This window comes from Erythrolamprus reginae, chromosome 2 (genome assembly GCF_031021105.1).
Source record: "Erythrolamprus reginae isolate rEryReg1 chromosome 2, rEryReg1.hap1, whole genome shotgun sequence".
NCBI lineage: Eukaryota > Metazoa > Chordata > Lepidosauria > Squamata > Dipsadidae > Erythrolamprus > Erythrolamprus reginae.
The window spans coordinates 350,061,934-350,134,022 of record NC_091951.1 but is presented as its reverse complement, the minus strand read 5'-3'; positions in this window follow the sequence as shown (position 1 = coordinate 350,134,022).

The following is a 72,089-nucleotide window of genomic DNA, read 5'->3' as shown; positions in this document are numbered from 1 at the left end:
ATAACCCTCCTTTTGGTGTAGTTCTTGCAACTATATAATTGAATAAATGTTACCGGAAACCCGGAAGTAACCGTCGAGAGTTTCATTCAGGTTAGAACAATAAATCTTTCTCTAACAAGTCAGGAGAGAAGCAACCTGGAATTAAGGAGAAATTTCCTGACAGAACAATTAATCAGTGGAACAACTTGCCTCCAGAAGTTGTAAATGCTCCAACGCTGGAAGGCTTTTTTTTTTTTAAAAAAAATATTTTTTTATTTATTTTTCCTCCACCAAATTTCCATACATATGTCAATGCATATACCTTAAAATATATCAATAACAAACATTGTGACACATTTTTTACCCAATCAGTCATAATTCAATCTCCTATTTTGTACCTATTTTACACTATTGTTTATCAGTCTGTTTTTTCTTCATTTCTTTACACTCCACTCCCTCCGTCTCCATCTCCTCCCTGTACTTTCTTACTCCTTCTATCCCCCCTCCCTCCATTCCTTCTTATCTCCCTTCACCTTTCTACTTCCTCTTTCTTCCTCTTAAACTCTTAACACCAGAAGTTTTAATAAAGAAGATGTTGGATAACCATTTGTCTGAATTGGTGTAGGGTTTCCTGCCTAAGCAGGGTCTTTGACTAGATGGCATCCAAGGTCCCTTCCAACTCTATTATTCTATTCTATTCTACTCTATTCTGCATTCCAATATTCTATTCTATTCTATTCTATTCTAAATTCTATTCTAATTCAATTCTTTTTTCCATTCTGTATACTATTCTATTCTACTCTACTCTACATTCCAATATTCTATTCTATTCTATTCCATTCCATTCTATTCCATTCCGTTCTACATTCCAATATTCTACTCTACTCTACTCTACTCTACTCTACTCTACTCTACTCTACTATATTTTATTCTAAAATCCACCTGATTTTAAAAGTTCATGATCAAAGAGTCAAGGACAAGAGTCAAATGGAAATATATAATTTTATTATAAAATCCCAATAATGAAGGAGATGAGATTGTGAAAAAACTGGAAGAATTGGACAACCATTTGTCTCAAAGTGTATATGGCCTCCTGCTAGAAGTGGGGGTTGGACTAGAAGACCTCCAAGGTCCCTTCCAAATCCCATAGGTGGAAATACTACTTGAAATATATTTTAAGTTTTGTTTGAAACATAGTCTTTAAAATATTGATGTTGGGACTGGCAATAGTTCAGAGAACAGCAGCAAGAATAATTAAGGGTCTGGAGGGTAAAATATACAAAGAACGGTTAGAGGAACCGCCTAGTCTAATGAAAAGAAGGACTAGGAGAGACATGATAGCAGTCTTCCAATATTTGAAGAGCTCTTACAAAGACGAGGGGGTCAAACTATTTTCCAAAGAAGCAAAAGGCAAGACAAGAAACAACAGATGGAAACCAGCCAAAGAGAGTAGCGACTTGGAACATATTTGTAATGGTTAGAGCAATCAAGCAATGGAATAATTTGCCTTCAGAAGTTGTGGGGGCTCCATTACCAGAGGCTTTCAAAATGAGGCTGGACAGTCATTTATGGTATATGGTCTTTGCTTAAGCAGAGGGTAGGGACTACAAAAGCTTCAAGACCCCTCCCTTCTAATATTCTTTGTTTTAAATAGAAAGACTTTGCAAATTTATTTTATCTCAAAAGTTATATTTTACATGAATTTTGATATGCTTTCAGAGCTGAGCACTGTGATATAAGTTTCTCTTTCTCTTTCTCTTTCTTTCTCTATATTTTATCTCTATTTCTCTCTGTGTGTATCTATCTATCTACCCTATATCTATCTATCTATCTATCTATCTATCTATCTATCTATCTATCTATCTATCTATCTATCTATCTATCTATCTATCTCTCTATCTCTCTATCTCTCTCTCTCTCTCTCTCTCTCTCTCTCTATCTATCTATCTATTCATCCATCCATCCATATCTCCCCCTCCCTCCCTCTCTCTCTCACATGGAGGGGATGAGAGGTAAAAAGAAAGCAGTATGCACCCTCCCATATTTGGGTATACCAGGGTGATTCAACAGGGGGAAAAACATATAACTCTTCCCTGGTCCAAGCTGAGAAGAGAACCTGTGGTCTAGAGGTTTAAAGCTGCTACCTTATAGGCAGACTCCCCAGGTTCAAATTGTGGCAAGGATATGGCTAGCTGATGAGAGCAAAATAACCTTGAAATAGAACTATACTACACACACACACATGTAAATGAAAGAAAAAAAGAAGGAAGGAAGGAAGGAAGAGAGAGTGAGTCAGAAAGTTATGAAAAGTAGAAAGCAGAAAAGGGAGGGAGAAGGAAGGAAGGAAGGAAGGAAGGAAGGAAGGAAGGAAGGAAGGAAGGAAGGAAGGAAGGAAGGAGAAATGACAAGCTCAGAAAAGAAAGAGAAATAAAAGAAGAAAGGAAGAGAGGGACAATTGTTCCCCATTTCTATGAATTCTTTCACTGCTGCAAGAACAGCCTGCCATTTTAGGCGGGGGTGGGTTTGATATTTCTCCTTTCTCTTCATCATTACCTTTGTCACAAAGGCTAAAAAATGTCTTTTCAGTCCCCCTTTGAAGTGTCCAAAATGCTTTGCTCCGCTGCCCCTTTGGCTGGTTTTTTGCTGCAAAAAATCCTGGCTTGTTTAGCCTCCCTGTTACCTGTTTCTCTGCTTTCGTTATCAACTACGGAATGAAACTATGGATTCCAAGCAGAATATCTTTCTTTCTTTTCAAAAAAGTTTTGCACAAAGGGGGGGGGGAGCTGAGAGGGGGATACCTGGATTGCTGTGGTCCCTCATTGAGAATACAGACCCGATTTCCCCCGATTCTAGATCCGATCACCAATGAGAAATGTCATCTCAATGCAATCTGTATATTATATTCTTCATTTTTCTCTCCCCCCCGCCCCACCAGGCCAAGCAATAAAGGAAGCATTAAAGGCAGGCTGAGCTACAGAAAGACATTAATAGGAGAAAAAATGATCTGAAAAGAACACCTGCCAAGAAGACAATGAATTTAAGTGTAACGGTGAAATAAGATGGATGTCAGTGCCAGGGAAATTCAAGGAACGGTTGAAGCACGTCTGTTGGGTGCAAGGCATTCAAAGCGTGAGTGGCTTTATTCCCTGGGTTAATTTTTGTCGCTTTTAGAAGAGCAACTTAGATACATGTCTTTTCCTGGCCTTTCAATCCTTAATTCATTCCAGGCTCAGTTTTAATTTCTGCTTTGAACTCTGGGAAAGGTATTGTTCCATGGCCTGAAGAAGAGGACAAGGATACATGTTCTGAAAGAAAGAAAGGAAGGAAGGAAGGAAGGAAGGAAGGAAGGAAGGAAGAGGGAGATTGTGATCCCCTTATATAGAGTGCTGGTGAGACCACATTTGGAATACTGTGTTCAGTTCTGGAGACCTCACCTACAAAAAGATATTGACAAAATTGAACGGGTCCAAAGACGGGCTACAAGAATGGTGGAAGGTCTTAAGCATAAAATGTATCAGGAAAGACTTAATGAACTCAATCTGTATAGTCTGGAGGACAGAAGGAAAAGTGGGGACATGATTGAAACATTTAAATATATTAAAGGGTTAAATAAGGTCCAGGAGGGAAGTGTTTTTAATAGGAAAGTGAACCCAAGAACAAGGGGACACAATCTGAAGTTAGTTGGGGGAAAGATCAAAAGCAACATGAGAAAATATTATTTTACTGAAAGAGTAGTAGATCCTTGGAACAAACTTCCAGCAGACGGGGTAGATAAATCCACAGTCACTGAATTTAAACATGCCTGGGATAAACATATATCCATCCTAAGATAAAATACAGAAAATAGTATAAGGGCAGACTAGATGGACCATGAGGTCTTTTTCTGCTGTCAGACTTCTATGTTTCTATGAAAGAAAGAAAGAAAGAAAGAAAGAAAGAAAGAAAGAAAGAAAGAATGAAAGAAAGAAAGAAAGAAAGAATGAAAGAAAGAAAGAAAGAAAGAAAGAAAGAAAGAAAGAAAGAATAGCAATAGCAATTGTTCTGCCGGGCTCTCTGGTATGAGTCTCCTGAAAATTCAAGGGTACAAATTTCAGACACACACACACGTTTGAAAATTCAAAACACTGTTCTTTATCACAAAATTCAAAATAAACAAAGCACTCTTTTTGTATTGCAAAGAGCACTCTTCCTAAAACAACCGGGTAGTCTGTGCAATTTCCCTTAACCCTGCTGTTCTGTTCGGGTCTGTGAGACCCGAAATCAAGGTTTGAGACCCTGTAAAAAATTTTCCCTGCATATCTGAAACTTGAAATTTCATGACTTTTCATCATTTCAGGGGTTCTCTCTATGAGAATTTTTTTGGGGGGGTGGGAGGTTTCTTTCTTGCTGAAAAAAAAAACCTCCCTAATGTTATGTTCCCGGGTCACCCTGACCCGGACCGAAAACTCTTCATTTGCAGTGCTTATGTTTGGTCTTTTTGAAAGCTTTTTTCACTTGGAAAGTAGTCTGAACATTTCTTCACACAATGGAATGAAAATTGAACTGAAAAAATTAATCCTTATTGGTTTATTTTGCCCATAAATGTGCCTCCCCCCCCGTTTTTGTGAAAGTTTTTTCAATTTATGGATAGTTTTGCTTGCAAAATGCAGTCTATTTTACTGGAGTTGGTGTGGGAATGGTACCTTGAACATTTCTGAATATAAGAAAAATATAAAGGAACTGAAAAAAATGATTCTTACTGTTTTTTTAACATCAGAAATAAGCCCCCCCCCCCCCGGCTGCTTGCAACAATTTTCACTTTTTATTTTTTTATGCTCCAAATCCGAAATATTCTTTAAAATCTTACGCATTCATTTACTCAATTTAACAATGCTGATCATCAAAAAAATATTTGTGGGGGTGGGGGAAAATTTTTTTTCTTGGCAAAAAAAAAGTCACATTTACTCTGTTCGGGTCATATAGACCCGGATCAAAATGATTTTTTTTAGGTACTTGAATTTGGTCTTTTTGAAAACTTTTTCCACTGGAAAACTAGTTTGAACATTTATGAACATAATGATATGAAAATTGAACTGGAAAAATTGAGACTTATATTTTTATTTTGATCAAAAAGCCCCTCCCCCCATCCTTTTTGAATTTCGTGTCAATTTATATTTTTTAAGGCTACAAATCCCTAAGGAATTTTCCCCCAAAAGGTTTGATATACTAAATTGAACAATCCTGAACATAAGAAAAATATAAATGAACTGAAAAAAAATGACTCTTATTGGTTTATTGTTTTATACTCGAGTATAAGCCTACTCGAGTATAAGCCTATTTGAGTATAAGCATGGGGGCCCATTTATGAGCAAAATAAACCAATAAGGATCATTTTTTCAGTTTAATTTTCATATCATTATGTTCAGAAAGGTTCAAGCTACCAATCCCACACCAAAATAGAATAGTAAAATAGAATGCATTTTGCAGGCAAAATTATCAATAAACTCAAAAGTTTTGATATACTAAATTGAACAATCCTAAACATAAGAAAAATAGAAATGAACTGAAAAAAAATGATTCTTATTGGTTTATTTTTGAATATAAGACCATATCATTTTATACTCGAGTATAAGCCTACTCGAGTATAAGCCTATTTGAGTATAAGCATGGGGGCCCATTTATGAGCAAAATAAACCAATAAGGATTAATTTTCTCAGTTCAATTTTCATATCATTGTGTGCAGAAATGTTCAAGCTACCAATCCCACACCAACTTTAGTAAAATAGAATGGATTTTGCAAGCAAAACTATCCATAAATTGAAAAAACTTTCACAAAAACGGGGGGGGAGGCACATTTATGTGCAAAATAAACCAATAAGGATTAATTTTTTCAGTTCAATTTTCATTCCATTGTGTGCAGAAATGTTCAAACATGTTTCCAGGTGAAAAAAGCTTTCAAAAAGACCAAACATAAGCACTGCAAATGAAGAGTTTTCGGTCCGGGTCAGGGTGACCCGGGAACATAACATTAGGAACTTTTTTCGAACAGAACAGCAGGGTTAAGCAGTCATTAAGTACTTAGCTAGCAGCTGTGAAGAAACTTCACACCCCTTCTTCTTCCAACAAAGTGAGACACACACACACATACGTTGCTCTGCTTTGGTTTCAAAGGTGTGAAAAAGCAACAAAGTCCAGCAACACAAGATTCCTGATGAACTCCGATCAGATATTCTTCCACAAGGGCCAAACCCACATGTTGCTATTTATAGCAGCAGCCCTAATTACTGGAGCCCCACCCAAACGCAGGGGACCTCCCTTATTTCCTGTAATATGTTCTTATTTGGTCTCTTCTATGCATAATTATGCACTTGCGTGGGTCCAAAATGTCATCATCTGAAGCAATAGAAGATAATGAAGATTGACTGCCTTGGCTGTGTGCCAAACCCTCCTCTGCCAAGTCATTCCCACTTTCTTCTTCGTTCGAGGAAACTAAACTCTGAACTGATTCTGTCGGCAATAACACAGGCCTGTGAGATGTTGAATTTTCCCCTGCATCCACCTCCCCATTCCCTGGGGCAGGAGCTGAGCCAGAGCCAACCACAACAGATATGTATCCAAACTTTGCATTTAAAAAAAAATCTGATGATAGAAGAGAATATTTATTTATTTATTTTTAATTGATTTTAAAATATACAATATAAAACACACACGCAACATATAACAAACGCTCAGTGATTGGTGCCCACCACCAGACAAACGTTCACACCCCACCACCAAAATGGGGGTGTTACTTATATATACCATTTTAACTCAAGAGCAAAATATCATTTTTTTAAAAAAAATATTTATTAACTGTTAACATTAAAAAGACAAAGCAAATACAGAACAACAGAAAGAATTTACAATAAAGACATAAACAAAAACTAAAAACGAAAACAAAATAGAATAAAATAGACCTATTCCACCACTCGTAGGACCCAATAACAAAGAATACCATGATGACCCATCCAAAGACAACCTCTTCAACTCTTTTTTTGGCTCTGTTTTTGTTAACAGCAATGGCTCTTCCTCCATCTTTGCAAATCGCACCTCAAACCCACTAAAAAGCCTAACCCAAATCATCTTCACTGTAGACCGACCGCGTAGAAAAAGCAATCCGTGACCTCAAACCCTCCCTATCTGCCGGACCAGACAGTCTCTGTGCATACTTCCTAAGGAAACTCTCTTCTGCTCTTGCTGAACCCCTAAGTATTATCTTCCAAAAATCCTTCAGGACCAGCACGCTCCCCAAGCTGTGGTCAAAAGCAGTACTTATTAACTCCTTTTCAAAAAAGGAGACCCTTCACTTGTGGACAACTACAGACCAATATCTCTCTGTTGCATCCCTTGTAAAATCATGGAATCAATTATAAATCAATCAATCACCCTCTACTTAGAATCTAATAACCTACTCTCAAACAAACAATTTGGATTCAGAAAGAAATTATCCTGCAACCTACAACTACTTCATTGCAAAAACATTTGGACTACCCACCTCGACCAAGGAAAATCCATTGATGCAATTTATATAAACTTTTGCAAAGCCTTTGACTCAGTGGTCCACGACAAACTACTCCTAAAACTCAAATCCTATGGCATCTCAGGACTCCTCCACAACTGGATTACTGCATTCCTGTCAAACAGGCAACAAATTGTCAAAATTGGTAGCGCCATCTCCACCCCCATCCCTGTCATAAGTGGTGTTCCCCAGGGAAGCGTACTAGGTCCTACTCTCTTCATTCTCTACATCAATGACCTCTGTGACCATATCGAAAGCAAGTGTGCTCTTTTTGCTGACGATGTGAAACTTTTCAACACCACTGACAACACACTCACTCTCCAAAAAGCCTTCTCCCTTAGACTCTCCACGATTGACCTCTCCAGGTTCCTAAGAGGCCAGTAAGGGGTGTACACTATCAATCCTAGGTCTAGAAAGCTTAGAACTACGTCGCCTAAAACACGATCTAAGTATTGCCCACAAGATCATATGCTGCAACGTTCTACCTGTCAATAACTATTTCAGCTTCAATCGCAACAACACAAGAGCACGCAACAGATTCAAACTTAATATTAACCGCTCCAAACTTGACTGTAAAAAATATTACTTCAGCAACCGAGTTGTCACAGCGTGGAACTCATTACCTGACTCAGTAGTGTCAGCCCCTAATCCCCAACATTTTTCCCTTAGACCATCCACGATTGACCTCTCCAGGTTCCTTAGAGGTCAGTAAGGGGCGTGCATAAGTGCACCAGTGTGCCTTCCGTCCCCTGTCCATTTGTCTCTCCTTATCTCATTCATCTTTTCTTCCTTTCAAATATGTTCACCTATACTTTTATATATTTTCTTCTATTCTTTTCTTTATTTATATTATTATATTTCTATTCTCTTCAATGTGTATTATGTATTGGACAAAATAAATAAATAAATACGGTGTTGTGGTTAGCTCTGGCCCAGCTCCTGCCCCAAGGACTGTGGATGTGGGGGAGACATCCACATGCTGCAGGCCTTTTTTGCCCCCGGAGGAATCTGATGATGAAGGCTCCTCTGACCAAGAAGACATGAGTGACAGGGAGGAGAAGAGTGTGGCAGACAGCTCAGAAGGAGATCAATTATCTAGCTCCTCCTTGGATTCAGATCAAGAGTTAATGATACAGCCACGCATGCGGAGAGCGATGCATAGGCAACAACAACTGAGAGATTATTATCAAAGAAAATGAGGCCACCTGTAGTTGGGTGGGGCTGTGGTAATTAGTGAGGCTGCTATAAACAGCAGCCTGTGGGTTTGGCCATTGTGGAGGATTATCTGATCCTTGTGTTTCGTGACTGCTTTACTGACTTTGACCTTTGTGTGCTGATTTTTCCCTGCTTTGAAACTAAACCAGGGCAAAGTGTGTTTCACTTTGTGAAAGAAGAAGGACTGTGAATTGCCTCACGACTGCAAGCTAAGTATCACAGAACTGATAAGGGACTTGTACAAATTACCAGTTTGTTTGGAGACAAGTTGTCTTTGCTATACCAAAAGAGGGCTTAGTTTAAGTGACTTTTCATTATAAAGAATATTGTTTTGAATTTTCAAACGTATGTGTGTCTGAAATTTGTACCTGTGAATTTTTGGGAGAAGTCTACCAGAGAACCTGACAGAACATACAATAAAAAAAGATTCCGGTAAAAAATACCAGTTTTTTACTTCCAAGGCAGCAAAAAAATCTTGAACACCAGGTTCTTATCTAAAAATATTTGTAAGTAGAGGCATTCTTATGTAGAGGTACCACTGTATGTGTATATTAGTGGTGGGTTCGTACTAGAGCGGTCGGTAGGAACCTATTGATGATGCAATTTTCAATGATTTTTTTTTCTGGGTGGGAGGGCTTCTTCCAACATGGAGACACCAGGGAAAAAACCACCCAAAATTGTATCATCAATAGGTTTCTATCATACTGCACCGGAAAGAACCCACTACTGGTGTATATTGCTATCTCCCAACACTGTTTTGTTTCTGCTGGATGGGTATCACTATAAAAGAGAAATATAAACACTATTGCAAAGTAAAATGTCAATAACATGCAAATGTATTTAAATTAAATGGATTAATCCACTAATTGCTTAAAGCAGATGATTAATCAACTACAATGTCTTAAGTCACAGACAGCTCTCCTCTGAATATAGAGAATTGTAGTCATTTATTTTGTTTGTAAGTTAATTTATATATCCCATGGTGGTCTACAAAAGGACTCTCAGAACAGTTGACAAACATTTCTATAAACAATAATTCACATTAAAACAATAAATAATAGAACAGCGAAAGCAACTCCACAGGAAAAGAAAAGAAAAAAACAAACCAGACAGGATTTCTTTTTCGTATAACGTGAAAAATCAGAACACCAAATAATACTCGAGAAAGTACAGTGGTGCCTCTACTTATGAACTTAATTCATTCCGTGACCAGATTCTTAATTAGAAAACTTTGTAAGAAAAAGCAATTTTTCCCATAGAAATCAATGTCAAGACAAATAATGCACGCAATTGGGGAAACCACAAGGAGGGTGGAGGCCCTGTTTCCTCCCAGGAGATTCCTAGAGAGGCCCACAGAAGCTTTTCCCCACCTTTTCCGGCCCTGCTTCCTCTCAGGAGATTCCTATACCCTACCCTACCTCACTCTATTCTATTCTATTCTATTCTATTCCATCCCATCCCATCCCATTGCATCCCAATTACTATTCTATTGTATTCTATTCTATTCCATTCTATGCCATCCCATCCCATCCCAATTCCTATTCTATTCTATTCTATTCTATTCAATTCTATTCTATTCTATGCCATGCCATGCCATGCCATGCCATGCCATCCCATCCCATCCCATCCCATCCCATTGCATCCCAATTACTATTCTATTGTATTCTATTTGATTGTATTCTATTCTATTCTATTTTATTCTATTCTATGCCATCCCATCCCATCCCACCCCACCCCACCTCACCCCACTCCACTCCACTCTCTTCTTAAAAGCCTCTGGTAATGAAGCCCTCACAACTTGTTTTCACTGCTAGGAAATTTCTCCTTGATACTAGGTTGTTCCTCTCCTGGATTAGTTTCCATCCATTCTTTATTTTCTTACCTTCAGGTGCTTTGGGAAAATAAGTTGACTCCCGTTCTTCTTTGCATCAGCCCCTCAAATATTGAAAGATTGATATCCTGTCACCCTTAGTCTTCCTTTTCACCAGCCCTCTAATCATCTCGGTGGCTGTTTTCTGTCCTCTTCCCAGAGTCTCTCAGTGTATTTCTCATAATGGGGTGACTTAAATGCAGCGAGTGTTATCATTGCCTTCATGAGGCAGGGTTGAAATCAGTGGCACTCTATATCAAATACAAATTTTCAGAGATGAGTAGATTGACTTTCAAACTGAAAGATAAACAAGACTCAGATTATTATAAAATTTGGGAGAAGTTTTATGATTGGATAGAAAACTAAGAGATACATTATGTATTAGTAATTGGTTAATTTTGGGAAAAAAATGAAACATGAAAATTTGATTTAATTTTTGGAAGCCAGATGGCAAAGATGAGAAATGGTGGAAGCATTTTAAATTTTAAACATAAAATTTAGTTATTGTTCAGATTTTTTTTATTTGTTTGTTTGTTTGCTTGTTTGTTTGTTTGTTCGTCCGTCCGTCCGTCCATCCGTCCATCCATCCATCCATCCATCCATTCATTTATTTATTGGATTTGTATATATTATGAATAGTGATGGGCGAACCGAACCCGCACAATTCGGGTCCATACCGAATTTTGCAGTGTTTGGTATGCCAAACATGAACCCGAAATTTTTTCAAACTTCGGGCAAAGTTTGGGGTTGTGTTCGGCGTTCGGAGCTTTGACGTCACTGGCAGGTTGCTAAGGACGCCAAGGTGATCACTTCCTGGATTTCATGGAATCCAGGAAGTGATCACCTTGGCGTCCTTAGCAACCTGTCGGTGACATCAAAGCTTCACCCTCGGAATCTCTTTGTGGGAGGGATTCCCCATTCTGGTTCGAGTTCGGGTTTAGTTTGGGTTCGGCCAAATTTTGCGTAAAGTTCTATCTATCTATCTATCTATCTATCTATCTATCTATCTATCTATCTATCTATCTATCTATCTATCTATCTACCTACCTACCTACCTACCTACCTATAATTAGCTATATGATACAATATTAAAATTTAGATAAAAGAGATTTGATTATTCTTTGCATTGATGTAATGTAACTTTTTATAGTAAGACGGAGAGGAATAATTTTTATTTAGATTTTTTAAGAATTGATAATGTTGTATAAAATTAATAGAAGATTTTAGACAAAGAGAGATAAGAGCCTCCATTGAGGGAGTAATAAGAAAAGTTTATATATGATTGATTTTAAGCATTGTTGTTGTGTTTATAACTATATATTGTTTTACTTTATGGTGGAGAATTTTTTTTTAAAAAAAACCGACAAATACAAGTTGTCAGATCCCCCTGCAGCCCTGTGTAGGGAGCTCTGGTAGCAATCAGCAGATGCTTCTGTACTTGTTCCCTTTGGTTGTCCTTCATAGTCCTCCTTGATAGATGTTCATTACCTTCAAATTCATGGGCAGCATTCCTTAATTACCAGCTGCTGAGAAGTAAGATATTAAATGGACTTATCGGCTGCCTGTCCTTTCTCGGGAGCTTCCTAAAAGCATTTTGTTGGACGCACGTGATTCAGAATTGAAATTATGCACTTCAGCAATTACGAGGGTCGCCCAGAAAGTAATGTACCATTTTTTTCTTCAACAATTATTTATTGAGCACAATGAAACTTACACAGAAGAAAGAATGATGTTTCTTCAACACTATTTTTCCACGTAATCTCCATCTCATTCTATGGCCTCAATAATAATAATAATAATAATAATAATAATAATAACAACAACAACAACAACAACAACAACAACAACATGAAACAATCGATCACATACTCAGCTGCTGCAAAAAGATCGCACAGACTGACTACAAGTATAGACATGATGCTGTGGCACAGATGATCCACTGGAACTTGTGCCGGAACTACCATTTACCAGTGGCAAAGAACTGGTGGGATCGTAAGCCCGAAAAAGTGGTCGAAAATGAGCAAGCAAAACTACTGTGGGAATTCCGACTTCAGACTGACCGAATTCTAAAGCATAACACACCAGACATTGTGATCGTGGAGAAAAAGAAAGTATGGATCATCGAGATCGCAATCCCAGGGGACTGCTTCTGCGTCTCCTCAATTCTGCTGTCTTCTGGGATTGCGATTATTATTATTATTATTATTATTATTATTATTATTATTATTATTATTGGTAGTGGTGGTGGTGGTGGTGGTGGTAGTAGTAGTAGTAGTAGTAGTAGTAGTAGTAGTAGTAGTAAGTATTTGGATTTATATCCCGCAGCTTACAACATAGGAAAAACAATACAATTCTGAAATCCAATAATATTAAAACAAGCAGTCTAAAACCCCAATTTAATTTAAAAACAATAATTTCTAGTCCACCAGAGATGGGCAGCCTATAAATCTAAATGAATGAATGAATGAATGAATGAATGAATGAATGAATGAATGAATGAATGAATGAATTGATAGATGGATGGATAGATAGGTGGGTGGGTGGATAGATAGATGGATAGATGGATAGATGGGTGGGTGGGTAGGTAGATAGATAGATAGATAGATAGATAGATAGATAGATAGATAGATAGATAGATAGATAGATTCTTTTCTCTAGTCTAGCCAAACCCAAATCCTGCAACCTGCATAAATCCTTCCAAAAAATAATAGGGAAGACAAGCTTGTATAAAAAGGGAGAATGAACTGTGAATGAATAACTTCAGTTGGGAAGATTTCCACAGAGAATCTGAATCCTAGTCAAACAGGGGGGTTGGACTAAATGACCTCCAAGGTGCCTTCCAACTCTTGTTATTCCATGTTGTATGTTCTACAGATTCTGGGAACTGTAGGCAGAGAGCAATGGGTTTTAAAAAAAAAAACAAGGTTGCTGCAAGAGAGAGAGTGATGGGCCCCAGAGTATTTGAGCGTTGGCTTCTTTCAAGTCGATACGAAGACACAACTAAGGAAGGAAGGATGTGATGACTGACTCCAGGAAAGAAAAGGAACAGTGGCAAGGAAAGGAAAGGGGGGGACCCTTTTAAAATGCATACAAAGCAATCCTTTGAAAAAGGCTCCAAGCTCAAATGTTCCCCAGAGAACCGAGGAAAGAAAAGCAGTTTTCAATAACTGTTTTATCTCCAACTTTTTAAAAAAACTTTATCTCACTTTCTCCAGGGGTAGGAGTTGACCTCAAGAGGGGCACAGAATGTGATTTATTACGCTATATTTAAAGAAAGTCCAGTTCTTCTTCTTTTTATTTTTATTTTAAAAAGGCTGCGTTGTCAGGCTCCAGAAATGTGACTTTTTCTTTCTTTCTTTCTTTCTTTCCTTCCTTCTTTCTTTCTTTCTTTCTTTCTCTTTCGCTTTTACACTCTCTCTTTTTCCTTCCCCCTTCTCTCCTTTCCCTCTTTCTTTCTCTCTTTCTCTCTCTCTTCCTTTCTTCTTTCTTTTTCTTTTACTCTCTCTCCTTTCTCCCATCCTCTTTCCCTCTTTCTTTCTTTCTTTCTTTCTCTTTTACACTCTCTCTTTTTCCTCCCCCCTCTCTCCTTTCCCTCCTTTTTCTTTCTCTCTTTCTCTCTCTTCCTTTCTTCTTTCTTTTTCTTTTACTCCTTCTCTCCTTTGTCCCATCCTCTTTCCCTCTTTCTTTCTTTCCCTCTTTCTTTCTTTCTTTTGTTCTTTTTTTCTTTCTTTCTTTCTCTTTCTCTTTTACATTCTCTCTTTTTCCTTCCCTCTCTCTCCTTTCCCTCTTTCTTTCTCTTTCTCTCTTCCTTTCTTCTTTCTTTTTCTTTTAATCTCTCTCTCCTTTCTCCCATTCTCTTTCCCTCTTTCTTTCTTTCCCTCTTTCTTTCTTTCCCTCTTTCTTTCTTTCTATCTTTCTCTTTTACACTCTCTCTTTTTCCTTCCCCCTCTCTCCTTTCCCTTTTTCTTTCTTTCTCTTTCTCTCTTCCTTTCTTCTTTCTTTTTCTTTTACTCTCTCTCTCCTTTCTCCCATCCTCTTTCCCTCTTTCTTTCTTTCTTTCTTTTTCTTTCTCTCTGTTTTCTATTTCTTTTTCTTTTACCCTCTCTCTTTCCTTCCTTCCCTTCCTTCTTTCCTTCCTTCCTTCCTTCCTTCCTTCTTTCTTTCTTTCTTTCTTTCTCTCCCTCTCTCTCTTCTTCCTCCTTCACTGAATATTATTTTGGTGTGAGAGAAAAATGAAAAGGGAAGAAAGATTGTTAATCAGTATCCTAATTCAGAAAAGCAAAAAAGACTGTTGGCATTCAGTTTGATGGGCAAACCTGTAATGTATGATACATGGAACAGCACACAAAGCTATTTTTAATAAGAAAATGCCAGAAATGTCCAACAAGGGAACAAAATAATTGACCAGATCAGAACCTGCTCAGTATTTTAATTTTGGCCGGGCTTAGCACATTTGGAAGTCAACTGAGCCATCACGATGGGTTCACTCAACCCGCTAACACAGGGACGTCCATAAAAACGAACACCAACATAAATTAACTATGTTAATGCTAATCAAGCATAGCATGTTAGTCCTTCTGAGTTGCAATTTCTGAGCTGGGCAGCCATGTCAAACAAATCAATCAATCAATCAATCATTGCGGCATTAGAGCAGTTGATGTTTTTTCTCTAAGGGGGGAGGGGGGAAAGGCTGAGATTTGGACATTTGATAACTTTGCAGGAAGTTTTTTCCAGATGTTTAATAAGTTTAGCTCTGGAGGCCCCTCCCTTATCCTAACATCAAGCCTATTTTCAAAATGTGGGGACATAGAAGAAGTTCAAAAGTGTTTATTCCAAGATAGTTCCCCTGTGTTCCAGGATTTTGGGGAGATGTGGTTCAGTGGTTCTGAAATGATATTTGCTAGTTCTTTTAGGACACTGGGGTGTAGTCCTAGATCAGTGTTGGTGAACCTTTTTTTCTTCAGGTGCCGAAAGAGCATGGGTGTGCACTATCATGCATGTGTGAGTGCCCACACCCATAATTCAATGCCTGGGGAGAGCAAAATAGCTTCCCCTGCCCCCCTGGAGGACCTATAGTGTTCTGTCTGGGTTTTCCCAGACCTCCACACCCACTGAAAAAACAGCCAGACACTCTGGTAAAATCCAAAAGTATTTTATAGCAGGAAAAAATAAGCAGAAAGGAAAACCTGTCTTCACAGCAGACAGGTTACAATACGTTACAACAGGGTCCTGATGTCCAGTCAATTTCACAAGCTTCTTGCTGGCACCCCCCCCCCCCCCCAAGGTTTCAATAGTCCAAGGCACAAACCAGGATTGTAGCCACCAAAGTTCACAGACAGGTCTCACGAATCTCCAAGATAAAACTCCACAAGCCAGGAAGGGTGGGGCCGCCTTTTATCCTTTCCCAAGCACCACACCCAAACCCAGCTGTGACCTCTAATGCTGGAAATACCTAGCCAATTGAGTTCGTCTCTGATTAGCTCTCCTGTGTCGCATATCTATGATGTCATGAGCATCTTCCCCCAGGGAATCCAGGCTGCTTGCTGGGGAGAGCTCCCCCTGGTGGAACTCTGGCTGTCCTTCTTCTTCAGCCTGGGATTCCGCTTCCTCGTCAGTCTGCACCTCCTGGTCCTCAGCCTCTCCCTCTGAGCTGGAAGCCGACAGCAAATCAGCCATTCCCGGAGGGGTCCCAGGCTGAACCACAACATATAGAGTCTGAAAATGGCCTGTTTTCCAACTTCTGGTGGGCCGAGTAGGCTCGTGTTTCATCCTTTCCAGACTCCAAAGGCTTCCTTGGAGCCGGAGGAGGGTACAAATCTCTTGAAGCCATGAATACCGTCCTAGGGCCTCTATGAGAGCCAAAAATCAGCTGGTCAGCACACACATGCACGTTGGAGCTGATGGCAATGGATTGCGTGCCAGAAGATATGGCTCCAAGTGCCACCTGTGACACCCATGCCATAGGTCCACCATCACTGTCCTAGATGGAGAGAGAGAGGTGGCTGGATAAATAACATCGACAAGAGCAAAGTCCTTCACCTAGGCAGAAAAAACCCTGGACACACATACAACCTGGGAGAAACCCTTCTTAGCAGTAGCAACTGCAAAAGAGACCTCGGAGTCTTGGTGGACAATCAACTAAACATGAGCCATCAATGTGCAGCAGCAGCTAAAAAAACCAACACAATCCTAAGCTGCATCAACAGGGGAATACACTCCAAGACCAGGGAAGTCTTAATACCACTCTACTACGCCCTGGTCCGACCACACCTGGAGTACTGTACAGTATTCAGTTCTGGTCACCACACTTCAAAAGAGACATTGAAACTCTGGAGAAGGTGCAAAAAGGAGCAACCAAGATTGGAAACCAAGACTTACGAAGAGAGACTGCAGGAACTGGGCATGGATAGCCTAGAGAAAAGGAGGGCCAGAGCGGACATGATAGCAGTCTACAAGTATACGAGGGGATGTCACAGAGAGGAGGGGATCACTTTATTTTTCAGGGCACCAGAGGGCCGGACGAGGAACAATGGCTGGAAGCTGACCAAGGAGAGATTCAACATGGAGATAAGGAGGAACTTCCTGACGGTCAGAGCGATCAACCAATGGAACAACCTACCAGCGGACGTTGTGAACTCCAACACTCTGGACATTTTTAAGAGACGATTGAACTGCCACTTGACTGGTGTACTATAGGGTTCCTGCTTGGGCAGGGGGTTGAACTCGATGGTCTTCATGGTCCCTTTCAACTCTAACAATAGATAGATAGTTAGATAGATAGATAGATAGATAGATAGATAAAGATAGATAGATAGATAGATAGATGATAGATAGATAGATAGATAGATAGATAGATAAAGATAGATAGATAGATAGATAGATAGATAGATAGATAGATAGATAGATAGATAAAGATAGATAGATAGATAGATAGATAGATAGATAGATAGATGATAGATAGATAGATAGATAGATAGATAGATGATAGATAGATAGACAGACAGACAGACAGACAGACAGACAGACAGACAGATAGATAGATAGATAGATAGATAAAGATGATAGATAGATAGATAGATAGATAGATAAAGATAGATAGATAGATAGATAGATAAAGATAGATAGATAGATGATAGATAGATAGATAGATAGATGATAGATAGATAGATAGATAGATAGATGATAGATAGATAGATAGATAGATAGATAGATAGATAGATAGATAGATAGATAGATAAAGATAGATAGATAGATAGATAGATAGATAGATAGATAGATAAAGATAGATAGATAGATAGATAGATGATAGATAGATAGATAGATAGATAGATAGATAGATAGATGATAGATAGATAGATAGATGATAGATAGATAGATAGATAGATGATAGATAGATAGATAGATAGATAGATAGATAGATAGATAGATAGATAGATAGATAGATAGATAGGCAGGCAGGCAGGCAGATAGAGGCCTAAATATATATCATACTAATTGGCATTGTATTCATAAATACCCCCCCCCCTTCCCAGCCCCTGCTAGCTTTTATAACCAATATCTAAAACTAGACTTTTCAAGTAAGCCCCATCTCTCCTCTTGTGTAATGTTCCTTTTTGTATTCAGCCCACAACAACGAGGGAAATGGCAACGGGAGTTTCAACTAAAACCAAAATGATAAATTTGTTAATTTTCCAGACATCATTTCTGACTAGATCAATTCATCGGGCCTCAGCTTATGATTGCCTTCATAGAAGTTGAACTCGGCCGTTGACAACTTCCATAAACTCTCTGTCAATGAGAAATACCCGTTATGTGTAAAATTTAATGCTTAATACGATTTTTATTTTACTGCCAAAGGGAATCGGTGCAGCCGAGATGATTTAAGCACTCGGGGAGATTCGAGGGAAGCTTCGTAGCGAAATGAAAAAGCAATTCCTGGATCTTCTCTTTTGCAAATTCTGAGTTTACTAAGCAGAAATATTTCTCCCTTCTGACAGTTTCCCTCTAAGGATGGGAAACATTCAAAAGCAAAAAAATAATAATAATATCCCATCAAGTTGAAAACCGCTAAAGGAAGAGAAGGAGGGAGAAAAAAATAGATCCATTCTGTGATCTGATGGGCAAAGAGATCACCGCAAAGGATGGACCTGAGTGAAAATGACTTCACCAAATAAATTTCTCCTTTGTTCACATGAACAACTTTCTCAGGAACAATAGAAAGATGTTGCAAAATACAAATAGGATATAGATCCTATTAGATCCTGCTGAGCCACGTTAACATTGTTAAGTGGTCCTGGAATGAGGACAGTAATTGCGATGAGAATTGCTAACTAAAGTGGAAGTTGTAGTTGACTCCTTTGGTTGTATTGATCTTTAATGTCCCAGAGTTTTCCCTTCTTCTGTGGCTGTGTTGCTATTCTCACTGATCCATATTACTGTTTTTCCTTCTCTTCTCCTTCCTTTTTATTTCTGGTGTCCAGGTTTCTTGTGCCTTCTTAAGTATCAAGTCACCTTTTCACAATATGTTTTATTTCATTTTATTTTACATAGCCCCAGGTGTCTGGCAAGTGGAAGGTACACTTTATAATTTTAATTAAAGGCATGAATATAGCTCCAGGTACATAGGTGGGAATGAACAAATTGGGAACTTGCCAATATGCTTGTTAACAAAAAAAAAGTTAGTTTTAGCCATCAAAGTCTTTGAATGGTTACCTTTGATGAGAGTTTGCAAATTTTAACAGGGAGCTATTATTATGGGTCAAAAAGTGCCTCCCAATTTGAATGGAAAGACATGATGGATATTACGGTTCTTCACATTTTCTGGTTTTTTCATTACCATGTTCCCAAAACATTGGATCGTTCTCCCAATTCCTTGATGGAAAACATTGGATCGTTCTCCCAATTCCTTGATGGAAAACAGATAGATAGAATAGATAGAATTCTTTATTGGCCAAGTGTGATTGGACACACAAGGAGTTTATCTTGATGCATATGCTCTTAGCGTACAAAAAAGAAAACATACATTTGTCAAGAATCACGAGGTACAACACTTAATGGCTCTAGGAATTAAACATACTAGGGTTAACATGATAGCAACATTCTTATATTTGAGGGGCTGCCACAAAGAAGAAAGGGGGGGAGATACCTTCTTTAGGTGTTACAAGTCAAGTTGAAATCACAGAAAATTTCATTTCGCACCACCATCTTGAAATCAAACTTGAGCAGTGTCCCACTGAGAAGAAATATGAAATATTTCTACCTCAGGATGGAGAGGGTGAGGAGGAAGGTGAGGAGGAGGGGGGAGGAAGAGGAGGAAGAAAAAGAGGAGGAGGAGGAAGAGGAGGAGGAAGAAAAAGAGGAGGAGGAGGAGGAGGAAGGAGAAGGAGGAGAAGAAGAAGAAGAAGAAGAAGAAGAAGATGAAGAAGAAGAAGAAGAAGAAGAAGAAGAAGAAGAAGAAGAAGAAGAAGAAGAAGAAGAAGAAGAATAATTTTGTTTGTCTGTGTCTAAAAGGAGGGACTGGCTCTTATGCAGATATTAACTCACAGACTGATTTGGAACAAGATAGATGGTCCTTTGAAAAACCACTAATCCATTTAGGATTTAGAAGATTAAAACGAATCTCTTGAATTAATCCTGTCTAGAGCAAGTCTAGAATATCAGTTGGGATTTTAAAAAGTGTTTACAACCTGCCAGTCTGAAAAGATATGAATGAACTGATTTTTGGCACTCTGTAGAACTGGGGTCCTCAAATTATGGCCCACAGGTTGGACATGGCCAGCTGAAGGCATTAATCGAGTCCGCGTGGGACAAACAAGGCTGTCCCGTCCACATTACCCCCAACTATCCACTGGCCCCCGCTTGCCTTCTGGAGGCCAAAAATAGGATGCACGGAGGCTGCAGGATGATGATGATGATGATGATGATGATAATAATAATAATAATAATAATAATAATAATAATAATAATAATAATTTAATATATAAATAATCCTCTCCGCAGACTCAGGGCCTCTCAATCTCCAGCGTGACAGAGAGAGAGAGAGAGGGAAGGAGGGAGGGGGACACACACACATACAAAGAGGTCTCCCACCTCCCCCCCCCCCAAAGCAGCCACATCCCTTCACTAACCTGCTTTCCACTCCCAGGAGCATATCAAATTAAAGTTTATTTTGTCTGTACTGTTTAACAGACTTCTCAACCGGTAGGGAAAAAAAATGATTCCCCCGCCCCCTCTCTTCTGGACTCTGGGTATGATTGTCCTATCACATTAAATGAGCTTGAATGTGTATAATTTTAGAAGAATTATGCGTGTGTGTACATACACATACAGTTTATATAGTAGCTGATGTGTGTAATATGTATATACACATATGGACTCTGGGTATGATTGTCCTATCACATTAAATGAGCTTGAATGTGTATAATTTTAGAAGAATTATGCGTGTGTGTACATACACATACAGTTTATATAGTAGCTGATGTGTGTAATATGTATATACACATATGGCATATATACATATAATTAAATTGTATATTTTATATGCCCCCAGAGGAGCAGCATACAAATCTAATTAATAATAATAATAATAATAATAATAATAATAATAATAATAATGATAATGATAATAATGATACTACTACTACTAATAATAATAATACTGTTGCTACTACTACTACTAACAATAAGAATAACAATAAGAATAACAATAGCAATAGCAATAGCAATAGCAATAGCAATAGCAATAGCAATAGTAATAGTAATAGTAATAGTAATAGTAATAGTAATAATATAGTAGTAGTAGTAGTAAATGGAGAGGGAAATTGTATCTCTTTGAAGCGAGGAGAGGCCAGGCACCCTAACCCAAACCCTTGACATGAGTGACGTCAAGTTGTCCACCTTCAAGCCAGTCACATGACCTTTAAGCCAGCCCCTGGTCACATGATTGTCAAGCCACTTCCGCCTGATCACATGGCTGGCAAGCCACACCCACAAAATAAGCCACGCCCACAGTGTGGTAGTAAAATTTCTTGCAGCCCATTCACTGCTATGGTTCCATCTAGACTTTCCTTTATTCATTTATTTATTTAATTTTGTTAAATACACAATAATACACAATGAAGGTAGTGAAAAAAAGAAAAGGAAATTAGAGAAGGAATAGAAGAGAGAGTATAGGATGAGATTTGTCCAATCTTTTTCTTTGATGTCATTTGCTCCTTTTTTTAAAAAGAAAAAAATCTTATCTTTTATAAATGAACAGTGTTCTTTTGGCAACAAAACCAACTGCCATTTGGTTGGCAAAAAGCGGTGGCAGAACTGAAAGCAGAACTCTTGCGACTTGGATCGAAAATCCGCTATCAGATTTATAACCAACCTTCCAAATCTTCTCAGCAGGACATCTGCTTGCAGAGATCCAAATACGGAGCGATGCTTTAGGATTGCAATTTTTTTCCCCCTGCCAAGCAAAGTTCCATTTGGAATCCAAACTGGAGGAGGTGTGATGTATCCGAAGAAGGTTGCCATGGTGCTTTTGGATGGAATCAAACTTCACTCGTGACTGTTCTGGATGTCCAAATACTTTATTTTTTAATTTATTTTTAATGTCATACAAAGCTGAGTCCACAGTTTAATATGGAGCGAAGCTCTCTGAAGGAAACGTCCCTTTGACCTGCATTTTGAAACAAAATCATGGGTGATTGCCACCAAAATCAAATGAATCAAGTTAAGAACTGCAAGGATAAAAGAAGAGAGGGGGTGAGAGGGAGAGATAGAGAGGGAAGGAGAGAGGGAGAGAGAAAGAGGAAGGAAGAGAGGAAGAGAGAGAGAGCGAAAGAGAGAGGGAGAGAGAAGGAATGAGAGAGGGAGGGAGAGAGGGGGTGAGAGGGAGAGAGAGGGGGAGAGGAAGAGAGAGGAGGAAGAGACAGAGAGGGAAAAAGAGAGGGAGAGAAAGAGGGGAAAAGAGAGGGAGAGGAAGAGAGAGAGATGAAACAAGAGAGTGAGAGAGAGGGAAGGAGAGAGGGAGAGAGAAAGAGGGAAGGGGAAAGGGAGAGGAAGAGAGAGAGAGGGAAAGAGAGAGTAAAAGAGAGAGAAGGAGAGAAGGGGAGAGAAAGAGGAAGGGGTGAGAGAGAGGGAGGAAGAGAGAGGTGCAGAGGAAGAGAGAGGGGGAAGGAAAGAGGGAGAGAGGGAGAGGAAGAGACAGATAGAGAGGGAAGAAGAAAGGGAGAGGAAGAGAGAGAGGAAAAGAGAGAGTGATGGAGAGGGAAGGAGAGGGAGGCAGAGAGAGAGAAAGAGGGAAGGAGAGAGAGAGAGGGAAAGAGAGAGGAAGAGAGAGGGAAGGAGAGAAGGGGAGAGAGAGAGGAAGGGGAGAGAGAGGAAGAGAAAGGGGAAAGGAGAGAGAGAGATGGGGAGGGAGGAATGGAAAAAGGACAACCTGTTTATCTGATAGAGGACAGACCATCTGTTGTTGATGGTTAGATCTTCCACTTCCAATTTTCATTTGAACATTTTGCTCTTTTTCTAGCTGGGTAGAGAAAACGTCATTTTCCATTGCACTTAAGAGTTCAAATTAATAAGAAAAAGACAGAGGGGAAGCATGAACGTGAACAATCTGATTTATAAAATTATTGAAAGGGAAAATTAACTCCAAGGATTACTATGGCTGGGTCCTTCCAAAACCATTGGGTTATGAGTTGTTGGTATGACCTCATTCAATACTTTCTATCCTTTTTATTTATTTATTTGCCCCTTAAAAAATTCAACTTGTACGTTTTTAAATTCAATCAAATGGTGTTTTATAGTGAGTGAGCGGGTATACAGTATGGATTTGCAAAGCTTTGAAGGGTAGAATGCCTTGACTAAATGATACTCCCAGAAGACCCCACCAATATAACCCCACCGTCTGTTATATACGGAATAGTCCCTGGTTATGGTATATCTTCATATTATTTAAAAGTTTTTTTTAAAAAAAAATCAACCTTCCCTGCAACCAACTCTTGGAGTAACAGGAAATAGCTCAACAGGAAGGAAGGAAGGAAGGAGGGAGGGAGGGAGGGAGGGAGAGAAAGAAAGGAAAAGAAAGAAAGAAAGCAAGCTTCAGGGGGTAATTTGCATACTCCTGGTGCATGCTGGGAAGAAGCTAAAAGCTCACCGCGAGGCAAAAGAACACTGGGTTTGCTGACCAGGGAAGCAGAGGAACTCACCACCCAGGAATCTGAGCTTCAGGGGGTAATTTGCATACTCCTGGTGCATGCTGGGAAGAAGCTAAAAGCTCACCACGAGGCAAAAGAACACTGGGTTTGCTGACCAGGGAAGCAGAGGAAATCACCAACCCAGCAACAAGAGCAGACATGTCACCTCTGCACTCTCCCGCACCCACCCTGCAACCTATCACACACATAAAGAACAACACAGAGAGAGAGAGAGAAGATACACCAACCATGCACACAGAAGTCACTCCCCGAACAAGCATAGATGAAGACGGAACTGAATCCATGGTGTGCTGAAGTTTGTGCTCCATGTACTCACTCCTCCCCTCAAACCTCCAAAACTTTACCTGCAACAAATGCAAACTCATCCAGCTACTTGAGGAAAAAATCGAAAACCTAGAGAAAAACCTAACAACCCTGAAGCACCAACATCACAATGAGAAAATCCATCAGACTCCCAACAAAACCAACACCCCAGAGGAGCTAAGCCGAATCCACGCCCCAGAAGCAGTAAATAGCTGGACACACATCACCCTAAGACGAAAAAACAAGCCTCCACCAACTCCAACCCTCCTCCTCCCAACCCCACTGCCTACAAGCAACAAATATTCAGTACTCTCGGAACAAGAAAACCTGCAAACATCTGACAAAGAAACACCAAGAACCAAGCACAACACAACTCCACCAAAAGCCTCAACAACAGAAGCTAACCTCCCTCACCCCAAGCCAGCCAAAAAGAAAAGGAGAGTACTGGTAATTGGAGACTCAATCCTCAGGGGAACTGAGCCTCCCATCTGCAGACCAGACAACCAATCTAGAGAGGTGTGCTGCCTCCCTGGAGCTAAAATCTCTGACATAACTGAAAACCTCACCAAAATACTCAAACCCGCGGACTACTACCCACTATTGGTGATTCATGCGGGAACCAATGACACAGGGAAAGACATGAACCAAATTATGAAAGACTATGACCACTTGGGCAACACAATCAGAAAAGCAGGTGCTCAGGTTGTTTTTTCTTCCATCCTCCCCACTAGAGGACGACACCCCGCCAGAGAACGCAAAATCCCTCAGATAAATCACTGGCTTAAAGGATGGTGTCGTCATAAGAACTTCGGCTTCCTCGACCATGGCCTGCACTATCTCTAAGAAGGGCTTCTAGCAAGCGACGGGCTACACCTCACAAGAGTGGGGAAGAACCTCCTAGGCAACCGACTAGCCCAACTCATCAGGAGGGCTTTAAACTAGCTCTGAGAGGGGAGGGTGACCAAACTATACGACAAAACACTGAACAAAACAAGGAAGGGGAACGGGACAAGCCTACAAACAAACCTGAGAATAAAACATTTCTACCTGCAAACAAACACAAACATCTAAAATGCCTGTACACGAACGCACAAAGCTTGGGAAACAAACAGGATGAACTGGAATTATTAATACACGAGGGCCAATACGATCTAATTGGAATCACAGAAACCTGGTGGGACGAAACACACGCCTGGAACACACAGATAATGGGTTACAACCTCTTCAAGAAGAACAGGTCAAACAAGAAAGGAGGAGGTGTTGCACTATACATCAAAGACCACTACACTGCCACAGAACTACATCCAACCAAAGATGATAACCCCCTAGAAATCATATGGGTCAACATAAAATAAAAAAAGAGCAACACCACAATTGGAGTATACTACAGACCACCCAATCAAACAGATACAATGGACGACCTCTTCACATGCCAACTAACAGACATATGCAACAAACACAGCATGACAATAATGGGGGACTTCAACTACCCAGACATCAACTGGAAAACTAATTCAGCACCAAGCGGAAAGTCTGCCAAATTTCTTTCCAGTCTAGCTGACAACTTTCTAACCCAAAAAGTTGAAACAGGAACCAGAGGGAATGCTATATTAGACCTAATACTAACAAACAGGGAAGAAACAATAGAGGGAACAGAAGAAGAAGGGAAACTGGGAGAGAGCGACCACGTCATCCTCAAATTCAACATAGTGCAATCACTAGCTACTATACCCAACACCACTACAGTCCCAGACTTCAGAAAACTGGACTTTAACAAGCTCAGAGCGAACCTTGAACAATGCCCCTGGAACGAACTCTTAGAAGGAAAAACCACTCAGGAAGCCTGGGTGATCCTAAAAAACAGCATCATAGACGCCCAAAACAACGCAATCCCCATGAAAAGGAAAAACAGGAAAACCAAAACTAAACCTACATGGCTAAACAAAGCCCTCGCAGATGACATAAAAGGAAAAAAAGCTAAGTACAAACAATGGAAAGAAGGACTCATAACCAAAGCGGAATATCAGCAAACAGCCAGTTCCTGCAAGCAAAAAATAAAAACAGCAAAGGCACAATATGAACAACACCTTGCAGCGGAAGTCAAAGACAACAAAAAAAGATTCTTCCAACACATCAACAATAAGAAGAAAATCAAAGAAACAATCGTCACACTAAAAAACGAAGAGGGTAGAGAAATCACAGACAGCAATGACCAAGCACAGCTACTCAACGCCTACTTTGCATCAGTCTTCACACAAAAGGGAACCTCCCTCCAACCAATCTGCAATTTAACTGCAACAAACTGCCCCAGAACCGAACTCAACATAGACAAAAGCACAGTGAGGGACTACCTGAGGGAACTCAACGAATACAAATCACCAGGGCCAGACGGACTTCACCCCAAAGTCCTAAAAGAATTGGTAGACACCATAGCGGAACCACTCCTCCTCATCTACCAAATATCCTGGAAGCGAGCTGACGTAGTCCCCATCCACAAAAAAGGCAAAAAGACCGACCCAGGTAACTACAGACCAATCAGTCTGACCTCTATACCTGGAAAAATACTGGAGAAAATAATCAAAAAACAACTTACCCACTTCCTAGAAACAAACAAGATCATATCCAATAGCCAGCACGGATTCATCAGAAACAAATCATGCCAAACCAATCTCATATCATTTTCCAACACCATAACCAAGTCAGTTGACCAACGCAACTCAGTGGACCTCATATACTGTACTTGGACTTCAGTAAGGCTTTCGATAAAGTCGACCACAATCTCCTAATCCACAAACTAGAAAAAAATGGAGTAGATTACTACACATGTAGATGGATAAACAGTTGGCTGACCAACCGCACCCAACGAGTTGTCCTCAATGGCACCAAATCCACATGGAAAAAAGTAGACAGTGGAGTACCACAGGGCTCTGTCCTGGGTCCTGTACTCTTTAACATCTTCATCAACGACCTGGACAAGGGAATAAAAGGGGAACTAATAAAATTTGCAGATGACACCAAGCTGGCGGGGGTAGCCAACACCCTTGAGGACAGGCTCAGAGTACAAGAAGACCTAGACAGACTATCACAGTGGGCCCATACCAACAAAATGAGGTTCAACATCGACAAATGCAGAGTCCTCCACCTCGGCAAAAAGAACCCTAGACATACATACAGCCTGGGCGATACCCCACTCAGCAGTAGTGACTGCGAAAAAGATCTTGGAGTCTTGGTGGACAATCAACTAAACATGAGTCAGCAATGTGCGGCAGCAGCCAAAAAAGCCAACTCAATCCTAAACTGCATCAACAGAGGAATACGCTCCAAGACCAGGGAAGTACTAATACCACTCTACTATGCCCTGGTCAGACCCCACCTGGAGTACTGCATCCAATTTTGGTCACCTCACTACAAAAAAGACATTGAAACTCTGGAGAAGGTGCAAAAAAGAGCAACCAAAATGATTAGGGGACTCGAAACCAAGACTTACAAAGAGAGATTGAGAGAACTGGGCATGGACAGCCTAGAAAAAAGAAGGTCTAGAGGGGACATGATAGCAGTTTACAGATACTTGAGGGGTTGCCACAGTGAGGAGGGGGTCTCTTTATTCCCTAGGGCACCAGAGGGCCAGACGAGGAACAATGGTTGGAAGCTGACCAAGGAGAGATTCAACCTGGAAATAAGGAAGAACTTCCTGACGGTCAGAGTGATCAACCAATGGAACTGCCTGCCAGGGGAGGTGGTGAACTCCCCAACTCTGGACACCTTCAAGAGGAGATTGGACTTCCATTTGGCTGGGGTGCTGTAGGGTTTCCTGCTCAGGCAGGGGGTTGGACTCGATGACCTAACGGTCCCTTTCAACTCTATTAATAAAATAAAAAAATAAAAAATAAAAAGGAGGGATGGAGGAAAAGAAAGAAAGAAAGAAAAATAAAAAAGGAATGAAGGAAGGAAGGAAGGAAAGAAGGAAGGAAGGAAGAAAGGAGGGAGGGAGGGAGGAAAAGAAAGAAAGAAAGAAAGAAAGAGAAAAAAGGAATGAAAGAAAGAAAGAGAAAAAAGAATGAAGGAAAGAAAGAAAGAAAGAAAGGAGGGAGGGAGGGAAGGAGGCAGGAAAAGAAAGAAAGAAAGAGAAAAAAGGAATGAATGAAGGAAAGAAAGAAAGAAAGAGAAAAAAGGAAGGAAGAAAGAAAGAAAGAAAGAAAGAAAGAAAGAAAGAAAGAAAGAAAGAAAGAAAGAAAGAAAGAAAAGGAAAAGCTTAATTGCCAATATTTCATCATTCATAGAAGCCTGAAGTGGTCGTTATGCTAAAAAATGAATAAAACTCTTTTTTACCCTTCCAAATTAAATTTTACTGTCTCAGAACTTTACACCGTGCTGGAACATAAATAAATATGAGGCGACAACTAAATATTTTCCCCAGCTAATTATGCCATTAATATCAAATAGGATGTAAAGTACGTGAGAAATACCGTTGCTAAAGACTCAAAGGAGGGCTGAAGGGACCACGTTTTCCATTATTATTTTGCTCCCCATCCACAATATTTCAAATTGCTGTTGTTAGACTCAAGACTTTCCTTACTAAGATATGGTGATTCCTGGGCTTATGACCACAGCTGAAAATTTCTATTGCTACCTTTGTTAATTGAGCTTGGCCTTCCTAAGGGAGCTGATGACCTGATTTGAGACACTGGGTCAAGGAATCCCTTTGATGACGAGATCAAGGGGATGCTGCAATGGCTGTGTAATGGGGGGGGGGGAAGCAATCAGTGTGAAAAATTGTCATGTCAGTTATAACTTGGATGTTATTGATGATGTTACTAAGTTGGGTAATAAAACGTCCTCAAGAAAACCACTAAGCCCAGACAGCACCAAAGACCTAACAAGCCTCCTTCCCCCCTCCCCCCTCCTCCTGCTCCTCTTCCTCTTCTTCTTCCTCTTCCTTTTTCTCCTGTTCCTATTCAACATCTTCCTCTTCCTCTTGAACAGCTTCCTGTTCCTCCTCCTTTCCCCCCCTTCCTCCTCCTCTTCCTCCTCCTCTTATTCCTTTTCCTCCTCCTCTTCCTCCTCAACATCTTCTTCCTCCTCTTCTTCCTCCTCAACGTATTCAACTTCCTCCTCTTCCTCCTCTTTTTCCCCTTCCTCCTCCTTTTCTCCTTTTCTCCTTCCTCCTCCTATTCTCCTCTTCCTCTTCAACATCTTCCTCTTCCTCCTCCTCTTCCTCTTCCTCATTTTCCCCTTCCTCCTGCTCCTCTTTCCATTCCTCCTTCTCCTCCTTTTCCTCTTCCTCCTCTTCCTCCTCCTCTTCCTCCCCCTCCTCCTCCTCTTCTCCCTCTTCCTCTTCCTCCTCCTCCTCTTCCTCCTCCTCTTTCTCCGGCTCTTTCCCCTCCCCTTCTTCCTCCTCCTCTTCCTTTTTTCCCCTCTTCCTCATCTTCCTCCTCCTCATTTTCTCCTTCCTCTTCCTCATTTTCCCCTTCCTCCTCCTCCTCTTTCCATTCCTCCTTCTCCAATTCCTCTTGCTCCTCCTTTTCCTCTTCCTCTTACTCCCCCTCTCCCTCTTCTCCCTCTTCCTCCTCTTCCTCCTCCTCTTCCTCTGGCACTTTCCCCTCCCCTTCTTCTTCCTCCTCCTCCTCCTCTTCTTCCTCCTCCTCCTCTTCCTCCTCCTCCCTTCCCTTTCCCTTCCCTTCTCTTGCTTCATAAAAGAAATGAAACGTGGGGAGTGTCTCTGGTGCATCTTTCAAAGAGAGGGATAGACCCATTGTGTGTGTTTGTGTGTGTGTTCCTTTTGGGTATTAAAAAAAGAAAAGCAGACTCCCCGTGCCAAGAATCTGCCAAATTTTACTCTAGCAGCCTCTCCTGGCACTTTCCTTTTAAGCAGAACGGAGCAGCGTGGTGTAAACAACACATTTGTGGCATCGCTGAAGGGACTCAGGATGCCCGAGGCTCTTCTCACTCTTTCGCCACCTGGGAGTTTACTAGCAGGATTATCTGCCTCTGACATCAACATATTCTCCACACTCTAGATAGAATGCCAGTTTCTACCAGGAGGGAAAACCGTCCACCGAGCATCTTTCCATTTCCCCGTTCCTTCCTCTATCTTTCTTCTTTTGGTCTTCAGGTGAATTTCAAACCTGCACAATTGCAGAGTAACAGAGTTGGAAGGGGACTTCGAGGTCTCTTAGTCAAACCCCTTGCGCAAGAAGGAGACCTTATACCTGTGATGGCTAACCTCGGGTACCCAAGCCATTGCCTTAGCTCAGCCCCAGGGCTGGCCAGCTGATTTTTAGGTCACATGTAGAATCTGGGAGGGCATTTTTGGCCTTCTATTGAGGACCTGTATACTGCAGGAGTCAAAAAGAAGGCCGTGAAAATATTTACGGAATCCTTGCATCCCGGATATAAACTGTTTCAACTCCTACCCTCAAAACGTCACTACAGAGCACTGAAATTTGTACCCAGACTATCATTAAGTGTTGTACATATGCATCAACATTTTTTTAATGTGCACTGAGAGCATATGTACCAAGACAAATTCCTTGTGTGTCCAATCACACTTGGCCAATAAAGAATTCCATCCCATCACATCCCATCACATCCCATCCTATTCTATTCTATTCTATTCTATTCTATTCTATTCTACTCTACTCTACTCTATGCGATTTTCTATGGTACCTGTAGAATAGAATAAAACTTCTATTCTATTCTATTCTATTCTATTCTATTCTATTCTACTCTACGCAATTTTATATGCTACCTGTAGAATAGAATAAAACTTCTATTCTATTCTATTATATTCTACTCTACTCTACTCTACGTGATTTTCTATGGTACCTGTAGAATAGAATAAAACTTCTATTCTATTCTATTTTATTTTATTCTATTCTATTCTACTCTACTCTATGCAATTTTATATGATACCTGTAGAATAGAAGAAAACTTCTATTCTATTCGATTCTATTCTATTCGATTCTACTCTACTCTACGCGATTTTCTATGGTACCTTAAAATAGAATAAAACTTCTATTCTATTCTACTCTACGCGATTTTCTATGGTACCTGTAGAATAGAAGAAAACTTCTATTCTATTCTATTCTATTCGATTCGATTCTACTCTACTCTACACGATTTTATATGGTACCTGTAGAATAGAATAAAACTTCTATTCTATTCTACTCTACTCTACACGATTTTATATGGTACCTGTAGAATAGAATAAAACTTCTATTCTATTCTATTCTATTCTATGCCACTCCACTCTACTCTACCCTACTTTACTCTATTTTATTCTATTCTACGGTACCCATACTTCACATCCAAGAGAGAGTCTGGATTTTATTTGCTTTCTCTTGCTCCCCTTTTCTTTCTTTCAAAATCCTCTTCTCTCACCTTCCGTGTTGCTATCCTGTAATCTTAGATCTTACCTGGCTGGTTTTCGTCCCCCACTGGGCAGAGGCTCTTGTCTGCCAATGAGGCATTCCAAACACGGACAGCCATCAAAGAATAAACGGGCAAGCTCCCCACGAAGGAGATGTTTGCATATTGGCCAAGTCACTCACTGTCAGCAGGCTAGCGGGGTGTCCTTTTCAGACTGCTAGCAAGCGGGCGGAAAAAGAAGAAAAAAAAGAGAAAACAAACAGATCTTGCTCTGCGGTGTTTACCGAAAGTCAGACTGAAGGCATCGCGGCAGGAGAAAAAAAAAAGCTCGTGTCTTAGAGAAGGAAGAACACTCAAAATATAAACTTGGGAGAACCGACAACTTAGCAGCTCTTCCTGAAGCTGGTGGGAAGGCAGCTTGGAGACAGAATTTGCTAACTTGTAACTTCACAGGATAACTTGGAAGGATGGTTGGACCTTCTTTGCCTTGTAACACTTCATTCACAGATAGTATTCAGTTGGCTCTGTCTGGTTTGTCCGAACTGGTAGGAAAGAATGGGATGGGATGGGATGGGACAGGACAGGACGGAATGGAATGGAACAAAATATAATTCTTTATTGGCCAAGGGTGATTGGACACAAAAAGAATTTGTCTTTTGTGCATATGCTCTCAGTGTACATTAAAAAAAAATACTATATTTTTTGGAGTACAGTGTTCCCTCGATTTTCGCGGGTTTGAACTTCGAGAATAGCCTATACCACGGTTTTTCAAAAAATATTAATTAAAAAATACTTTGCAGGTTTTTTCCTATACCACGGTTTTTCCCACCCAATGATGTCATATGTCATCGCCAAACTAATAATTTTTGCAAATAAATAACAACAAAAATAATTATTGTTAATAAATAATTATGTTTATATATATTAGGATCACTAAGTGTCTTATTCAATGGTGAGTACCAGTAATAATGGTGAGTAAATGGTTGTTAAGGGAATGGGAAATGGTAATTTAGGGGGTTAAAGTGTTAAGGGATGGCTTGTGATACTATCCATAGCCAAAAATGGTGTATTTATTTCCGCATCTCTATTTCGCGGAAATTCGACTTTCGCGGGCGGTCTCGCAATGCATCCCCCGCGGAAATAGAGGGAACACTGTATATCTTTTCCCTCCCTAAAAGAGGCTGATAATTTGGGTGCATCTTATACTCTGGATGTAGCTTTTTTTCAGCCCTAACTAGCTGCTAATGATCACAGGGGTAGTGATTTCTGACAGCCTCAAAATGGGTGAGCAGTGTGGTCGGGCGGTAGGAAAAGCAAGTAGGATGCTTGGCTGCATAGCTAGAGGTATAACAAGCAGGAAGAGGGAGATTATGATCCCGCTATATAAAGTGCTGGTGAGACCACATTTGGAATACTGTGTTCAGTTCTGGAGACCTCACCTACAAAAAGATATTGATAAAATTGAACAGGTCCAAAGACGGGCTACAAGAATGGTGGAAGGTCTTAAGCATAAAAGGTATCAGGAAAGACTTAATGAACTCAATCTGTATAGTCTGGAGGATGGAAGGGAAAGGGGGGACATGATCGAAACATTTAAATATGTTAAAGGGTTAAATAAGGTCCAGGAGGGAAGTGTTTTTAATAGGAAAGTGAACACAAGAACAAGGGGACACAATCTGAAGTTAGTTGGGGGAAAGATCAGAAGCAACGTGAGAAAATATTATTTCATTGAAAGAGTAGTAGATCCTTGGAACAAACTTCCAGCAGACGTGGTTGGCAAATCCACAGTAACTGAATTTAAACATGCCTGGGATAAACATATATCCATTGTAAGATAAAATACAGGAAATAGTATAAGGGCAGACTAGATGGACCATGAGGTCTTTTTCTGCCGTCAGTCTTCTACGTTTCTATGTTTCTATGTTTCCTAGCTCTTATCTTGCAGGCTCTTTCAGTGCTTCTTCCTGTGAAGAATGTTTTCTAAGCCCTAAGTTTTTGCAAGGGGTTTTCATTGCTCTAATTTGCTCTGAAAAAAGTTTCTTTCCAGCCTTCACCGGGTGCTAACAATGTTCCCAGCTCTTACAGGCTTGCAAGCTCTTTCACTGTTTCTCTCTGTGAAGAATGTTTTCCAAGCCCTAAGTCTTTCCAGGGGTTTTTTTCATTACTCTAACTTGCTCTGAATAGGTTTCATTCCAGCCTTAACCAGGTGCTAACAATGTTCCCAGTTCTTACAAGCTTGCAAGCTCTTTTATTCTTATTCTCTGTAAATGATGTTTTCCAAGCCCAAAGTCTTTGCAGGTTTTTTTCCCCATTGCTCTACCTGCTCTGAATGTTTCTTTCTAGGTGTTCTCATCTCTTACTGGATTGCAAGCTCTTTCATTGATATACTCTCTGAATAAAGTCTTTTTTTAAGCCCTAACGAGGGAATAAAATAATGTGCTGGCTAAGGACTCTAGCCAGATGAATACCTGGTAAGAAGGTTATTTTCCTTATTTCCCTCTCCAAAAACTAAGGTGTGTCTTATACTCCAGTGCATCTTATACTCTGAAAAATACAATATACATCTGTCAAGAATCATGGCGTACAAGTCTAGATTAATTCCTGCCTTTTAGTGTTTCTAAGCTGCCTAGGTTCACCTTTAGGCCAAATGGCTGAAGTACAGCAAACAAACAAACAAACATCTTCTGAATTTTAATTTTTATATTATGTATTGTAATATACATGAGCCAAACTTGGTTTATTTTTCCTTGTTCTTTTCCTTAGAAAAATTCAGATTATCTCCAAGTATTTTATCCTGAACCTTTCGTGGAAAGCTATTTAGCACATAACTTATACAACAGATGATCTCTATTCATAGTCTACACACTGTAATAAACAATCTAGGAGTCTACACACTGTAATAAACAATCTAGGAGGGATTGAGTTAATCCTTATACATTTTTTACTAAATTACAAGTAAAATGTTTTTTACTAAATTACATTTTTAGTAAATTTTTTACTAAATTACAAGTAAAATGTCCTGTCTTAGGCAACCATTGGGAAGTTGCATTAAAATGATATTGTTTTATTTTTATTAATTTGTATTCCATATTTTCTATTTTTACAAATACCTCGAGACATTGAACATCTTCAAAATACCTCCCCTTCCCTTCCTCCCTCCTTTCTCTTCCCCTCCCTCCCTTCTTCCTCCTCTTCCTCCTCCTCTTCTTCCTCCTCCTCTTCTTCCTCTTCCTCCTCCTCTTCCTCCTCCTCTTTCTCCTCCTCTTCCTCTGGCTCTTTCCCCTCCCCTCCCCTCCCCTTCCTTCCTTCCTGCCTTTGTTTCTAATGTGCTTAATTGTTCATTATTTTCTCTTTAAAATAGGATTTAATCAGGTTATTTTTCTTAAAAAACAACCTGCTGTGATGATTATTCAGGGGGACATAATCAAATTTCACTAATTCTACTGTAAACATGTATAATTTTAGTTTGCAAATAGGTTTTTTCTTTTGGTTAAAAAAAATCCTCTGCAAAAGTCATCCCTCTATTTATTTATTGTTGGTGTGTTTGTTTATTACCGTTGCATCCTGTTGGAAACCACTATGACTGTTGGCACTTTTCAAGATATAGAGAACATAACTAAAACAAGAAATAGTAAATCCCAATAAAATCTGAAAGCTCTTCAAAAAAAAAAAAAAAAAAGGTAGACCAAGTCCATAAAATGAGGTTAAGACATATTTTACCAATGTAAGAAAGCCCTGAAACTATAGATAAATATGGGCCAAAGATTTCTATTTTATGTCATACTATTTGGCTTTTTGTGAAATGTGTTATTCTCGGAATGTCACTGTTTTCTTCCAGCCCTACTAAATGATGCAAAACCAATTTCTTCCAAGGGGCTGCCATAAAGAAGAGGGGGTCAACCTATTCTCCAAAGCTCTAAAAGGCAAGACAAGACAAGAAACTAATCAAGGAGAGAAGCAACTTGGAATTAAGGAGAAAGTGCCTAACAATGAGAACAATTAATCAGTGAAACAATTCGCCTTCAGAAATTGTGAATGTTCCAACACTGGAAGGTTTTTTTTTTTTTTTAAAAAAAGAGATTGGACAGCCATTTTTCTGGGATGGGAGGGGGTCTTCTTCTTGTTCTGTCAGGCTCTCTGGTAAACTCCTCTCACAAATTCACAGGTACAAATTTCAGACACGCACACATTTGAAAATTCAAAACAATGTTTTTTATAATGAAAATTCACACTAAGCCCTCTTTTTGTAGAGCAAAGAGCACTCGTCTCCAAACAAACTGGTAATTTGTACAAGTCCCTTATCAGTTCTGAGATACTTAGCTTGCAGCTGTGAGGCAATTCACAGTCCTTCTTCTTTCACAAAGTGAAACACACTTTGCTCTGGTTTAGTTTCAAAGCGGGGGAAAATCAGCACACAAAAGGTCCAAGTCAGTAAAGCAGTCACGAAACACCACGATCAGATAATCCTCCACAATGGCCAAACCCACAGGCTGCTATTTATTGCAGCCTCACTAATGACCACAGCCCCACCCAACCACAGGTGGCCTCATTTTCTTTGATAATAATCTCTCAGTTGTTGTTGCCTATGCATCGCTCTCCGCATGCGTGGCTGTATCATTAACTCTTGTTCTGAATCCAAGGAGGATCTAGCTAATTGATCTCCTTCTGAGCTGTCTGCCACACTCTCCTCCTCCCTGTCACTCATGTCTTCTTGGTCAGAGGAGCCTTCATCATCAGATTCCACCGGGGGCAAAACAGGCCTGCAGCATGTGGATCTCTCCCCCACATCCACAGTCCTTGGGGCAGGAGCAGGGCCAGAGCTAACCACAACACTTCTTGAGCAGGGGGTTGGGCTAGAAGATCTCTAAGGAGCCTTCCAATTCCATGGTTGGCTGGCCAGAGTTGCACGGAGTTAAGGAGAACACGCCATGGTGTTTCTAGGCACTGTGATCTTGTGAAATCTCGCAATATTGCGGTGGCTGGAACTGCACTTTTTGTGCAGTCTTTGGCAGCCTGTGGGCAGGCCTTGCAAGCCCTTAAATAGGGCTGCATGGTAGGCTCTCCTCCTTTCACCCCTGGCTGCAAAGAAGCGAACACCCACCTCCTGTTGTGGTTCGCTTCAAGCCAGCTCCTGTAGCTGGGGTTTATGTAGAACAGTGGGAGTCATCTGTTTACAGAAGACCAGTCTGGCTGCAGCTAGATGCCATAGACAGAAAGGCTGTGAGCAGGAGAAGACAGACAGAGGAATGGGTTCAGCCAGCCCACCAGCTAGAGGTCCTTCGGACTCAGAAGAGGATGTAACGCTCTCTACATGGGGCTACCTTTGAAAAGTGTTTGGAAACTTCAGATTGTGCAGAATGCAGCTGTGAGAGCAATCATGGGCTTTCCCAGGTATGTCCATGTTACACCAACACTCCGCAGTCTGCATTGGTTGCCAATCAGTTTCTGGTCACAATTCAAAGTGTTGGTTATGACCTATAAAGCCCTTCATGGCATCGGACCAGAATATCTCCAAGACCACCTTCTGCTGCATGAATCCCAGCGACCAGTTAGGTCCCACAGAGTTGGCCTTCTCCGGGTCCCATCGACTAAACAATGTCGTTTGGCGGGACCCAGGGGAAGGGCCTTCTCTGTGGCGGCCCTGACCCTCTGGAACCAGCTCCCCCCAGATATTAAAACTGCCCCCACCCTCCTTGCCTTTCGTAAACTTCTTAAGACCCACCTCTGCCGTCAGGCATGGGGGAACTGAGACATCTCCCCCGGGCCTATACAGTTTATACATGGTATGTTTGTTTGTATGTTTGCTTTTAATAATGGGGTTTTTAGTGTTTTTTAAATTATTAGATTTGTTTTTACATTGTCTTTGTTATTGCTGTGAGCCGCCCCGAGTCTACGGAGAGAGGCGGCATGCAAATCTAATAAATAATAAAAATTTTAAAAAAAGATGTCATGAGTATTCCTATCCTGAATCCGCATGTCAGGAGGCTGTTGGGAAGGCAGGAGCAGCTGCACAAGTGTAGAAACAAATGATAGAGCACAGCTGTTAAGAGTTAATGATGCTGCTTGAAACCCTGATAAAAAAGGGAGGGTTGGAGTGCTTTGCGTGGGTGTTTATCATTTGCATTTGGAAGAAAGAAACATTGTTGCAGTGTGGTTGCATTTTGGTTTGGATTTTTGTGAACTCTCTGACTCTCAAGCAGGAAAGGCTGTTCGGATATGAGTGTGGAATTCTGACTTTATGGACTCATAAATCAACATTGCTCTGGTATAAGCCTAAACATATTGGGTGAGTAACCCTGACCTTCTGGACTCATAAATCAGTATTGGTCTTGCATTCAAGCAGATGCTTAGCCTTTGTACATAAAAGCGACCTTCTTGATTTATTGCTCTCCTGTCATGTATTTGACTTATTTTTGTGCTCATTAGTGGATAGTAGTAGCCAGGTAGAACACCTGCCCTCCTCATTTTACAGGGTGCCTATTTGGGGTCGCCTTAACGGGCTGAATAGGATTTTTTTGCAGTCACAACATTTTAGTTGCGGATGTTTTTTCACCTATTCCACACTGACGAGTGAGGATGGACTGGTTAGGGGGTTCTTTGCACTTAGTCATAATTTGGTCAATTGGCTTCCCTCTGGTCACTGGGGTAGGCAGGTTAGGGGCAGAAATGGGCAGTGTTAGCAACCGTGTGTTCTCCTTTGGGCATCTTTTAAAAGATGATGGGCACCCTCTCACCATGAACCTTTGGTATACCAAGGCCTGGGCAATTGGAATGGGGTCTCTTGGGGCATAACTAACCAAGAACCAGAGGGGGATTGGATGGTGAGTCCTCCCACACACTAAAGGCGTGGCCAGGATCCAGGCATGGTACTTTCACCTGGTTCAGCAAGAAGCTACGCCCATAGTTACCCAGGAAGTTAATTGTTAATTATTTCCTTCCCAAATTCTTTTAGTGGCTTCTGCAGGTCCTGGTTATTTGTTTGATAATCGTTTAAAGTTTTGTTTACTTTAAAAAAGTGACACAGTTAATTCCAGTTCACAACAGTGATAAAAACAATACATAATGACAAATCTAACAATTAGAATCTAAAATAACAATAGTACATTTAAAAAGTCTAAAAAGCAAGGAACCCCAATATAAAAAACATACATACAGTCATGTCATGCACAAAAATTACATAGGCAGGGGGAGATGTTTCAGTTCCCCCACGCTTGATGACAGAGGTGGGTTTTAAGGAGTTTACAAAAGGCAAGGAGGATGGGAACAGTTCTGATCACTGGAGGGAGTTGATTCCAGAGGGTCGGAACCGCCACAGATAAAGCTCTTCCCCTGGGTCCCACCAGATGACATTGCTTAGTCGACGGGACCCAGTGAAGGCCAACTCTGTGGGACGTAACCGGTCGCTGGGATTCGTGCTGCAGAAGGCGGTCTCACAGATATCCTGGTCTGGTGCCATGAAGGGCTTTATAGGTCATGAACAACACTTTGAATTGTAACAGGAAACTGATTGGCAACCAATGCAGACTGCAGAGTGTTGGAGTAACATGGGCATACCTTGGGAAGCCCATGATTGCTCTCACAGCTCCATGTAGAGAGCGTTACAGTAGTCCAACCTCGAGGTGATGAGGGCATGAGTGACTGTGAGCAGTGACTCCCTGTCCAAATAGGGCCGCAACTGGTGCACCAGGTGAACCTGGGCAAACGCCCCCCTCGCCACAGCTGAAAGATGTTTCTCTAATGTGAGCTGTGGATTGAGAAGGATGCCCAAGTTGCAGACCCTCTCTGAGGGGATCAATAATTTCCCCCCCCCAGGGTAATGGATGGATATATGTTTATCCCAGGCATGTTTAAATTCAGTTACTGTGGATTTACCAACCACGTCTGCTGGACGTTTGTTCCGAGGATCTACTACTCTTTTAGTAAAATAATATTTTCTCATGTTGCTTTTGATCTTTCCTCCAACTCACCTCAGATTGTGCCCCCTTGTTCTTGTGTTCACTTTCCTATTAAAAAAACTTCCCTCCTGAACCTTATTTAACCCTTTAACATATTTAAATGTTTCGATCGTGTCCCCTCTTTCCCTTCTGTCCTCCAGACTATAAAGATTGAGTTCATGAAGTCTTTCCTGATCAATTTATGCTTAAGGCCTTCCACCATTTTTGTAGCCCATCTTTGGACCCGTTCAATTTTATCCATATCTTTTTGGAGGTGAGGTCTCCAGAACTGAACACAGTATTATTGCAAATAGGGTCTCTATACAGCACTCTTTGCCTTTCTTAGGGTTGAAGAATAGTAATGATGATCAGGGTATTAAAAACGGAGAACAATGAGGAGTGTTGGAAGGGTCTGAAAAGGTTGAGATTGAGAGCATTAAGGGGGATATAATTACACTCCTTCAATATCAGGAAAGCTGTCATCTTGAGCAAGGTCAAGACCTTCATTCATTCTTCATAGAATCCAGGACAGAGGACAATGGATTGAAATAGCAATACAAGCCAATTATTATTAAAAGCATTGTCTGGATAGTAAGACCATTCAACAATGGAACCAATAACTCAATGAGGTGGAGAACTTTCCTTCGTGACAGATATTCAAACAAAGTTTGTCAGTCTGGGTTTGATCTTGATTAGGCATCTCTGATCTCAGTTACTTGATGCTTTTGTCCAAACTAAGAGATACAGGGGGTGGGGGGAATGGAAACAGTTGACTTTTTGGCATCATAATGTTTGAACATGTTCAAATCAATCAAAACTTGACATATTTTAATGGAGTTTTTTATTCTGTTATTTGATATGTTTTTTTAAACTACCTTGTTTTTTAACAGAAATTTAAGGAAATTGGTTATAACCTTCTAGAAATGGCAGACCTCTCAGACTTTCAAAGAGGCCAAATTTTTGGTGCTTGAATGGCAGGCGCTAGTGTAACAGAAAGTGCCCGAATGTTTGACGTTTCAAGAGGTCATGTCTCAAAAGTCATGACTGCTTTTGAAAGAGAAGGGAAAACGTCCTCAGCCAAGCACAGGTCTGGTCGAAAGTCGAAGTGGTCTGAGAGAGACCGTCGGACTCTAAAATGAATTGTTAGAGCAGATCGCAAGACCGCAGCTCCTAAAATCACTGCAGAGCTCAATAGACACATACAGAACCCAGGTTCCACAAAAACTGTTAGAAGGGAGCTTCACAAATCTGGATTCCTAATCTGGATTTTTGAGGTGTTTCCATGTTTTTGTCCACCCCCTGTATAATGCTGTTGGTTCAGGGCAAGGCTAAAATGAGTCATCAGATTTCTGATATGAAGACCTAAGGCCTCAGACCGAAGATCAACAAGACACTACCTGACTTAAATTGATTTGGATCCATGGTGCTTTCTGTCGCCTTCAAAGCTCTACATCATGGATTCTTGGCCCCTGGCCTATTTGGAACCGGGTCATATGAGTGGAGGTCCAGCATGGCCACACACACACACACAGTTCAACTCATACAAGTCAAACTTCATGCATGTGCATGCCAGGCCATCGTTCATTCAAGTTGTGGTAGATGTGCACTGGGTCACACGTCTAGCTTCAACTTTCTGTTTCTCCTCCTCCTTTTCCTCATTTGAATAACTCAAGTTCCTGATTTTCTGCACCTGATAGGTTCTGCTTTAGGTACAAAAGCTGATTGAGTGAATGAAAGATGACTGAAAGTTGCCATTCACCATCACCACCAACACCTTCTTCTTCTTCTTCTTCTTCTTCTTCTTCTTCTTCTTCTTCTTCTTCTTCTTCTTCTTCTTCTTCTTCTTGTTCTTCTTCTTGTTCTTCTTCTTGTTCTTCTTCTTGTTCTTCTTCTTGTTCTTCTTCTTGTTCTTCTTCTTGTTCTTCTTCTTGTTCTTCTTCTTGTTCTTGTTCTTGTTCTTGTTCTTGTTCTTGTTCTTCTTCTTCTTCTTCTTCTTCTTCTTGTTCTTCTTCTTCTTCTTCTTCTTCTTCTTCTTCTTCTTCTTCTTCTTCTTCTTCTTCTTCTTCTTCTTTATTTATTATTTGGATTTGTATGCCGCCCCTCTCCGAAAACTCGGGGCGGCCTCCTCCTCTCCTCCTCCTTCTTCTTTTTCTCCTCCCCCTCCTCCTCTCTCCTCCTCCTCCTTCCTATTTATTTCTGCTCCTCCTCTTTCTGCTTCCTGCTTCTTTCCACACCTCCTCCTCCTCCCCCCTCTCCCTCCTCCTCCTCCTCCTCTCTCTCTCTCTCTTTCTCTCTCTCTCTCGCATCTTAACCACATGGCATTGATCTAGTTGCATGATCAAAGCAGAGATAATTGCGGGCAGGTTGCATTGGAAAGTCTTGATAGAGATGAGGGTGGGGTTTTTTTTTTTTTTTAAAAAAAGATTCATTTAGAGAAAAACAAAGGGCCTAAGACCTTTTCCAATAAATAGAAGCATCCCCATTCTGAGAAGGCTAAAATTTCCTGCAAGGGGAAAAAAAAACTTTCAATATGAGAAATATTAAAAGTTCTGGGCTGCAGGTAAGTTTAATTACCTGCTTATCTAAGTAAAACTCTACCAATGGGGTAGCTGCTTCTTTTAGAATTCCATTTATCTCCAGTATCAAATTAACTTTAGTGAAAGCCAATTAAATACCGTAAATTATTCCCCTTCAATTAAACATTAGGCCCAAACAGAGGCAGCGAAAGGCTGCGATACACCAATTTGTCATCTGTATACTTATGAGAAATCAAGAAGAAAAGTTTAATCTCAAACCCCCCCCCCCACTCTTTATATCTAAAAAATGAGAAATTATGTGGAAGGAACCGCTATAAAAAGAGAAACTGGGCTGACATAATTTGAACTTAATTTGTCAACACAGTAATGCATCTTGCGATATTACTCCATTGACAAATCCATTACAGTTATAATGAAACTTTATACAATTTTACTCTTATTTAATTAGTTGCATCAATATGTTTCTTCTCTCCCACCCCCTCCCTTCATTGCATCTGCATCATTAATGTTTCAAAGTGTAAATTATTGAGCAAGGTTAATTATTAGCGATGGCAACGCATGGAGTTTAGAGGCCCCCAAAAGAAATGCACAGGATCACAAAATTGTAATGAATTCATTGTGCATTCTTGTGTGGGTTTTTTTTTTGTTTGCTGGTGAATAATTGCTCTCTTAAAGAATAAAAAATGATAATGGTAATAATCTATTGGATAGCTACAAAATGATCCCCATTCCAGATGCGTCTCTGATCATTAATGGAGAGTCTGCATATTTCTAATCTGTCTGCTCATCTCTTTATTCGACAATCTGCCCATTTATCAAACTGGATCATCTTAACATTCCACTCCTTTTATGCAAAGAAAGTAAAGAAGAGCAACAAAGATAATTGGGGGACTCAGTCTAAAACATATAGAAAAATAGAAACATAGAAGTCTGATGGCAGAAAAAGACCTCCTGGTCCATCTAGTCTGCCCTTATACTATTTTCTGTATTTTATCTTAGGGTGGATATATGTTTATCCCAGGCATGTTTAAATTCAGTTACTGTGGATTTATCTACCACGTCTGCTGGAAGTTTGTTCCAAGGATCTACAACTCTTTCAGTAAAATAATATTTTCTCATGTTGCTTTTGATCTTTCCCCCAACTAACTTCAGTTTGTGTCCCCTTGTCCTTGTGTTCACTTTCCTATTAAAAACACTTCCCTCCTGGACCTTATTTAACCCTTTGACATATTTAAATGTTTCGATCATATAAAGAACGGTTGCAGGATTTGAGTATGTCCAGTCTTAATAATAATAATAATAATGACAGTGTTGGAAGGGACTTTGGAGGTCTTCTAGTCCAACCTACTGCTTAGGCAGCGTTCCAAATAGCACCTGAGAAATAACCAAGTCCCAGTCCAATTCTCTTAATCAGAGCTCGGTTTATTAACAGAACCATGTTGGCTACGCCATTGTCATTACGATTTTATTTATTTATTTATTTATTTGTTTGTTTGTTTGTTTGTTTGTTTGTTTGTTTGTTTGTTTGTTTGTTTGTTTATTTATTTATTTATTTATTTATTTATTTATTTATTTATTTATTTATTTATTTATTTACTTACTTACTTACTTACTTACTTACTTACTTACTTACTTACTTACTTACTTACTTACTTACTTACCGACCAATTGATTGATTGATTGATTGATTAATTGATTGTTAGAGTTGAAAGGACCATGAAGGCGATCGACTTCAACTTCCTGTCCAAGCAGGAGCCCTATAGCACACCAGTCAAGTGGCAGTTCAATCTTCTCTTTAAAATGTCCAGAGTGTTGGAGTTCACAATGTCCGCTGGTAGGTTGTTCCATTGGTTGATCGCTCTGACCATCAGGAAGTTCCTCCTTATCTCCATGTTGAATCCCAGAATCCCACCTAGGTTAAGGTTCATCTTACATCCCCCACACCCACAAGTTCATCACAAGAGCCAGTCTGTGTGCAGGGGCTTATTAACTTCCTCTCCTCTTCAGTTGAGGCAGAACAAACGGTGGCCTTGGCTTGGAGAAAGGAATCTTTGGTTGTGTCTAGTAACTTTCCCCTCCGACTATTCACTACCCCTCCCATCCCCCCTTGTGTTGGGTCAGGCTGAACTCTCTAACTCCACATGAAGATTTCAGCCTGACACCTACATTGCTTCAGACAGATGGTTATCCAACATCTTCTTAAAAACTTAAAGCCCTACATGGCATTGGACCAGAGTACCTCTGGAACCGCCTGCTACAGCACGAATCCCAGCGACCGATAAGGTCCCACAGAGTTGGCCTTCTCCGGGTCCCATTGACTAAACAATGTCGTTTGGCGGGCCCCAGGGGAAGACCCTTCTCTGTGGCGGGCCCGACCCTCTGGAACCAGCTCCCCCCAGAGATTAGAATTGCCCCCACCCTCCCTGTCTTTCCTAAACTACTCAAGACTCATTTATACCGCCAGGCATGGGGGAGTTGAGATATTCCTTCCCCCTAGACCATTACAAGTTATGCATGGTATGTCTGTGTGTATGTTTGGTTTTATTATAAGGGTTTTTAGTTGTTTTATTATTGGATTGTCACATGCTGTTTTTATTATTGTTGTTAGCCGCCCCGAGTCTACTGAGAGGGCCAGCTATTATTATTATTATTATTATTATTATTATTATTATTATTATTATTATTATTATTATTATTTATCATTATCATCATCATCATCATCATCATCATTATTATTCCAGTGTTGGTGCATTCACAACCTCTGGAGGCAAGTTGTTCCACTGATTAATTGTTCTAACTGTTAGGAAATTTCTCCTTAGTTCTAAGTTGCTTCTCTCCTTGTTTAGTTTCCACCCATTGCTTCTTGTTCTTCCCTCAGGTGCTTTGGAGAAAAGGTTGACTCCTTCTTTGTGGCAAACCCTGAGATATTGGAAGACCGCTATCATGTCTCCCCTGGTCCTTCTTTCATTAAACCAGCCATGCCTAGTTCTTGCAATCGTTTTAGCCTCTAGTCCCCTAATCATCCTTGTTGCTCTTCTCTGCACTTTTTCTAGAGTCTCAACATCCTTTTTATTTATTTATTTATTTATTACTTAGATTTGTATGCCGCCCCTCTCCGAAGACTCGGGGCGGCTCACAACATGTAAAAAACAAATCATAAGCAATCATAAGCAATTTTGCATCGTGGCGATCAAAACTGAATGCAGGATTCCAAGTGTGGCCTTACCAAGGCCTTATAAAGTGGTATTAACACTTTGTGTGATCTTGATTCTATCCGTCTTTTAATGCAGCCTAGAACTGTGTTGGCTTTTTTGACGGCTGCTGCACACTGCTGGCTCATGGACCAGGGGAGACATGATAGCAGTCTTCCAATATTTCAGGGATTGACACAAAGAAGAGGGAGTCAAGTGATTCACCAAAGCACCTGAAGGGAGAACAAGAAGCAACGGATGGAGACTAATGAAGTAGAGAAGCAACTTAGAACTAAGGAGAAATTTCCTGACAGGTAGAACAATTAATCAATGGGACAATTTGCCTCCAGAAGTTGTGAATGCTCCAACACTGCAAGCTTTTAAGCAGAGACTGGACAACCATTTGTCTGAAATGGTACAGGGCCATGATGACTGTTGTGTTTGGGCTTGGGCCAGCCGTTGCGTACACAGATGGGAGAGATGCGGCACAAAGTGAGTGCGAAAGCCTGGCTGACAGCCAGGAAGACGTGACAGCCAGCCAGAAGGATGAGGTCACTGGTTCAGAGGAGTTGGCAGACAGCACGCAGGACAAAGCAGACAGCCCAGGGGATTTGGCATGCAGTCCCTCAGACAGTCTCTCTTCCTTGGATTCCTCTGCAGACCAATTCATAGACATGCGTAGCCAAAGAGCCATGCAAAGGAGGGCTCACTTGAAGGATTATTACAGGTGATCAGAGTAGCACCTGGGCTGGGTGTGGCTCTTATACTGAGGGCTGGGTGTGGTTCCCTTAATGAGGGCTAAAGGTATAAAATGGAACAGAGGCACAAGGCAAACTGTGGCTGTTTATCTGTGTTGCTTTGTGGTTCCTGCTCTGAAGTTTCTGTTCCATGCCTTTGGAGTTTTCAACCCAGCCTTTTCAGGCACATGGGAGGTGAAACCTCTGGGACTTGCTGTTTGCTGTAAGGATTCAAAGGACTCCTCAAACGTTTCTGCTCCATGCAGGTTGTCTTTGTTTGCTTTCTCCTGTGTTTTGTATTTGACTGAAGTAAGCCTTGCACTATTATTGTTTCCTGACACTAAGGACTGTTTTGAGTAACCCTTTTTTGTTTGTTGATCAGAAGAGCACGTGTGTGTTTGATTTCTTTCCCTTGGACTGTTACGAATTGCCTGAGCCCAGTCAGGCAGAACAATGACGAACCTGTGGCATGTATGCCCAAAGTGGCATATGGAGCCATGTCGCCTGGCATGTGGGATGTTGCCTGTTCCTCTTCTGGATTTCTGGTGTGCATGCACACGCAACAAAAACCTGGCCTTTGTGTGTATGGCAGTGGCAGGAACTGGAAGAGATGGTTTTCCATTTTCCGCCATGAGTGTGCATGCTAGCCAGCTGATCAGCTCGTGTGCACGCATGGCAGTACACTAACTGGAAGACTTGCTAGCCGCTGCGCATATGTAGAAACTGGAAGTACTTTTTATGTGCATGCATGCCCTCTGGGAAACTCCTTTTCCTGGTCATGGTATGCACAAGGTGCTCCCTTTTTATCACCCAGTGTTGTGGTTAGCTCTGGCCCAGCTCCTGCCCCAGGAAATGTGGAGGTGGATGTGGGGAAAACATCCACATGTCACAGGCCTGTTTTGCTCCCGATAGAGTCAACTAGTGAAGTATCCCATGACGAAGGAAGTGTGGGTATGATGGAGGAGGGGGGCTTGGCTGACAGCCCAGGAGGAGATCAATCATCTTTATCTTCACTGGATTCAGATCAGGAATGTATGACTGACCCATGCATGCGTAGAGTTATGCATAGGAGAGGACAACTTAAGAAATATTACAGGAGATAAGAGAGGCCACCTGTGGTTGGGTGGGGCTCCAGTAATTAGAGCTGCTGATAAATGAGCAACGTACTGGTTTGGCCGTTGTGGAAGATTATCTGTTCGTAGTTTCATCAAGACCGTGAATTGTTGTTTCCTGATTGTATTCAAGACTGTGTGTGGAATTCCTGGACTCTGGATTATACTTCATTCTGAGTGTTTATCACTGTTTGGAGAACATTAGTGGACTCAATTTCCCAGTTACTGGGTTAGAAATTGGATTGCATTTAAACTGTGCCTTGTTTGTATAAGAAATCCCTTTGAAGTTTAAAAGGGAGTTTTTTTCTTCTCTTCTGTTGATAAAGAACATAGAAACATAGAAGACTGACGGCAGAAAAAGACCTCATGGTCCATCTAGTCTACCCTTATACTATTTTCTGTATTTTATCTTAGGATGGATCTATGTTTATCCCAGGCATGTTTAAATTCTGTTACTGTGGATTTATCTACCCCATCTGCTGGAAGTTTGTTCCAAGGATCTACTACTCTTTCAGTCAAATAATATTTTCTCATGTTGCTTCTGATCCTTCCCCCAACTAACTTCAGATTGTGTCCCCTTGTTCTTGTGTTCACTTTCCTATTAAAAACACTGGACCTTATTTAATCCTTTAACATATTGAAATGTTTCGATTGTGTCCCCCCCTTTCCCTTCCATCCTCCAGACCAGTGTTTCCCAACCGTGGCAACTTGAAGATATCTGGACTTCAACTCCCAGAATTCCCCAGCCACCATTCGCTGGCTGGGGAATTCTGGGAGTTGAAGTCAAAATATCTTAAAGTGGCCAAGGTTGGGAAACACTGCTCCAGACTATACAGACTGAGTCCATGAAGTCTTTCCTGATACGTTTTATGCTTAAGACCTTCCACCATTTTTGTAGCCCGTCTTTGTACCCGTTCTTTGAACATTTCTTTTGCATTCAATCATGTGTGTGTGTCTGCTTGGACTAATTACCCTGTAATTAAGGGAGGTTGGCACACGCCGGCAGAACACCCAGTGCCAAAAAATTTGCCATCTCTGGTCATGAGATGTTTGGAAGCCAACAACCCAAAGACCCTGCAGTCATGTTGTTATTTCAGCTTCATTAGCCCGGCCGGCCAACTCTTACCCCATCCCTTGCTAAGTTCTGCTTTTCCAACCAACGTCTTTCTCCCTTCAAGTTGCTTGTTGCCTCCCTTTAATCCTTTGACATTTTAGGAAAACTCAACAAGCGGTTGGGTCCTGGGTGAAGTCCTGCTCTTCAATTTCCATTAGAATGTCAAAAGGGAAAAAAATAATAAAAAATAATAAAAAAGACAATCGCCAAAAGGTTAGGGCAAATCCTATTAGAAAAATTGAGGCAAATCTGATGATCTCATTGCTGGAAGGACGGGAGAGTCTGTCTTCGTTTTGGGATTAGGTCTAATTAAGGTGAACAAGCAGCTGGGCCTGTTTGGAATAACAATTGTGCTAGCATGTCACTTTTTTCTGCTTAGTTGAAATTTATATAGTTTGGGAATGGTGGATGTAAGAAAATTAGACCTCATTTAGAATCTGTTGAAAGGACACGCTGCCTTCATTATTAGCTTCGCATCTGAATTTTCTCCGGGCTGTCCTTTCACTGCTATAGGTAATGGATTTTTTTTTTTCCCCAGATGTAATTGGATGAGTTTAATTTTTTCTTTCATTACCTGTCTCCAAGCCCTCTGCCCCTTTTCCCTTTGAGTTTTATTAGGACTGTAACCCCTATTTAAATAAAGGCTTTGACAATGCCTTATATATGTTCCATCAGCACTTTCTGAGTGAATATGGGTGGCGGGGCTGCAGGATTGCTTCATATATATATTTTCTTTTAGAAATTCACTAATTACATTTTAGCTCCGCTTGTGGGCCAGCCAGAAATGGTGGCTTAGGTGTTTTTGTTTTGTTTAATTCCATAAACTCCAGAAACAGGTAGCCCTCAACTTAAGAACATAAGAAGAGCCATGCTGAATCAGGCCAAAGCCCATCAAGTCCAGCATTCTGTGTCACACAGTGGCCCACCAATTGTCCAAGGCAGGGGTGGGCAATTAATTTTGCCATAGGGCCGCATGAAAAATTGGGATGGTTTTAGAGGGCCGGACTAATATCATTAATTCAGTTCTACCCAACACTGTATATTATTGGGTAGAACTGAGTTAATTATATTGTAATTATAAATTATAAATTATAATTATATATTATGTTATGTTATGTTATGTTGTTTTGTGTTGTGTTGTGTTGTGTTAGGTCTTAACCCTGCTGTTCTGTTCGGGTCGTATGCGACCCGAAGCCAAGTTTGAGTCCCTGTAAAAAATTTTCCCTGCATATCTGAAACTTGAAATTTCATGACTTTTCATCATTTCAGGGGTTCTCTCTATGAGAATTTTTTGGGGGGGGTGGGGGGCTTAGTTTTTGCTGAGCAAAAAAAGTTCCTAATGTTATGTTCGGGTCACATACGACCCGGACCGAAAACACTTCATTTGAAGTGCTTATGTTTGGTCAATTTGAAAACTTTTTTCACTTGGAAAGTAGTCTGAACATTTCTGCACACAATGATATGAAAATTGAAATGAAAAAATTAATCCTTATTGGTTTATTTTGCACATAAATGTGCCGCCCCCTCCGTTTTTGTGATTTTTTTTCAATTTATGGATAGTTTTGCTTGCAAAATCCATTCTATTTTACTGGAGTTGGTGTGGGATTGGTAGCTTGAACATTTCTGAATATAAGAAAAATATAAAGGAACTGAAAAAAATGATTCTTACTGGTTTTTTAACATCAGAAATAAGGCCTCCCCCCCCCCTCGGCTGCTTGCAATCATTTTCACTTTTTATTTTTTTATGCTCCAAATCCGAAATATTCTTTAAAATCTTAGGCATTCATTTACTCAATTTAACAATGCTGGTCATCAAAAAATATTTTTGGGGTGGTGGCTAATTGTTTTCTGGGCAAAAAAAAATCATAACTTCAAATCTGTTTCTGTTCGTATATGACAGGACCAAAAATATTTTTTTTAGGTACTTGAATTTAATCTTTTTGAAAACTTTTTCAACTGGAAAACTAGTTTGAACATTTATGAACATAATGATATGAAAATTGAACTGGAAAAATTGAGACTTATATTTTTATTTTGATCAAAAAGCCCCTCCCCCCATCCTTTCTGAATTTCGTGTCAATTTATATTTTTTAAGGCTACAAATCCCTAAGGAATTTTCCCCCAAAAGGTTTGATATACTAAATTGAACATTTCTGAACATGAGAAAAATATAAATGAACTGAAAAAAATGGTTCTTATTGGTTTATTTTTGCCACAAAAGGGCCACCCCCCCCGGCCTTGCTGTGTGCCATTATTGTCACTGTTTATACATATTTGTCTATAAATATTTGGAATATCCTTTTGAAAATCAACCACATTGTAGCCAGATAACTAATTTTATGAAAGAAATCCATTTTACTAAAAAAAAGTATGTAAGTTTGAAATTAACAGCATAATTTTTATATAAATTGAAATAAATTTATATGCAAAATAAACCAATATGCATCAATTTTTCCAGTTCAATTTTCATATCATTATGTTCAGAAATGTTCAAGCTACAAATCCCACACCAACTTTAGCAAAATAGAATGCATTCTGCTAGCAAAACTATCCATAAAGTAAAGACTATTTCACAAAAACGGGGGGAGGCACATTTATGTGCAAAATAAACCAATAAGGATTAATTTTTTCAGTTCAATTTTCATATCATTGTGTGCAGTAATGTTCAAGCTACCAATCCCACACCAACTTTAGTAAAATAGAATGCATTTTGCAAGCAAAACTATCCATAAATTGAAAAAAAATCACAAAAACGGGGGGGGCAGCACATTTATGTGCAAAATAAACCAATAAGGATTAATTTTTTCATTTCAATTTTCATATCATTGTGTGCAGAAATGTTCAGACTACTTTCCAAGTGAAAAAAGTTTTCAAATTGACCAAACATAAGCACTTCAAATGAAGTGTTTTCTGTCCGGGTCGTATGTGACCCGAACATATCACTAGGAACTTTTTTCGAACAGCATACAAGGGTTAAGCATAAAACCTATCAGGAAAGACTTAATGAACTCAATCTGTATAGTCTGGAGGACAGAAGGAAAAGGGGGGACATGATCAAAACATTGAAATATGTTAAAGGGTTAAATAAAGTTCAGGAGGGAAGTGTTTTTAATAGGAAAGTGAACAAAAGAATTAGGGGACACAATCTGAGGTTAGTTGGGGGAAAGATCAAAAGCAACGTGAGAAAATATTATTTTACTGAAAGAGTAGTAGATCCTTGGAACAAACTTCCAGCAGACGTGGTTGGTAAATCCACAGGAACTGAATTTAAACATGCCTGGGATAAACATATTTATTTTATTTATTTATTATTTAGATTTGTATGCCGCCCCTCTCCGAGGACTCGGGGCGGCTCACAGCAGAGAAAACAAATCATAAATAATCCGAGCAAGTTTAAAACATTTAAGATTTAAAAGAAATATATCCATTGTAAGATAAAATACAGGAAATAGTATAAGGGCAGACTAGATGGACCATGAGGTCTTTTTCTGCCGTCAGTCTTCTATGTTTCTATGTTTCTATGTTATGTTGTTGTTGTTGTTGTTGTTGTTGTTATTATTATTATTATTATTATTATTATTATTATTATTATTATATTTTTAATTGGATTTGTATGCCGCCCCTCTCCGTGGACTCGTTATGTTATGTTACGTTACGTTATGTTATGTTATGTTATGTTATCTTATCTTATCTTATCTTATCTTAACTTATCTTATCTTAACTTATCTTATCTTATATTATCTTATATTATCTTATATTATCTTATATAATCATATATATATATATATATATATATATATATATATATATATATATATATATATATATATATATATATATATACACAAAATATATTAAATCTTGAAAACTTGGACTGACCTCTGCAGGCCAGTCACAGAAAGCGGGCAGGCCACATCCGGCCCTCGGGCCACATTTTGCCCAGGTGTGGTCCAAGGGGATCTTGAGCAGAAAGAGAAAGCAAGACCCTCCCTTTCCCCTGACCCCCAACAAATGGTACTCAAGGGAATCCTGCCTGCCTTAATAATAACTTATGACAGTGAGGCCAAAATTTATGTTGCTAAACCATATTCCCAGTGGTGAGCAGCAGGCAGGAAGGGGTGGACACACAGTTCCACTGGCGGAAATGAAACTGCGTGCGCAGCTCCAGCTGACCGATGGCAGTCACTTCCTGAATTACCAGTCTCGTCTCGACTCTCTTTTTTCCCCCTGCTGCTGCTGCTGCGCGCACCTTGCTTTTTTCCTCTTTCCTCCTTCCTGGCCTCGAACGAGCTTCCCTCTCTCCTGCCTGGCTCCCTTCCAGCCTCACACGGCCTCCTCCTGAAGCCAGGAAGGAGGAAAGAGGAAAAAAGCGAGGAGCATGCAGCAGGGGAAAAAAGGTGAGTTGAACCAAGCTGTACCAAAGCAGTCTGGGCTGCAGTCTTTTTCCCCTGGCAAAGCCCTCACTCCTCCTGCAACTGAGATGAAAAGTCATTGTGTGGCAATAATAACCTTGTGACTCTTCCTCGGTTTTCCGATATTTTTAAATTCCCCCTTCGGAAAGCCGCAGGGAGACCAGCACTGGCAGGAGTTGTGGGGGGTCCCTTTCCTCCCCCATCTTTTCTCAACAGCTGATTGGCATCCGTTCGCCTAGCTACCCAGCCTGAGGCAGGGGCGACCCAGGAAGGAGAGTGTGGGAAACGCGAAGCAAATTCTCACCCCGAAAAGCAACACTGGTGAGGTTGTAAGTTGAGGACTTAACAGTTCACTTGAACGATGATGATCATTCAAGTCACGCCCACCTGGTCACATGGTTGGCATGCCACTCCTACCCAGTCACATGGCCATCAAGACACATCCACAAAATAAGCCACACCCATAGTGTGACAGTAAAAATTTTGGCTGCCCATTACTGCATATAACTTACTAGCACCAATAGCTTTTATTGTCTTTCTTTTTGTCTTTTACTGTGTTTTAAGCTGGTTGCAGTAGTGATCTCCCATAACCATCTACTAGTCCTTTTGTAATAGAATAGAATAGAATATAATTCTTTCATGGCAAAGTGTGATTGGACACACAAGGAATTTGGTTTTGGTGCAGATGCTCTCGGTGTACATAAATGAAAAAGGTAAGTTTGTCAAGAACTATGTGGTACAATACTTAATGATTGTCATAACCAGGGGTGGGTTGCTGCCCAGATGGGGGGGAACACAGTGGGGTAGCGAAAACGGAGCTCCACCCTAGAGCACCCAATTGGCAGTGAAAGATGTTGAAAGAAAATGCAGGGTATCCCCTTTGGGATACCCCTAATCTAACCCCCCTCTCTCTCTGCCTGTCTGTCTGTCTGTCTCTCTCTCTCTGTCTCTCTGTCTCTCTCTCTCTCTTTCTTTCTTTCTCTCTCTCTCTCTGTATTGCTCTCTCTCTTTCTTTCTCTTTCTCTTTTCCCCTGTCTCTTCCCATTTCTCTCTCTCCCTCCCATCTCTCTCCCTCTCTCTCTGCCTATCTCTCTCTCTCTCTTTTGGTATCTCTCTCTCTTTCTCTTTTTCTGTTCTCCCTATCTCTCTTTCCCTCTTTCTCTCTCTCCCTCCCATCTCTCCCCCTCTTTCTCCCTGTCTCTGTGTGTGACTCTCTCTCTTTCTCTCTCTCTCTCTCTTGCTCTGTCTCTATCCATCTCTCTTTCTTTCTCTTTCTCTGTTTCCCCTATCTCTCCTTCCCATTTCTCTCTCTCCCTCCCATCTCTCTCCCTCTCTCTGCCTCTCTCTCTCTTTTGCTCTCTCTCTCTTTTTCTGTTCTCCTTATCTCTCCTTCCCTCTTTCTCTCTTTCCCTCCCGTCTCTCCCCCCTCTTTCTGCCTGTCTCTCTCTCTGTGTGTGTCTCTCTCTCTCTTTCTTTCTTTCTCTCTCTCTCTCTTGCTCTGTATCTCAACATCTCTCTTTCTTTCTTTCTCTTTCTCTTTCTCTGTTTCCCCTATCTCTCCTTCCCATTTCTCTCTCTCCCTCCCATCTCTCTCCCTCTCTCTCTGCCTATCTCTCTCTCTCTCTTTTGCTCTCTCTCTCTTTCTCTTTTTCTGTTCTCCTTATCTCTCCTTCCCTCTTTCTCTCTTTCCCTCCCATCTCTCCCCCCTCTTTCTGCCTGCCTGTCTGTCTCTCTTTCTTTGTCTTGCTCTCTCTCTCTTTCTCTTTCTCTATTCCTCACATCTTTCCTCCCTCTTTCTCCCCCTCCCTCCAATCTACCATCTCTCTGTATCTAATCTGCTGCCTGAAACCCGAGATCTGGAAAAGGCACAGCTACAACATTATGATGGCTTTTGATTCCACCAGACTGCATACAACATAAAGTTTTCATTGTTGTGTACCCAGAGAACTTTTCCCTTATCAGCCCAAACCACACAAAGTCACTCTTTGCTTTTTTTCTCAGCCCAACCAATGAATGCAAATTATCCCGAGTCTTTGTGGCGACGGGATTGGGGGTTTTCTTGGGGAAAGTAAACCACCTCCTTTATTTTATCATTATCTTTCCAATTGTCACCATCTCTAGCTGTGAGGAACTTGCGTGGAAACTGGCTGTTATTTGAAAACCGCTTGTCACATCAGAATTACCCGAGATAAAAGTACCGAGGGCCTATAAATATGGATGGCAAAGAGAGAAGCTGTTTGTTTGCACAATGGCGAGGTAATAAAACCAATCCGTAAGCTTGTTGCAGTAGTGATCTCCCATAACCACCTACTGTTTAGTCATTTGGTAATAATGTGATGGATGAAAACAGAGCGGAGCTGAGATGCCGAATAGATCGGCCCAAATTACATCACTTTGTAGCAAAGAATAAAAGCGAGTGGAACTTGAGAGTGAAATCACCACCTTCCTATCCCAACAAATGATCTCCTCCTCATTGTCACAAGACGCACTAATCTACAGTCACCATTTATTTATTTTATTTATTCATTTGTCCAATACACAAATACATAGGAAGAAAAATAGACATGTGATAATATAAATGAGGGTGAAAGTGAACTCAGAGGAGAGGATATATGAAAGGAAGAGAATATATACGATAGCTGAAAGAATGATTTAGCTTTACTAGATAAATGGTCAAAGCAATGGAAACTGCAGTTTAATGTTTCCAAATGTAAAATAATGCACTTGGGGAAAAGGAATCCTCAATCTGAGTATTGCATTGGCAGTTCTGTGTTAGCAAAAACTTCAGAAGAGAAGGATTGAGGGGTCGTGATTTCTGACAGTCTCAAAATGGGTGAGCAGTGTGGTCGGGCAGTAGGAAAAGCAAGTAGGATGCTTGGCTGCATAGCTAGAGATATAACAAGCAGGAAGAGGGAGATTGTGATCCCCTTATATAGAGCGCTGGTGAGACCACATTTGGAATACTGTGTTCAGTTTTGGAGACCTCACCTACAAAAAGATATTGACAAAATTGAACGGGTCCAAAGACGGGCTACAAGAATGGTGGAAGGTCTTAAGCATAAAACCTATCAGGAAAGACTTCATGAACTCAATCTGTAGAGTCTGGAGGACAGAAGGAAAAGGGGGGACATGATTGAAACATTTAAATGTGTTAAAGGGTTAAATAAGGTTCAGGAGGGAAGTGTTTTTAATAGGAAAGTGAACACAAGAACAAGGGGACACAATCTGAAGTTAGTTGGGGGAAAGATCAAAAGCAACGTGAGGAAATATTATTTCACTGAAAGAGTAGTAGATCCTTGGAACAAACTTCCAGCAGATGTGGTTGGTAAATCCACAGTAACTTAATTTAAACATGCCTGGGATAAACATATATCCATCCTAAGATAAAACACAGGAAATAGTATAAGGGCAGATTAGATGGACCATGAGGTCTTTTTCTGCCGTCAGTCTTCTATGTTTCTATGTTTCCAAGAAAGGAAAGACAATTGGACAGGGGACAAAAGGCACATCAGTGCACTTATGTACGCCCATTACTGGCCTCTTAGGAACCTGGAGAGGTCAATCGTGGAGAGTCTAGGAGAGAAGTGTTGGGGGTTAGGGGTTGACACAATTGAGTTCGGTAATGAGTTCCACGCTTCGATAACTCGATTGTTGAAATCATATTTTTTACAGTCAAGTTTGGAGCGGTTCATATTAAGTTTGAATCTGTTGCGTGCTCTTGTGTTATTGTGGTTGAAGCTGAAGTAGTAATTGACCGGTAGGACGTTGCAGCATATGATCTTATGGGCAATACTCAAATCGTGTTTTAGGCGCCATAGTTCTAGGCTTTCTAGGCCCAGGATTGTGAGTCTGTTTTCGTAGGATGTTCTGTTTCGAGTGGAGGAGTGAAGGGCTCTTCTGGTGAAATATCTTTGGACATTTTCAAGGGTGTTGATGTCTGAGATGTGGTATGGGTTCCAGACAGATGAGCAGTAGTCTAGGATGGGTCTGGCCAAAAGAAAAAAAGTGTTGAGAACAGATAGCATCCCCACCCTCTCTCTCCCTGCCACCCCCTTCCCCAATCACCTCCCATCTTGATTATTGCAAAGTGCTCTACGTGGGGCTACCCTTGAAGACTCCAAATTGTCCGGAATGCACCCTGGTACACCCATATACACCTATACTCCATGAGCTGCACTGGCTTCCTATTAGTGTCCAGGCACAATTCAAGGTGTTGGTTATCACCTATAAAGCCCTATATGGCCCAGGGCCAGACTATTTATGGGACCGTCTCTTGCCACATACCTCCCAAAGGCCAATTAGAGCACACAGAGTTGGCCTCCTCCAGATCCCGTCGACTAAGCAATGCAGGTTGGCAGGACCACGGGGGAGGGCCTTCTCTGTTGCTGCCCCGGCTCTATGGAACCAACTTCCCCGCCAATATCCTCACTGCTCCCATCCTGCTGGCTTTCCATAAGGCCACAAAGACCTGGCTATGCCTGCAGGCCTGGGGGCCCCTGAATCAACAACTAGCTTGGCGACGTGTATGAATGGTAAGTATGTATGTTGTTGAGTTATTCTATTATGATTTATGAATTTTAATTAGGGTTTTAGAGCTTAGATGGTATCTCTTGACTTCTTTTTTATTGGGGTTTTTTTTGTAATTTTTATTGTTGTATGTCACCCTGATTCCTTTGGGATTGGGAGGGCATAGAAGTCGAATCAATCAATTAAATAAATAAATAAATAAATAAATAAATAAATGAATGAATGAATGAATGAATGAATGAATGAATGAACGAACGAACGAACGAACGAACGAACGAACGAACGAATGAATGAATGAATGAATGAACAGATCCAAAGACGGGCTACAAGAATGGTGGAAGGTCTTAAGCATAAAACGTATCAGGAAAGACTTCATGGACTCAATCTGTATAGTCTGGAGGACAGAAGGAAAAGGGGGGACATGATCGAAACATTTAAATATGTTAAAGGGTTAAATAAGGTTCAGGAGGGAAGTGTTTTTAATAGGAAAGTGAACACAAAAACAAGGGGACACAATCTGAAGTTAGTTGGGGGAAAGATCAAAAGCAACATGAGAAAATATTATTTCACTGAAAGAGTAGTAGATCCTTGGAACAAACATCCAGCAGACGTGGTTGGTAAATCCACAGTAACTGAACTGAAACCTGCCTGGGATAAACATATATCCATTGTAAGATAAAATACAGAAAATAGTATAAGGGCAGACTAGATGGACCATGAGGTCTTTTTCTGCCGTCAGTCTTCTATGTTTCTAATGAATGAATGAATGAACGAACGAACGAACGAATGAACAAACAAATGAACAAACAAACAAACAAACAAACAAACAAATGATTTGTGCAGATTATGGCTGCAATGCAGCAGTGGTGAAGTAGATGATCCTCATTCTGTCAAGGCCCTTGGAGTACTCATCTCAAATGATCAAAGCCCCAAAGCTCACTCTAACAGCTTGCCAGCCACGTGACCAGGTGGGAGTGGCTTGGCAAACATGTGACCAGATATGGTATTTTAACTCTGCTGTTCTGTTCGAAAAAAGTTCCTAATGTTATGTTCGGGTCACACACGACCCGGACCGAAAACACTTCATTTGAAGTGCTTATGTTTGGTCAATTTGAAAACTTTTTTCACTTGGAAAGTAGTCTGAACATTTCTGCACACAATGATATGAACATTGAAATGAAAAAATTAATCCTTATTGGTTTATTTTGCACATAAAGGTGCCTCCCCCCCGTTTTTGTGAATTTTTTTCAATTTATGGATAGTTTTGCTTGCAAAATCCATTCTATTTTACTGGAGTTGGTGTGGGATTGGTAGCCCCCCACCCCCCAAAAAAATTATCATAGAGAGAACCCCTGAAATGATGGAAAGTCATGAAATTTCAAGTTTCAGATATGCAGGGAAATTTTTTTACAGGGACTCAAACTTGGCTTCGGTTCACATACGACCCGAACAGAACAGCAGGGTTTAAAGGTCATGTGATTGGCTTAAAGGTGGCCTACTTGACATCACCCATGTCAAGGGTTTGGGTTAGGGTGCCTGGCCTCTGCTGACCTCAAAGAGAGACAATTTCCCTCTCTATTTACTATTGTTGAACATCCAAAATATACTCTTTAATTCTGTGTATAGATGCCATATCTGTACATAGATATTACACACAGGCACACAAAAATGCAGTGATACCTCGTCTTACAAACCCCTCATCATACAAAATTTTCGAGATACAAACCCAGGGTTTAAGATTTTTTTGCCTCTTCTTACAAACTATTTTCACCTTACATACCCACTGCAGTTGCTGGGATGCCCCGCCTCCGGACTTCCGTTGCCAGCGAAGCACCCGTTTTTGCACTGCTGGGATTCTCCTGAGGCTACCCTCCATGGGAATCCCCACCTCCAGACTTCGGTGTTTTTGTGATGCTGCATGGGAATCCCAGCAGGGGAATCCCAGCAGCGCAAAAACGGGTGCTTCGCTGGCAACGGAAGTCCGGAGGTGGGGTTTCCCAGCGAGGGGAGCCTCAGTGAAATCGCAGCATCGCAAAAACACAGAAGTCCAGAGGTGGGGTTTCCCATGGAGGCGAGCCTCAGGGGAATCCCAGCAGTGCAAAAATGGGAGCTTTGGCTGGCAAAAGGGGTGAATTTGGGGCTTGCACACATTAATTGCTTTTCCATTGATTCCTATGGGAAACATTGTTTCATCTTACAAACTTTTCACCTTAAGAACCTTGTCCCGGAACCAATTAAGTTTGTAAGACAAAGTATCACTGTATACATTATCTACTATATAAATTGTATGTGTATACACAGACACACATGAACGCACAGCTCTTCTAAAATTATACACATTCAACCTCATTTCCTGCGAGAGGAAAAACATACCCAGAGCCCAGAAGGGAAAAAAAGAAGAAAAAAAAATCAATTTTTTTCTACCAGTTCTGCGTACTTGACCGTATCCGTAGGCACCCATCACTGGTCTGCAAAAAAACAAGCAAGTTCGGAGACCACCAAGGACCACACAGACAAAAGACATTTCTCCAGAGATCCATAACTTCATCCTACAAGATCCCCAAATAAGACACCAGGAAGGAACTGTTCTTGCTGGGTTTAAAAACAACAAAAAACCCAAAACCACACAATACAATGCTATTGTCCCTACTAAGGAGCAATGCTATCCAGCAGGAATGTCTCCTGCTCTACTTCACTCCTTCCTCATGGCTCCACCTCATTTAATTAAATGTTAATTAAATGAACTCAATTAAGTAACTAGTTAAATGCCAAGGAAAACTCTTGACAACTCCCCTCCCAAAATTTGCACCTGGGATTTTCCAGGGTTAATTAAATCAACCAATGGAACAGAAGTTGTGAGAGCCCCAACACTGGAGGCTTTCAAGACGAGACGGGATTGTCATCTGTCTGAAATGGTGTAGGGCAATGATGGCGAACCTAAGGCACAGGTGGCACAGGTGGCACATGAGCAGTTGCCCTTGCTCAGCTCCAACATGCATTTGTGTGCTGGCCAGCTGGTTTTTGACTCACACAGAGGATGCTGGAGGGTGTTTTTGGCTTCCAGAGAGCCTCCAGGGGATGGGGGAAGGCGTTTGTTGTGGTTAGCTCTGGCCCAGCTCCTGCCCCAAGGACTGTGGACATCATCGCATCCGGAGGCCAATTGGAAGCCAGTGCAACTTGCAGAGTGTTGGTGTTAATATGGGTGCACCCAGGCACATCCACACAACACAAATGATGCAGGATCTTTTAATTCCTCGGAATGCCTGGGATTAAAAAAAAAAACATGGTTTCCCATTGTCATGCAAATAGGAGAACAGTCTTAGCAAGTTTGCAGGAACTCAATATTGTGTGCAGGTGCTAAAGGAGGAACAGAAACAACATAATCTTTCCATAAGCTGAAACACAGTGATTTTTTTGGGAAAAGAAATGCATAAATACATGAACCTTCTGCTGTCATCGTTTCCTTAGAGTTGCTAATTTAGAAGTGTTAACTAAAACTACAGCTGAAGGGGGGGGGGTGCTGAGAAGTCATTCCCCCCCCCCTCTGAATGTGGAAAAAAAGGCTGCTAGAGATAGAAAAGGACTCTACGTTCCTTATTTTGCTAAAAGAGAGGAAAAGGGGGTATTTTTTCTATTGCATTTTCCCACCCTGTATTCTGCGTTTGCTTACTTACTAGATGATGTTGAAGTGATTGAACAAAAATTAATGACACATCCACGCATGTGTAGAGTGATGCATAGGAGACAACAACTAAAGGATTATTACAAGATAAATTGAGGCCACCTGTGGTTGGGTGGGGCTCTAGTGCTTAGTTTATTTTGAATTTTGGGATAAAGAACATTGTTTTGAATTTTCAAACGTGTGTGTGTCTGAAATTTGTACCCTTGAATTTTCGGGAGGCTCCTACCAGAGAGCCCGGCAGAACATTGTGTATTGGAAAATAAATAAATAAAATAATAAATAAAATTCATCGAACTATGATATTGTGCTCTGTATCGATTGTTTGTCCATGTATTATTGAGGTTGAAGCTGAAGTAGTCATTGAGAGGTAGTACATTGTAGCAGACACTTTTGTGTTCTATGTTTACGTCAGACCACAGGCAGTGTAGTTCTAGATTGCCCAAGCCCAAAATTTCAAGCCTCATGGCATAAGGGCAGGGGTGGGCTACTGCCCTGATGGGGGGGGGGGACACAATGGGGTAGCGAAAATGGAGCTCCACCCCAGAGCACCCAATTTGCACTGAAAGATGTTGAAAGAAAATGCAGGGCGTCCTGCATAAGCCACACCCACAATGTGGTAGTAGAAATTTTGGTAGCCCTTACGCAGATTCTATTGTGGGCAGAGGAGTGGAGTATTCTTCTCGTGAAATACCTCTGGACCCGCTCAATCGTATTAATGTCCCATATACAGTGTGAATTCCAAGTGGATTAGCTGTATTCAAGAATTGGTCTAGCAAAGGTTTTGTATGCCCTAGTTTGCAGTACAATGTTAGCAGTGAAGAATCATCACATACCAACAGAGGAAATATTTGTACCCTATATTTGAAATGATGGGTCTTTAGTGTTCTCTGAGCTTCAACCTCATAGAGCACTAAGGACCCCTCATAAACAACATAATGTTAAAGGTTTACAATCTTGTGTAGCTGCATTGATAGCTGTCCAAGGCCACCAGTTGCCCATGGGCCACAGGTTGGACATGCCTACCCATGCCATGTAGAGCTCTCAAGATCCTGATCTATCTAATGTTGAGCCTTGACAACCTGTCTGGATTAATGCATTGTTCCAACATTGTTTATCTGGGACACGGGTGGGCAAAGTTGTCTCTTCTATGACTTGTGGACCTCAACTCCCAGAATTCCTGAGCCAACCATGCTAGCTCAGGAATTCTGGGAGTTGAAGTCCACATATCATAGAAGAGACAACTTTGCCCACCCCTGATCTGGGATGATCAAACAGAAGATGAACATTCACCTTAGATGACCTCTTAATGCAGAACTATGTGTAACCCATCATTTAGCCATTCCTAAACTATTAACTTGCCTCTTTTGTTCCTTCAACAATGTGTTGCCCGGAGCACATTATGTGTTGGTGGAACCTCAAAATAAATAAAGCCTAAACTCTCAAAATGGGATCAAAAGGCCATCTGGCCATGTCCCTTGCCAGGGAGGTTAATGTTACATTGGGAAAGTTCATAGAAGAGATATTAATGTATTTCGCCCCATCTGTGGAGTCTCTCATATCTCATTAGCAATCTTATCCTGTTAACACATTAGCACCATCCCTTTGTTATATTATATTAGCATTCTCATCATATCAGGACATATTGTTCCCTAATACAATCTCACAGTCGTATCGTATTAGTAACTTTCATATCAAATTAAGACCAGCAAGGATTAGGAGGCATTCTGATCCAATTAACAAGGTGGCATATTCCTCTCTCTCTCCTTCCTTCCTTCCTTCCTTCCTTCCTTCCTTCCTTCCTTCCTTCCTTCCTTCCTTCCTTCCTTCCTCTTTCTTTCTTTCTTTCCATCTTTCTTTCTTTCCATCTTTCTTTCTTTCTTTCTCTTTCTCTTTTCTTTCTTTCTCTTTCTTTCTTTCTTTCTTTTTTCTTTCTTTCTTTCCATCTTTCTTTCTTCTTTCTTTCTTTCTTTCTTTCTCTTTCTTTCTTTCTTTCTTCTTTCTTTCTCTCTCTCTCTCTCTCTCTCTCTCTTATATTCCTTGCAGTCATCTGGTTGTTAGTACTCCCTCTGGCAGTCATGGAGGCCACTTGGAGGTTTATCATTGAGGTAACCCGGAGGGCACAGATAAACCACTAAGGGACCTTAATGCAGAAACATAGTAACATAGAAACATATAAGACTGACGTCAGAAAAAGACCTCATGGTCCATCTAGTCTGCCCTTATACTATTTCCTATATTTTATCTTAGGATGGATATATGTTTATCCCAGGCATGTTTAAATTCAGTTACTGTGGATTTATCCGCCACATCTGCTGGAAGTTTGTTCCAAGCATCTACTACTCTTTCAGTAAAATAATATTTTCTCATGTTGCTTTTGATCTTTCCCCCAACTGACCTCAGATTGTGCCCCCTTGTTCTTGTGTTCACTTTCCTATTAAAAACACTTCTCTCCTGGACCTTATTTAACCCTTTGATGATGATCCTAAATGGCAACTTTCATTCATTTCAAGGCAGGACTAGAACTCACCATCTCCTGGTGATTGGCCCAAGGTTACCCAACCAGCTTTTGCACCAACTTGTCAGGTGAAAGAAATCAGGAACCCAAGTTATTAAAATGAATGCAAGTTTATTCCATGCTATCTCTAGGGAAGAATCTGAACTATTAACAGTCAAAGCAAATTGGTGGTGTCCAGGATGCGAGGGGTCAGTAAATATTTCCCCGCCCTCTTTTTGACTCGTGCAGTATACAGGTCCTCAATGGAAGGCAGGTTGGCAGCAATTGTTTTGTTCTGCAGTTCTGATTATTCTCTGAAGTCCGTTTCGGTCCTGTTGGGTTGCAGCGCCAAAGCAGACAGTGATAGAGGTGCAGATGACAGACTCAATGATTCCCCTGTAGAACTGTATCAGCAGCTCCTTGGGCAGTTTGAGCTTCCTGAGCTATATATTGGGAAAAGGTATAAGTGTGTAACATATTGATATGGTGGTATACATATGGATGTAAAGTTGGTGAAAAATTAAAAAAAATGTTTACAAAAAAAAGAAAGAAAATAAATTATCCTAATCTCTAGTAGAAGACCCTCCAAAGAAGCTCTGATGAGATTTCTTTCCATCTTTAGTTTATGTTCGTAGGGTGGTCGCTATCTTTCACAGGCTGGGAATCATGGATTAATAGGACATCCCTATAGAAATGCAGGATGTCTTTCCAGCCTTTTCATTTATTTATTTGTTTTTTACAAAAGTAAGTGGTTGGCAATGCATGTATCCCTTTTGCTTCCCCCCCCCCCTGTGGAAGGACCACAATGGAAAGCAAAGTTATTACAATGAATAATGCCCTATAAATATTCTACTTGTTAGGCATGTAATCAGTTCTCTGGTCTCCCTGGACAGCTTCCTCATTTACACTCTCCCCTCGGTATATTTCTCTTGTATAATTTAAATGCACACATGCATTATAATCACTTCCTCACTCTTGTTGCTGTTGTGGTGGTGGTGGTGGTGGTTTTTCTTCCTGGCTGGCGAGTCAGACTTCAAAGGGTTGCTTATTTAGCAGGAGAAGATTTAGGTTCATGCGGGATTGGAATTGCAATGTCAGGATTTCACCCGTTGCATTCACTAAGTAGGACTTTCCCATAGGACATGGGTTAAGGCAGATGGCACCACCAAAATGACATCTTCTGGTCTCAGAGGCTAAACTGTTGTGGTTCAGTTGTTAGTTGTGTCCAACTCTTCAGAACCCAGAGACTTCAGCACACCAGGCTCTCCTGTCCTCCACCGTCTCTCAAAGTTTTCCCAAATTCATGTTCATTGATCTTATCTAACCATCTCATCCTCTCTGTCCTTTCACCACTGCACATTAGTCTATGTCAAGCTCAACAAAATTGCAGCTAAACCCATCTATCCTCCAATGCTGTGGTTAGCTCTGGCCCAGCTCCTGCCCCAAGGACTGTGGATGTGGGGGAGACATCCACATGCTGCAGGCCTGTTTTGCCCCCGGTGGAGTCTGCTGATGAAGGCTCCTCTGACCAAGAAGACATGAGTGACAGGGTGGAGGAGAGTGGGGCAGACAGCTCAGAAGGAGATCAATTATCTAGCTCCTCCTTGGATTCAGAACAAGAGTTAATGATACAGCCACACATGCGGAGAGCGATGCATAGGCAACAACAACTGAGAGATTATTATCAAAGAAAATGAGGCCACCTGTGGTTGGGTGGGGCTGTGGTCATTAGTGAGGCTGCTATAAATAGCAGTCTGTGGGTTTGGCCATTGTGGAGGATTATCTGATCGTTGTGTTTCGTGACTGCTTTGCTGCCTTTGACCTTTTGTGTGCTGATTTTCCCCCGCTTTGAAACTAAAGCAGAGCAAAGTGTGTTTCACTTTGTGAAAGAAGAAGGACTGTGAATTTCCTCACAGCTGCAAGCTAAGTATCACAGAACTGATCAGGGACTTGTACAAATTACCAGTTAGTTTGGAGATGAGGGCTCTTTGCTATACCAAAAGAGGGCTTAGTTTAAGTGAATTTTCATTATAAAGAACATTGTTTTGAATTTTCAAATGTGTGTGTGTCTGAAATTTGTACCTGTGAATTTTTGGGAGGATTCTACCAGAGAGCCCGACAGAACACTCCAATAAAGTAGACCGTCTGCGTAGTGTTAGTATCTCTTGGTGCAGCTCTGTGCAAAACCTTCGACATACAATAAGCACAGTTGTTGCAGTGGTGTAGATAATGTGGGCTAGCCATTTAAAGACTCAGACATAGTATTAACAATATTATTATTTACAAATATACAACAGTATTAAAAATAGATTACAAACTACACACAGCAAAGAATAATACAGCTCACTAGCAAAGATATTGATGTTGACCTCACCAGGTTCCTAAGAGGTCAGTAAGGGGCATATATAAGTGCACCAAAGTGCCTACCGTCCCCTGTCCTATTTTCTCTCCTATATCTCCTGTATCTTCTCTTCTATCTCTTCTATCCATTACAGTGGTACTTCGTGATACGAACCCCTCGTGATACGAACATTTCGAGATACGAACCTGGAGTTCGGAAATTTTTTGCTTCTTCTTACGAACTTTTTTTCGCCTTATGAACCCACCGCAGATCGCAAAATGGCATTCCACTGGGCACTGCCGTCTGGCTGTCACCTTTTCAAACAGCCGGGGGGGTTTCTCAGCGTTCTCCCAAACCCGAACCTGAATTTTTGCCAAACTTTTTGGGTTCGGGAGGCCGCCGAGAAGCGCCGCCGCCCACCTGTCACCTTCTGAAACAGCCAGGGGGCTTCTCAGCGTTCTCCCGAACCTGAACTTTTGCTGAACTTTTCGGGTTCGGGAGGCCGCCGAGAAGCGCCGCCGCCCGCCTGTCACCTTCTGAAACAGCCAGGAGGCTTCTCGGCGTTCTCCCGAACGCCGAACCCGGACATTTGGCAAAAGATCAGGTTCAGGTTCCGGAGGCCGCCGAGAACCATCCGGCTGTTTCAGAAGGTTACAGCTGGGTGGCGCCACCCAGCGGAGCGCTGTTTTTACAATCGGCGGCGGTGTTTTCTGCCGATCTGAAGGCTGAAACGGAGGTGGGGAATCCCAATAGGGAATTCCATGGGCAGAGCTTTGACATCACGAAGACGTCCTTCCTGGTCAGTGAAGCACTGTTTTTGTGATTATTTTTTTTTGCTTGCATGCATTAATCGGTTTTACATTGTTTCCTATGGTAAACATTGTTTCGTCTTACGAACTTTTTGCCTTACGAATCTCCTTCTGGAACCAATCAAGTTCATAAGACGAGGTATTACTGTATATGTCTTCTATGTCTTGTATCTCTTTTATCTCTTATATTTTCTGCTATTCTCTCTAGTTATATTTTACTCCTATATTTCTCTTCTATACTCTCTTTGATACATTCTACTCGTATATATCCTTTATTACTATTGTGTATTATTGTGTATTGGACAAAACAAACAAAATAAATAAATATCTCAAAGTAACTCCCCCCAAAGGGAATGGTGCTGGCACCCTCTTATAGCCCATAAATCAAAAATACAGTCTTTACTTTCATAGACCAACATTGTTAGTTTACTATATGGCAACCCCAAAGTAGATTATGTACCATGTACTAACATGTAGATCTACATGTTATAATGAAAGAACAGGCTATGGTGAAACTGGGGAAAATATGGATGCGTATAATGAGAACCAAATACAAGAGAGACGGTATTGGGTTACTGCTGAATATAACAATGAATAAAAACAAGCAATTTAAATCTCACCAGAGATTGTGATGAGGTGTGTAAGGTCTAGGTTGGTCCTACAGTATAAGGGCAGACTAGATGGAACATGAGGTCTTTTTCTGTTGTCAATCTTCTATGTTTCTATGTCCTTTGATGACCATGTGCTTCTGTCTTCTCCAAAGACAGAAAAAAGTAGTAGAAAAAACTAGTAGAAGTAGAACTGCACACTTAGTAAAAAGTTTGACAGCGTTGAGGGAATTATTTGTTTAGTAGAGTGAAGGCATTTGGGGAAAAAAACTATTCTTGTGTCTAGGTGTCTTGGTGTGCAGTGCTCTGTAGTGACGTTTTGAGGGTAGGAGTTGAAACAACTTGTGTCCAGGATGCTAGGGATCAGTAAATATTTTCATGGCCCCGTTTTTGACTCGTGCAGTATACAGGTCCTCGATGGAAAGCAGGTTGGCAGCAATTGTTTTTTCTGCAGTTCTGATTTTCCTCTGAAGTCTGTGTCGGTCTTTTAAACCATTTGCCACATTACAGACACCTCCAGAAATATCAACCCTATTGAACACTTTAGAGTCATCGGCAAATAGGCAAACCTTCCCTACCAAACCTTCCCCTATGTCACTCACAAACATATTAAAAAGAATAGGACCCAGAACAGACCCTTGTGGCACACCGCTTGTAACCTGACTCTGCTCAGAATACTCACCATTAACAACAACAACTTGATAGCTACACTTCAGCCAGCTGCAAATCCACTGAACTATCCAGGGATTAAGTCAACTTTTAGATTATTTTAATATTAATTCAATTCAATTCAATTCATTAGATTTGTATGCTGCCCCTCTCCGAAGACTCGGGGCGGCTCACAACAATTAAATTTCTCACATGCTTTTTGTATTTTGTATTTATTCTTGTAAGCTGCCCTGAGTTGGGCGAGAAGGGTGGCATAGAAATCTAAATAAATAAATAATGAAACATTCAGAAAGCTCGAATAATGAACCAACATTCCTGCTACATATTTTTGCCGCTATTCCAAATATATTCTCTCCCAGGGATGAGCCTCCGTCCTGTTAGCTGTAACATGCTGCCCCGTTATTGTTTTTTAACTATTTTATAGATTTTTATCACCCTGTTTCTTTAATAATATTTGTCCTGGACTTAGGCTTTTCTCACACTTTCTGGGCTTCGGTTCCAGTTACGCCTCTGCTTTTTTTGATAGCCTATAGATCTCTTTATCCTAAGTCATAAATCTTTACCAGGATGATCCACAACAGGTATTTTGAAAGTCAACCTTCTGGGGCCATCAAAGACTTTGGCGCTTTTCGGGATAATATTATCTCCTGCTCTTAACAAAATAATAGTAGTAGTGGTAGTAGTGGTAGTAGTAGTAGTAGTAGTAGTAGTAGTAGTAGTAGTAGTAGTAATAATAATAATAATAATAATAATAATAATAATAATAATAATAATAATAATAATAATAATAATATTCAGATATTTCTGGAGACGTTTCGACAAGGTCCAACTCAACACCAGCCTGAAGAGGACGAGTGGGACCTCATCGAAACATCGCCAGAAATCTCTGAATCCTACATGGGAAGAAACCCGAATATTCCAAGACCTTCATATATATATATATATATGGGCGTAGAGGCAAAAAGGAACTGTGACATTCCTTCAATATACCAGGGTGATCCGACATAAAAAACATATAGCCCCTCCCTGGTACGGAGCTGAAGGGATCAGGTCTGGTGGCCTAGAGGTTAATTCTCTGCCTTACAAGGCAGAAGCTGCCGGATCAAATCCCAGTAAGGGTGTGTCTAGCTGATGAGGCCAGAACAAGGCTGAAATGGTGCCATCCTAGTCTCCCTTAATTTTAAAATTTCAGCAAAAAAACCATGTGATATATAAGATATATATATTTCCCTGAAATGTCGCATAGACACTCAAAATATTACACGGGGCAAAACCTGAACTCAAAACAATCTACATATATACTGTATATATATATATATATATGTCACAAGTTTTTTTTGCTGAATTTGAAAATTAAGGGAGACTAGGATAGATCTATTTCGGCCTTATTTTGGCCTCATCAGCTAGCCATACCCACTAGGACTTGAACATGCAACCTTTGCCTTGTAAGGCAGAGAATTATCCTCTAGGCTACAGTATCCAATACCTTCAGCTCTTCACCAGGGAAGGGTTACATATTTTTGTGTCGAATCACCCTGGTAATATATATACTAGCAGCTGTAGCATGCTAGTCTGTCTTTCTATCTAGCTATGGTCCAAACTGGCTGACTACCATCTTTGAGTGGGAGCAACTGATCTGCCTGGTACTTTAAAAATATAAATGTATTCCTAAATATTGGGAAAACCAGCCAGGCAGAATCATTGTGACTGGCAGATTCAGTGGTTAACAACAAATTATTGCGCAACAGTAAATTTTGACAGTTCCTGTTAAGAGGCAACCTGCTACTTTGTAAGTCTGGAGATGTCATTAGAGATTGGAGATTAGAACGATTGACAGACCTGCCTTACACAGATTTCGGTAATCCACTGTTAAAGCCCTTGGCCATTGCTCAATGAACTCCCGTCAATTTACATTTTGTCTGGACTGTTCTTTTCTCTGCCAAATCTCACATTTCACAAATTGTGTATCCTGACCTGTAGCTTTATTATTTTATTGTTGTTATTATTATTATTTATTAGATTTGTATGCTGCCCCTCTCAGGGCGGCTCACAGCATATAATATGAAACAGTAAATACAAAGACAAATCTAATTAATTAAAAACTACATAAACTAAAAACCCGATATATTAAAAATCAATCTAACAAATTCAAATCACATTCATTACCCCAAGCCTGGCGACATAAATGAGTCTTAAGACTCTTGTGGAAGGCGAGGAGGGTGGAGGCAGTGCAAATCTCCGGGGGCAGCTGATTCCAGAGGGCTGGGGCCCCCACAGAGAAGGCCTTTCCCCTTGGTCCCATCAAACGACATTGTCTGGTTGACGGGACCTGGTGACTCTGTGGGACCTAACCAGTCACTGGGATTCATGCGGCAGAAGGCAGTCCTGCAAGTACTCTGACCCGATGCCATGTAGGGCTTTGTATGAGTCGTGGTGGCGCAGCAGATAGAGTGCTGTACTGAAGGCCATTGAAGCTGACTGTGGATTTTTAGGTCAGCGGTTCAAATCTCATCACCGGCTCAAGATTGACTCAGCCTTCCATCCTTCCGTGGTGGGTAAAACGAGGACCCAGATTGTGGGGGCAATAGGCTGGCTCTGTTAAAAAGTGTTTTGCTAACTTGTTGTAAGCCACCCTAAGTCTAAGGAGAAGGGCGGCATGAAAAATTGAATAAATAAATAAATTACCAACACTTTGAATTGCATCCGGAAACCAATCGGCAACCAATGCAGTCCGCAGAGTGTTGGAGAGACATGGGCGTATCTGGGGAGGCCCATGACCGCTCGCGTGGTTGCACGATTCAAGAGATTAAGGAGAAAATAATTTGGGGGAAATATTGAAGGACATCTACATTCATCCACAGAAGAGACCGCGAGTTCATGGAGGAGACTTATCAAATAAAGGGCCAATCTCATTAAAATCTGTAGTGTTAATCGTCCATTCGACTAGCATTTCTACAAGCCTCAATTTACATTTATTTGTTAGATTTATATCCTGTTTTTCCTCCGGGAACTCAAGGTGTCATGCACTGGTCCATCTCTTGTGTTTCTTTTCTGTCCCACCCAAATAATCATGAAAAATACTTAGTTATTCCTTTATTAAAACATAGAAACATAGAAGATTGACGGCAGAAAAAGACCTCATGGTCCATCTAATCTGCCCTTATACCATTTCCTGTATTTTATCTTAGGATGGATCTATGTTTATCTCAGGCATATTTAAATTCAGTTACTGTGGATTTACCAACCATGTCTGCTAGAAGTTTGTTCCTAGCATCTACTACTCTTTCAGTAAAATAATATTTTCTCACGTTGCTTCTGATCTTTCCCCCAACTAACCTCAGATTGTGCCCTCTTGTTCTTGTGTTCACTTTCCTATTAAAAACACTTCCCTCCTGAACCTTATTTAACCCTTTAACATATTTAAATGTTTCGATCACGTCCCCCCTTTTCCTTCTGTCCTCCAGACTATACAGATTGAGTTCATGAAGTCTTTCCTGATACGTTTTATGCTTAAGACCTTCCACCATTTTTGTAGCCCGTCTTTGGACCCGTTCAATTTTGTCAATATCTTTTTGTAGGTGAGGTCTCCAGAACTGAACACAGTATTCCAAATGTGGTCCCACCAGCGCTCACAATCTTGCTCTTCCTGCTTGTTTTACCTCTAGCTATGCAGCCAAGCATCCTACTTGCTTTCCCTACCGACTGACTGCACTGTTCACCCATTTTGAGACTGTCAGAAATCACGACCCCTAAATCCTTCTGTTCTGAAGTTTTTGCTAACAGAGAACTGAAGGTTGGTTCTCTCCTTGACTAATTTCCACCCATTGCATTTTGTCCTATCTTCAAGGACTTTGGAGAACAGGTTGACCCTCTCTTCCTTGTGACAGTCCCTTTGATATTGGAACACTGCTATCCTATCAACCTTAAGACGGGCTCACTGCCTTCAATAAAGTCTAGAAACAGACCAATTTCTTGTCTGATAAATGTGAATACAGTCACGACACAGCCAACCAGACCTACAAACCCCACTCCATCCTGGTGGAAGATAAGTGCCTCCCACAAGAATTCTTAAATGTCCATTTACTTGCTATGATAATTTATGTCACTCCCTATTGTATTCAACACCTAATGCACAGCTGGTCTTTTAATGCAAATTTCTTTGCTCTTGCAGGCCCATTATCCTCTTTGAAAGGGCAATGCAGGCTCTCTCGCTCTCTCCTTCTCTCTCTCTCTCCTTCTCTCTCTCTCTCTCCTTCTCTCTCTCTCTCTCCTTCTCTCTCTCTCTCCTTCTCTCTCTCTGTCTCTCTCTCTCTCTCCTTCTCTCTCTCTCTCCTTCTCTCTCTCTCTCCTTCTCTCTCTCTCCTTCTCTCTCTCTCCTTCTCCCTCTCTCTCCTTCTCTCTCTCTTTCTCTCTCTCTCTCTCCTTCTCTCTGTCTTCCCTTCTCT